This window comes from Ornithodoros turicata, chromosome 5 (assembly GCF_037126465.1).
Source record: "Ornithodoros turicata isolate Travis chromosome 5, ASM3712646v1, whole genome shotgun sequence".
NCBI classification, from domain to species: domain Eukaryota; kingdom Metazoa; phylum Arthropoda; class Arachnida; order Ixodida; family Argasidae; genus Ornithodoros; species Ornithodoros turicata.
The window spans coordinates 66810923-66876322 of record NC_088205.1 but is presented as its reverse complement, the minus strand read 5'-3'; the positions used below and the strand labels follow the sequence as shown (position 1 = coordinate 66876322).

Sequence of the window (65400 nt, the reverse complement as noted above, 5' to 3'; positions counted from 1 at the left end):
GCCAGCGATGGTGACGAGACCGCCGAGAGCGCGAACAGAAGGGTGATGGGCCCAACGGCGCACAAAACCGCCTCATAGGGAGTGTGCGACAAACTGGTGGCGCGGCGATGCGGCCTCCGGAGAAAGTACCTTGCGTGAAAGCCGCCGGGTAGCTAGCTTTGTTTACATGTGAAGTGCGGGTGTCTTTTTTTCTACACTGGAACTGTTGGATCGCGAACTGTGACAGCACCTAAAAGAACTCTTCATTAGGGACCTGACTCTTCATTAGGACGTGATTTCTACGCTTCCAATACCACCGAGGGCGCTAGACTAGCAGCGAATAGCGTTTGTGACGCGCGTTCGGCCATTGCATGAGGTGTGCACAACGTATTATATTTCTTTTGTTCTAGTTTCAATGAAACTGAATGAGGACCTGCAAAATGATCAATGATTTACAGTTGCCACTTTCGTGACAGTGAAACGCCGCTGGATCGTGTTACCGATTGAGGTGTTTCATCGCCAGTGCTCAGAGCCGATATTGCTCCCGGTAATCTGGTTGACGAGTCCCACAGTGAGAACGGAAGTTCTACGTTGTCCAAAAGGTTTAGTTTTAATATTTACGCACCAATCATTTCACAGCTGTCGTGCCGCAAGCCTATGGCGGTAGCCGAGGTAAAAACTCATATAATTTCTTCTTTGAGTATCTCTTTAGCGTTATTGTATCCGAAGATACTGGAAAAACTCCAGTACAAGTTTAGACAATTAGTTGTGACCTCACGTGTTTATTTGTATGGATAAAACGGACGCACGATGTAGATTTCTGTGACGAAGCTATGTGTGTGCAAAGAGGAAGAAAGGAATACAAGACTCAGTCAAAAACACGTTACAAGTGGCTGGAATCAGAAAAACACACGTATATAGCCTTCGCTAGCAAGCCAGGATTTTGTGAGGCGTCAAATAATCATCCTCTCGACGTATCACTTACAGGTGTTTTGACCGGACAGACGCGCGTGACTGTTCTCCTTCCGTACTGTTAGATGCATTATAATTACGGTGGTTGCTTCTGTGCAGTTTGTCTCCATTCACTTCGTTCGCGCCCCAGAAAGGTTCCACATTATTTGCACTTCGAAAATTAGCCCTTCTAATTACGGCGGTCGCCACGCAAGCTACGGTTCTACTTGAGAATGCATGAACGGGCGGCGTGGTATCACGTCGGATACTTCCAAGACCGCCACTGGCGGCGCTGTCGCGACGGAGCAGCGCGCCCCCTTTAAGTGTCGCACGGTTCCTATAGGTTCCGATAGGTTTATAGGGACTGTGCGACAAACTGGTGGCGCCACGATGCGGCCTCCGGAGAAAGTACCTTGCGTGATAGCCGCCGGGTAGCCGGCTTTGTTTACATGTGAAGTGCGGGCCTCTTTTTTTGCCACACTGGAACTGTTGCGTCGCTAACTGTGCCAGCATCTAAAAGAACTCTTCATTAGGGACCAGGTGTTTCATTTCTCGTGATTTCTATGCTTCCAATACCACCGAGGGCACTAGACTCGCAGCGAATAGCGTTCGTGACTCGCGTTCGGCCATTGCATGAGGTGTGCACAACATGAGCGAATATATTATATTTCTTTTGTTCTAGTTTGAGTGAAACTGAATGAGGACCTGCAAAATGATCAATGATTTACAGTTGCTTTACTTATTTACTTTCGTGACGGTGAAACACCGCATCACCTTCAAATGCACCGACCAAACGGCCAACCTATTTCAAGATAATGATTGAGATCGCATATTGATTGATCGCAATGATTGAGATCGATAATTGATCGCAACATCAAAAGCGAATTTTTGACATTTTGATGTTGGCACATTTTTCAGCAGCAGCTGAAAATCACCGTAGGGTTGATCGCACGACAAGACGTCAACAAGTAGTTTATTGCCTTATCCCTTTCCAATGTCAGGTGACCTAAACAACCTCAGGTAACCTAAACAAGCTCGGACGATGCATCTTCAATGCATTCATATGGTATTTCGGATACCAACACGAAACAACAAATATCAGGAAGATTATTTGTTGTTCTTGTCATGAGAGGTCATTAGGGTGTCAACTTACTATTAAGGTGGCAACTTTAGTGGCGCGCGACGAGGTTGCGCTGTGTGTACGGGTTGAGCCAGCCGGTTGCTAGAGTTGCAGGACGGACCGCCCCCCCCCCCCCCCCCGAACGAAAACCTTCAGGCGCAGTCTGTCCATAACTTGGCTACTCCTCCGGAGACATCCAATCGCAATGGCTGGCTCTCGCGGCGTCACTTCCGAGACGTAAGTTCCCTAGCCCTGCCGGCGCGGGCTACGAAGATGATGCTAGCAGCATGGAAGCCCCCCCCCCCCTTCCCCACAGCTGTCCATGTAAAATATTTCACCAGAATGTGTTTTTGAATACGTCGTTGCAAAATGTCAACCGTATAGTTCCAGTTTTCGCTCTCGTGCGATTGGACGAAGAAGGCGATGACAATCTATCGCGCCATCTCAAGAGCCCTTCTAATCTGCTAAATCTCTTCTAATCCTTCCAATCCTTCTAAACCTCCCTAATGAACCGGCTCCCCAATAAGTAAACAAACGCGGTTGAGCACAGGGACACCGTCTCCCCAAAAGCGCGTTTTTCGCATTATCTTGATTTTGACAAAAAGTTGAACGTCAAGAGCTGCAGAAGTGCGAAAATGGGGGAAATTACATGCGGGAACCACAGAACACACTAAAAGGACAGCGGACAGCGGACCGAGGAAATATTTCATTTCATTTTCATTTATGCATTCCTGAAATTAGTTTTCCTGAAATATCCCGAAGAGTCTCATCAACTGCGAGATATAGCGGCAAGCGCTCTCCGTAGTGAGAATACGGAAAACTTGCTCTCTGCCCCTCGACGTCACCATCCGCGCCGCGACATCGCGTCTACGCTAGGGCAGTACGCCTCTGCGCATCAGAGAAAAAAAAAGGTTGGAGAAAGCACGTGACAAAGCGTCTGTCTACTCAAAAAGCAGTAATATGGGGGCATCTACAGACGGGCCACAACGCTATGGTGGAACAGATGAAACAACGTGGTGGTGGTGCTAATGAAAGACACCGCCGTTGTCGGCCTCACAGAGATGGGCAACGTCACGACAGACGCTTTGGGGGAATGTGCGTCCTGGGCCGACTTCTAAGGCAACTGCGCCGACATATATGTCCGACAGCGTCTAAGTAAAACCAATGAAGAACCCTAGACAGGACCGCCGGCGCCGTGGTTCGAACCTGGGTACCTCCCAGTCTTGACGTGGCATGGCCAGCATGCTAACCACTCGACCACGTGAGTTGGCGAAGCAACGTAGACGTCACGTGCAGTTGTTGTGGTACCTTATTTAAGAGCGATCCAATGAGACCGTTCTACGTGCATGATGGAAGTGAAAAAGCTGCGGGCCTGCGCGAAAGGCTGACCTACATGCATATAGAGAGCTCCTACGTCGACCTGACCAGGACCCGTGGTGACAGGAGGGCATTCTTGTCGGCGATGATCCTACCAATGGCGTCCCAACAATATCGCCGGGACATTACAGACAAGTCCTTGTTGCACGCCGTCGATCCAACTTTGTCGTTTTCCCTCCCAGACAGTTTGCCCCGCTGTCTCACCTCCCTTCTGCATCGACTTCGCCTCAATGTGGCCTTCACCCCGCAGTTCAGACACAGACTAGGTTATGCTTCAACCAACTTGTGTTCCAACTGCGGCATAGTGGCAAGCATTCAACACGTCCTCATCGAGTGCCCTCTATACAGTTCGGAGAGAGCAATGCTCCAGTCTCAACTGACCCGTATCAACAACAAGCCCAGCCTTGCAGCAATCTTGTGTCCTTGTTCTAACCCTGTGCAGCACCGTCAATGCCTGCACTCATTCTATGTGTTCCTGACGTCTTCTAACCTGCTTGAACTCCTCTGACCTCAGAGCTGTTGCCATGAATGCGGAGGTGTGATCTTCACAGCATTTCATCTCCGGTTGCGGACCTGATGAACTACTATCCCCATGAGTTAGACGCACCTGCGTGTGTGATATCTCATTTACGTGTGTCATGTGTGTGTGCGAGTGTGTATGCCTCACCTTTTCATCGTCAGCTCAGTTATATATTAACCCACATGCACTGAGGTATGGTACCGCAATTGTTGCGGTGAATCACCTCATCCCATCGTCATTCATGCATGTAGTTGTTGTTGTTGTTGACCTGACCAGGGGGCTTAATCGCTTCATCGTCGTTTCGGTCATTACAAGCTAACGAGTGGCGGGAAATTCAAAAAGGCAGGCGGGAAATTTAAAAAGGTGGGCACGTGATAAAACACGTGCACCGCGCTCTTCGCGCGATACGTGAAGGCCGTGATATACGTCACGCGCAATGTGTCACGTGCCCACCTTTTTGAATTTCCCGCCACTCGTTAGCTTGTAGCGACCGTAACGACGATGAAGCGATTAAGCCCCCAGGTTTCGCATTTGCTCGACGTGTCTACGTTCTATGCGCCCACCAAGGTTCCGGCTTCCGGCGCTCGCAACGTTCCAAGGCTATGTCTATCCACCCATGCCGCCGACCGATTTGCCAGAGCTCGACTTTGTAAGGGAGCGACTCATGCCGCGAATACCGTTGATGCAGATCCGGCGCCTCGATCATGCCCTCATGTGAACAGCGCAGGTATATACGGCATTAAGGGGTCAGACTTTAACAACCTCGAAGGAGAGAGATAAGATGTAGGCTACACAGGCAGCACAATGTACTGAAAGTCGAGTGCAGTGGGGGTGGACGGTAAGTGTATTATCAATGTTTTTTAGTTTCACAGGCCTTCCACCTACCTTTCCACTCCTATTGCACTCGACTTTAAGTACACTATGCTGCTTGGGCTAGTTGGTTGTACATGATGGAAGGGAAACAAGGAAAAGACGTACGAGGGGTAGTTGTCCTCTGTAGGTGTCTTCTTTGTCTCGGACTTCCCTTTCAGCAATTAGTAACCTTTCCGCAGACATATCACAAGCATTTTGCAAACAATTTTGCTGACCGTAACGGAAAGTGTTGAGAGATTTAGTGGCAATGCTAAACGTTTTGTCAGCGTCAGCAAAAGTCGCCAACAGGTGCCGCTGAAAATCGCAACACATGCCGTGATCGTCTACAAATTTTTAACCTTTCCACGTCACCGGCAGAGCGTTGACGACACTATGTTTGAGCCGTTCGACATAAACGTTTGCAATATATTTAATTGCGCTGCTGAATAGCGCAGCGGCGTGCGAGTACAAAATTGATCAGTGAAATGTACCACAATACATGTATTGCCCAAACTGTCCATCTCTAGGGGAAGTAAAGGCAGGTTACCTTGTAGCTTCGTCTTCTTATGAACATTGCTTTTCCGAGCAAATTACCCTTTCCTGTCCTCTTCGAAGAAAACGCACGGTTTAGTGTGCGCTGTCTCGAATGTCACGTGTCTCCAGACGCAACTACGAGTAGCATAGAAGAGGAATAGATGACCGGTCCCTGAGTGTCCCAGGGGTTCTTTTATGCTGTATGGGACCCTTTGGAAGTACCTACGAAGAAGGGACAATCTCCATGGACATAGATCGCACACCGTATGGACACTCACGAGTGCAGGCTGCTGTTGATGTAGGGGCGACACAAACGAATGTCGATTTCTTTTCCTTTACCACAAAGGTTTGCCGCGCGTGTATGAATTGTGCACACAGCGCTCGGCATCTAACAAAACGTAGCTGGTAGACAAGCGGACGCTTATCAAATTAGCTTTCACAAATGTAACAGCTTGACATGAATTATTCAATCAGCGTAGCCTAACGTGAAAGCGGCGCAGACAAAAGAAAAAAGAAAGAAATTTGAATTAATTAGCCATAAAAACATAACCGCCCAATTTGCAGTATTGCTCTAATAATATACGAACTCCATTACATTACTTTCCAGCTATCATATATTCCTGCTGCTTTCTGGTATTATGGCTAACTGAAAAGCGGTATCTTTAGGCCATGGCGGTACCGGCATCCACGAATATGGAGGCAATTTCTCCACATTATATAATTTTTCACTCACACACTCCGTTACAGATTTGCATAAGAAACTTTGATGAATACATTTTTGAATCCGAGTTAGCGCTGCGAAGCGACCGTGGCTATGGTAGGCGCACAGATGTGGACATCATGAAGGAGGTGATTAGTCCTGGTCCGACTCCAGGGGCAACTGTGCCTCTAGAAAGTCCAACAGAAAACGCACGAAAAACCACAGACAGCACAGCCGATGGGGTAGAATTCGAGCCCCCCCCCCAGACTTCAGGACGACCTTGCAATAACCAGTTTTTACCCACTCGACCATGCCGCTGACCCATTATATTAATATTAATTACATATTAATATGTTGCCTCTACATCGAATAACTAATCAGTTATTCCTCGATTTTCATTCTTCGGCTCAGATTAACATGTGAGCTAGCGTTTTATTCGTGCTTTACATAAAGGCACAAAACCAAGCCGAAGCTCAATGACTGCACGACATGTTTCTTTACCAGGCAAAGCGCTGTCGCAGATGCACAGGGTTGTATAGCACTATTAGCAGCTCTCCAACATAGAGCGAGGAGTGGGATGCTTCATAGTGTCGCCGTCTACGGTTTGCCAACGAGAGTATACCCACCAACGCGTTCCATCCCATACACTGCGCTGCAGAGTCCAAACTACAGCGAGACGACCCTCTGCAGCTGTAGGCAGTGACGGTGATTCGTGTCAGTAGCGTGGTATTAGTTTCCCTCTCTTTTCTCAATAACGCGTCCTGGAGTAACTAGTCCCGAGTAGCTCCAGACTAACATCTCAATTTTTTTCTTTTAAAAATCAATCAATCAAGCACAACATTTGGGCTAGTCGCATACTTACTGTTAACGAAGGGCAGGAAACTGATGAAAAGGCCACTTTGCATGCTTGTGCCTTTTTGTGAACTGCCATTCATTAATTGAATTTATCTAAGTACACATGAATAGGGCGTATGTATATCTTTTACGCGATATGTAAAATATATGAGGACATGTAAAAGCACGCGGGTAGCAGTTGGGAAAGTAAAGAAAATTATTCATTAGCGAAATGGGCTGACGAATGACATGAGCGAATAAAAGGGGGAAAAGCGAAATGTGAAAAAAAAAAAAAAAAGGTACATCAAAGTGGGCATTACGATGGAGGCTTCGCTTCCTTCGGGTTCTCAGCATGCATATGACTGAAGCGTGAAAAATGATTTCAGACAGCCGCGTATAAAATAAAAGATGACAGAAATGTCATCACAGAATGAATCATGTCATGCAATAAAAAAAAGAAAAAAGACACTTGCCCAGAAGATTGCATGAAGTCAGAACGTTCGTAGTTAAAAGTTATGAAAATGGGAATAGCATGAGAGTTCGAAGAGCGATGTAATTGAGACGCATCTCTTCAAATGCATAGACGGAGGCTCCGCCTGTTGGGAGGCTCTGTCACAAAGGTTTACGGTAATTCGCATGCTTTAATTATACCAATATCCGAATGCGATATCCATACGTGCATCCGAGATTGCACGCAACTGGACAGCACCAGCTTTGAAGATTATCGTTTACCGCCCTATACCAAATATGCTAACTTTATCTACTCCCGATTACTTAACTTCATCTTCCAATTTCGTCACAGTGTCTAATGATCGCGAAATTGCCTTTTAGTACTGCTAGACGGATATAAGGAATTCGAGACAAAATGCGTCCTGGGGACGGAATTGCTGAAAGCTTTTAAGAAAAACTCTTCCTGGGAACAGCACCGCAAAGGCACAGCATTCCTATAGGACCTACTGGCCATACATGTAACTCCTATGTCCATCCATTCTGCACATGCTAAGTAACATGTGTAGATTTTGATTTCGACGGTGATCTAATGATGCAAAACTATCGATAAATGCACTACCGATAGTATTACGGTAATTGCCTATCGATCGGTTCATTCTTTAGCTTTCTCTTTCCTTTTTTTTTTTAACTATCGCTGGGTAGGTTTGGTTCTGACTATCGATGCTTTCGTTGGCATCTTTGTTTTCGCACTGGCACAGTGACAACGACAACAGAATCACATGCGGTACAAGTGCTTTCCGTTTCGCTGTAATGTATGATTCACTGCAAGCAGCGAAAGTAGATGCGCATTATGAAATCATACGCACTCACGAGACATCAATGCCAGTCAATCCAGTTCATAGAGTAACAGGTGACATTGCAGTTGGTTTGAGCGGCACGAGAAGCTCAAGGTCAGCATCAGAGGGAAAGCTGCTCTGAGTGCTATTGTAAAACTTGTATAGGAGTGAAGCATTTTATTTTTCTATTTTTTAGGTGCTCCCGGATAGCTTTTCGATAGTAGACTATAGGGCTGTTGCAGCGAGGTTTGCACAGCGCCATTTCGGGCTCAAGCGGCCACGGATCCGACAGTAGGTAGTTTCATCAGCAGGTTTTGCATGGTGTTTCAAACGGTATCGTGCCAAGGAAAGCTACAAAACCTGTGGGAAATCCACAGAAAAAGCGGTGCTGCTTGAAAAGTGCGAACAACTCGAGGCTGAGTATCTGAAATGCCGCCGTCATCTGCTAAGCTACCGCGTGTTGCACAATTTGGGGCGCTGACGTTGCTGCTCGCTCACGCCACCTGGCCCAGAGAAACATCAGTCAATCAATCAAGGTTTATTGTTGAGCAAACAATATGCATACGGTGAATATACAGATGCAGGTCCTATAGTTAAAAACTAGTTTCATACATAATATGTAGATGATGATCATGATGATGATTCGTGTGTTATTGGCGTAGCGGTAGCTATTTTCGATAGTTTTCGATAGTACTTTCGGCAGTCAACTATCGATAATACTATGGGTATAGCTTTGCACCAGTACAGCGAACGCTACGTGCAAGTCAATGGCACAACAACACTGGCTGAATGATCCATAATAATAACGCTATCTTCATGCGCCAATAAGTGAAGAAAAGATCGTCAGCTGATCGAACACGAATACTAGTAACCTATGAACACCTTGCATGTAATATTTGCACTCACTGTCTCGCTCATACTGTGCAAGATATTCGAAACAAGGCCTTTGTCCTGAAGATGGCGGAGCGTCCAGCGTAAAGTAGGCATTTTCTAAACTTCTCCCAGAGCTAGCAATGCTGGAGTAGACTATTCACTAAATGTACAGGTTAGTCATTAGGTTTGTTTGTTAGATTTACTGATGCTGACGTTTATTTTACGCTGTACCTGTAAACCTTCGTTCCCGTCCGAACTTTCAGAACATTCCAGTTGCAAAGCAGCGGGCATTCGCAAGTGTTCGAACGCGAGGCTTACGGGACTAATTATGCAGTGGAATTGTATCGCTCTCTGGTATCGTCGTCATGGTTGTCTAGGGGTTAGCTAATTATGTGCGCGCGGTTGATTCGAGAGTGCGGAATACCAGGTGGATTTAAACCTGCGTCTTGCACTGCTTCGATTGAATACCCTCATGTAATCCTCCGGATTACAGCGCATGGGATTAGCGTGGGCACACAGGGACTGATTCTTCGAAGGATTTAAATTAATGACGATACGAGGTCCTTAGTTATTTATACGAACAGTTTGCTGACGACAAGACTTCGCAGGCGGCCGTGAACGAAGCATTATTTGCGGGAGTCTTCGGTCCACTGTTCCTAGCTCAACGTTAGGATATGATCTCAGTTTTGGTTAGTTTCTTGTGATTCGGACCAGAAGTGGGCTCCGCAGCTAGTTCACAAGCCATGGACGGCACGCTCTGGCACTTGTTCAGTTTGTTCCTTAAAGGGGCCTTAAAGTGCAAAAAATTATCCTACCTCGACAACAACGCGTTCGTTCGTGGTGTATGAGCGAAAGAGCCTCTAATTTTTTTCCTCTCCCTCTCTTTCCCAAGATGGCTGACATCTTCTTGGAATTTTCGAACGAACCCACAGAGCTTGATAGTTTCGATTTCTCCGAGAGTATGTGACGTCATCGAGGGTTGGCGTCTCTCTCCCCTAGCAACAGCGCGAGCGTCCTCACTCTCCGTTCAACCTTGGAAGTCTGCCAGCGGCAGGGATGGGGAGACGGAAATGAATCTTGGGAAGACCAATGTTGAAAGACGCATTGCAGCAGGTTGCGCAAGCCAACAACGTCACACTACTCCTCAAAACTAGAAATTAATCTTGTGCTACTATACAGGGTGTTTCACCTAAAGTGATCAAAAATTCTAACTGGTAACGTACTCGCCGGAGGATTGTGGGACTTTCGGCAACTACCTTCTGGAAACTTTTGCCGCTATTTAGGAAGGTGCTGGACAATTTTTAATTGAGGGAATTTTTTAAACCGAAAGTTAAAAATTGACAACTAACCACACTTTTTTTACAGAAATATGAAATCCTCCACGGATAACCACAGACCCAACAATAACTATGCACAGTATACCAACAGAAATAGTCGGAAAAAAATTAGTAGAAGTGCTGCTTTAGCCCAGCAGCTCGATTGATGCAAAAAAGCGCGCGCGGAAGGTGCGGCGAGAGGAGGAAGTGTTCCTGCCTCTTGTTTTACCTTTCTTTTCCCTGCGTTGTCCTTGATGTTGGTGACGACCGTCTTACCACAAAGAAAGCAAAACAAATGAAGGCGGGGACACTTCCTCCTCTTATCGCGCATTTCACGCGCGCGCTTTAATTTTTGCGACAACAAAGCAGGCGGGGCTAAAAGAGTACTTGTACAATTTTCTTTTTCAACTATTTCTTTTGATATACTGTGCATAGCTCTCGTTAGGTCCGCGGTTATCCGTGGAGGACTTCATATTTATGTAAATAACAAGTGAGGTTGGCTTGGCAATTTTCAAAGTTCGATTGCAAAATATCAATTTCCCTCAATTGAAAATTGCAAAAAGCCTTTCTAAATGGCGGCAAAAGTTTCCAGAAGGTAATTGCCGAATGCCCCACTATCCTCCGGCGAGTACGTCGCCTGTTAGAATTTTTTATCACTTTATGGTGACACACCACGACTTCACATAGAGAAACACTGCGAAACATGTGATTGCGATGGCATAAATTCGCTACTATTCTGAGGACGCAAGATTTAGTCCGTTGTTTTTTCTTCTTCTTCTTCTTTGTGCGTGGTGACACTGAGTTTTGTGAGTGTACTTGTCGCAAGCGGTCACGCTGAGCAGTAAAGGACGAAGTTGAGTCGCACGCGATGCGATGTCACCGACGTGAAAACATTTATCTTCGTGGAATGAAATGCGCCGTTACCTTAACACGAACAGAAAAGGAACAGGAACCTTTCGTTGCACCGTTCGTAATTTATGATTGAAGGTAACAGCAATGTGCACTTTCCCTCCTCTCTCTCTCTCCTTCCGAAGAAGGCCGACGATGCGGAGCGAGCTCTCATTGGCCACCAGAAACGAATTGTCCAATCATCGTGAGAGATTGTTCGGGCGGACATATCGCAGGCCTTTCCGCATTGTCGGCCTTCCTCAGATGGAGAGGGAAAGGGAGAGCGCACATTGCAGGTTCTTTCGCTCATCAATCACGAACGACGTCACGGCTGAATCCCGTTCGTTTTGTGTTGGCGTCAAGGTAACAGCGTCTTTCATTCTGCTAGGAAAAAATTTAGCACTTCAGTGCCCCTTTAAAGCAACATCTTGAAGAAATAAGAGATATTTCTTGGCATATCCTGGGAGCGAGCTTTGTATCAACCTTTGCAAGCGTAGATTGTGGTTCAGGAAAAATCCTTGCCCTTTCTGTGCCTCCCACAAACTCACGACGTATCACACTGCACCATGTGGATCAAGATGGAAAAGTCGTTACTTTATGCAATGATTTTACTCAATGTAAATGGAAAAATAAATGCAAAATAAATGGAAGCTGCAAATGAGCGGCCAGTTCCATGATACAGCTTTCAATCTAGCGTCAACGTGATCAGCTAGATCGCAGATAAATATGCATTGAAAATTCCCGAAATATGCGTGCAACTGTGCACCAAAAATCTTCGAATTACGCAGTGAACACTCTGAGTATATGCAATGTTTTTCATCGCTCTTGGTATAACGGCAATACATCTAATGAATATTTCACAAAATTTGAGCTTTGTTTTTGGGGATCACACGGTAAAATAAAGCCGCCTTCGTTCAGGAGCACACATGCAGCTGGAAGCCCTTGCTTTCGGCACTGCACCACAGTGAAGATTGAAATGCGAACGCCGTCCCTCTTCGTAACGGTTAAGAATGTGGTGAACGCGAAGACGGCCCATCGGCCATACACGGCGCAATGAAAGCTACGACGTCATGCGAATGGGCAAGCCTTGAGCGCCGCTGTAAGAAAAGATCTAGAACATTTGTGGGTAATATTTCGCGCAATAGAGCAGCCAGGGTTGGGCCTGAACTCCACGACCTAGTGAAACGTAGAAAATATCTTATTCTGAAAGAAATTATCGAGAAGGACGACCCCAGGCCTTCCCGCAGCCAGAAAAACCTTTCAAGGAAAAAAAAGAAAGAAGAAAAAGAAAGGTCTCGCTCGGCAAAATATGCACTCTGCGTGCATCGTCAGGTGTAATATGCTATAATGTGCAAAATGTGCATTTATATGCAACATAGAATCCTTCTAATCGATCCCGAACCACGACTAAAAGTGTTTTTTTTTCATCGCGTCCGGATACAAAACCATGTAGAGAGTGAGAGAGAAAAAAAATCTGCATTTCCATGATAACCCTCGCTCTTAAATTACTATTTAAGCAGCACAAAATATGTTCGGTCTTGAACAGCTTTCGTTTATACGGATTATAATGTGGTGACATTAAAATGCTCCCCGACGAAAAATAATCTTCCTCCACCTGGAGGCATATGGTTAATGGTGAAAAAAAAAAAAAAAAAAAGAAAAGAAAACAAGGAGGAGAAGGTAAGCCATACACGAGGGTTCAATGCGATCACAACGGCTTCATATTTGTTTTGGCTGAACTGTTTGTTCAGCTGTTGTTGAACTGTTTGTTCATATTTGTTTTGGCGCACGTGGCACGAGTATGCCTGGCGCCATGAATCGATACGCGCCTTTCCCCACCAGCAGGTATCACTCACTTTTCTCACGGCTTGTTTTTCATATCTTCCTGGAATGAGTGCACGTGCCATACAGAGACCAACGATCTGTTCTGTGCGACGCGTGGGTGAAACACCTGCAGGAAATGTTTCCTCTCCACGTAATTCGAACCATCTGTTTGTCTGGTTTTGATCAGTATTTGTGGAAGCAGCATATATTTCAGCAATGAAAAAGCATAAGCGGTCGATTTGAATGGCAAGGCAACATTGGTAGAGCATTTTGAGCGTGGTTCGTTCTTGTAATGATCAGCATCACAAGGATATTGTTATGACAAGAAAATTTACGCAAGCCCAGTAGCGCCGATCAAATTCGCGTATGCAGAGTGTATTCCATCGTATAATATCCGAGATTGAGTCGCGAATGACAAAGCCAATATGCGTCGAAATAAATTTGTTTATCTCTTCCACGCTCTTTGTACCTTTTTTTTTTTTTTTTTGAGTGCCGGATGACGAGGTACTCTTGCATTTGGTAGAGGTTTCCGCCACTGGAACATCTTGGCTTACACGTGACGCTATGTGACATCGGCTGCCTTTAAACACGGTTTTGAGCGGGTGAATGAAGTCTCCTTTGTTTTAAATTCATTCATTTATGTCCCACCAAGGCGTGTATCTATCCAAACCCGAAGAAGCCGGGGAGAGACATGCATGCTTGCTTCACCTGCATACACCATGCCAGTGCAGTGAAAACACTCTTTACAGGAAATCCTCAAGGACAGTCGGACTCGCGGGCACACGTCTTGTCTGGCTTGACTGTCTAATTGTAGAATACATTCTGCATTAAAATAACGCCGTGCCAACATACCACTTTGGAAAGTGGAAGCCAGCTAACGTTTGAAATTTTCATTTTAAGAAAGGCGGTGTCTTCCCGGTTGACCAGACGTCGCAACGTCGAGACAGAATGCATAAGCAACCCTTTTCGTAAGCATGCCGACGAGTAGACTAACAGTCTGTCTGATCCAGATTAGTATCCACCTTGTAAAAGATGGCACACGCTTGCTAATGTATTCACTGGCAACTCCGAAGGTAGGCTCCGTATATAGTATGGACCAGCCAGATACAGATGATCATCATGAGAGTACCACAAAGACCGTTACCACAATGAGGAAGTCACTTATGGTATGTAGCTTCTGCCTCCACTGAAGAACGGCTGGATCGCGCACTTAATAAAACTTTTAATAATTTGTATTCCATTTTCCCGTGTGTGCAACGTTAGGACCGTATGGTCTATGCCTTAACTTACTGAGGTCCAGCCGTTTTAGCGTCGCTTGTACCGTCACCTAGGGTGCTTACATTGACGGAACACAATTAACGATCTTGATTTGCACGTACAGGGCGAAGAAACGTAGGTTCAATAGAGAGCTTTAGTACATCAGACACAGGCTAGGGTATGCTTCAACCACCTCGTGTTCCAACTGCGGCATGTGGCAAGCACTCAACACGTCCTAATCGACTGTCCACTATACAGTTCCAAGAGAGCAATGCTCCAGTCCCAACTGACCCGCATAAACAACAAGCCGCACAGCCTTGCAGCAATCTTGGGTCCTTGTTCTAAGCCTGTTCAGCACCGTCAATGCCTGCACTCATTCTATCTGTTCTTGACGTCTACTAGCCTGCTTGAACTCCTCTGACCTCAGAGCTGTTGCCATGAGTGCGGAGATGTGATCTTCACAGCATTACATCTCCGGTGGCCGACCGGTTGAACTCTTATCCCCATCAGTTACGATGCACCCGCGTGCGTGATATCTCAATTGCGTATGTCATGTGTGTGTGCGAGTGTGTATGCCTCATTAGTTTTCATCGTCATCCCGCCCATATGTTAACCCACATGCACTGAGGTATAGTACCGGAAATGCTGCGGTGAATCACCTCATCCCATCCTCATTCATGCAGTTGTTATTAGATAGTTTTAGCAGACCGTTGATAACGTGACTTGCGTCGAACCGTATCAACCGGAACCAATCAGTGGATAAGATTCTGAGTCACGCACAACTGCGATTGGTTCCGATAGGCACGATAACCTTATCAACGGTATACTAAAACTCACTATTGTTGCTTAGTACATCGGACGTTATCGCCTTTGCGTACGTAAGGGATAGCGTTGGTGGTTCTGCGCAGTGCGCGAAGCTCGCTTTCTGTTATGGGCGTGCGAAGGACCATCAACGTTATCCCTTACGTACGCAAAGGCGATAGCGTACGATGCACTAAAACTCACTATTATGTGAGCTACAATTCCAGTGAGTTTAGGTGCAATAAGTTAGCTGCATTTTCACGCGGGATCGGACCTCACTCCAATGCAAGATGACGGATAACGCAAGCAGACGACAGCTACGACTGATTCTGCTTCTGCTACGTCTGCTTCTCACGGAGTGCGACGAGCTCGTCTGTAGAAGGCAAGTTCCGGGAATACGCATAAATTATTAAATTATTTTGACTTAATGTATTTTCTGCCCCACGTAATTTTAGACAGAGAATTAAGACCGAACAAATTAAAGAGCTGTTTGGGGTCGAAGAACAACAACTACATGAATGACGACGGGATGAGGAGGTTTCAGTGTCACCGCCGGGTCGAACTAAGCATGCGTGGTGGCGCTCCTTTCTATGACTCAATGCGCCATTGTCACAAAGTCGTGACGGTGCAATGTACAGTATTTCAACTCCCGTTGTAGTACGTTGATGTAGAACGCGTGACCAGTTAAAGCAGTGTGGAAGGATTCGAAAAAAAGTATGTTACGAGGAGTAGAAATTAGGGTTAGAAATCCTGAGATACATATCCACAGGAAAACCACGGACGCAACATGAGAGCATCACAGCTCCTGAAGGTAATTAATATGTTAGTATCACGCGACAAAAAATACATGTTCGAGAGAGAGAGAGAGATACATGATGACGATGATATGGGGATGACTTCCGCTCATGTTCGAAGTACCTTCAATGCTCCTCGGAAGTGCACGTTCGTGTGTAAAAAAAGATACTCTTACGCTCATGTGCCGTTATCGTTACTGTTAGGCACCAGATAGGCGGCTGCTAGTTGACTACCATACCGAAGCTGAAAGAATCATACTTTCCCTTACTTCAGATATTTCTTGTACACTTACGAGAAGTGATGTTCTCGAACGGCCATGCCAGAACGGGAAGGGAGGATATATTTATTAGAAGGATATAAAAGGATGGAAAGGTCTGCCAAACGGTACGGCTTGCTATTCCGCAAAAAAAAAAGGAAAGAAAGGAAAGGGAAAATGAAAATAAAATTAGAAAGGAAAGAATTAGTAAATAAAGGATAAACTAACAAAAGGTGAAAGAAGGATGAGATAGATTAAAGACAGATTTTAAAAAAATACATACTGAGATGTTTGTTTCGATGACGCATAGATATTCTGATTCTCTCCATACTGGCGGCAGCATTATACTTGCGACTAGACTACAGCTTTTTCCGTCGTTATTAATCCTCTTGTCGTACATTTTAATCTTTATACCATGATATTTAATCCTTTTGTCATCGGAAATAATCCTCCTTTCATTATTTCTAATCCTCTTTTCACATAATTTAATCCGTTTCTCATGCAATTTAATCCAAGTGACTATGTGTGGGCTACGTGACTTTTTTTTTTCTGTATTGTGGGACAATTCCCATGTGTACGCGTATTGCACATGCTTTTCACTAATATTGTGGGTTTCTGCACCAAAATAGGATACTGTGGGACTCTCAATCTGGATTACGGTATAGTGGGACTATTCCCATGTCTACGAGTATTACTCATGGTTTTCATTAAAAACGTGGGTTTCTGAACTGTAATTGGATACTGTGGGACTGCCAATCTGGGTTGTGATATTGTGGGACTATTTCCATGTCTACAGATATTACATATGATTTTATTAAAAACATGGGTTTCTGCACTGTAATGGGATACTGTGTAAGTGTGGATCTTCATTACGATATTGTGGGACTACTTCCATGTCTACGGGTACTACCCATGCTTTTCATTAAAAATGCAGGTTTCTGGACTATAACGGGATACTGTGGGATTGTCTATCTAGTTTACGATATTGTGGAACTATTCCCATGTGTGCGGGTATTACTCATGCTGTTCATCAAATATGTGCGTTTCTGCACTGTAATGGGATACTGTAGGACTGGCAATCTTGATTACGATATTCTGGGACAATAAGCATGTCTATGGGTATTCCCCGTGCTTCTCATTAAAAACACGGGTTTTTGCACGAATGGGATCTGCGGGCCTGTCAATCTTGATTAGGGTATTTTGAGACAAGTCCAGTGTCTACGGGTATTGCACATGCTACTCATTAATAATGCGGGTTTCTGCACCATAATGGGATACTGTGGGACGGTCAATCTGGATTGTGGTATTGTGGCACTATTCCCATGTGTACGGATTTTACCCATGGTTTTCACTAAAAATCCGAGTTTCTGTACCGTTATGGGATACAGTGAGACTGTCAACCTTGCTTACGATATTGTGGGACTATTCTCACATGTGCGGGTATTACCTATGCTTTTCATTAAATATGCGGGTTTCTGCACCTTAATGGGATACTGTAGGACTGTCGATCTTGATTACGATATCCAGGGACTATATGCATGTCTACGGGTATTCCACTTCCTTTCCATTAAAAAAGTAGTTATTTGCACTGTAATGACATACTGCAGGTCCGTCAATCTGGATTACGATATTGTGGGACTATTTACGTGTCTATGGGTATTACCCATACTTTTCACAGGTTTGTGCAGCATAACGGGATACTTTGTTGTTTTCTATCTGGTTTAGGATATCGTGGGTCTACTCCCATGAGCGGGTATTACCCATTCTTTTCATTAAATATGTGCGTTTCTGCACTGTAATGGGGTACTGTGGGACTGGCAATCATGATTACGATATCCTGGGACTATAAGCCTGTCTATGGATATTCCCCCTGCTTTTCATTAAAAACGCGGGTTTTTGCACTAATGGAATGCTGTATGACTGTCAATCAGGATAGCGGCATTGTGGGACTATTCCCATGTCTACGGATTTTACACATGGTTTTCATTAAAAACGCTTGTTTCTGCACTATAATGGAATACTCTGGGACTGTCAGTCCTGATTACGATATTGTGGGGCTATTCCCACGTCTACAAGTATTTCCCGTGCTTTTAATTAAAAATTCGGGTTTTTGCGCTGTAATAGGATTCTGTGGGTCTGTCAATTTGGATCGCGATAGTGTAGGACTACTTCCATGTCTACGGGTATTACCCATGCTTTTAATTCAAAATGAGTGTTTCTGTACTATAATGGGACACCATGGGACTGTCTATCTGGATCACAGTATCCCATTACAGTGCAGAAATTCGCATAATTAATGAAAAGCATGGGTAATACCCGCACACATAGGAGTAGTCCCACAATATCCTAAACCAGATAGACAGTCCCACAGTATCCCATCATACTGCAGAAACCCGCATTTTGAATTAAAAGCATGGGTAATACCCAGAGACACTGAAATAGTCCAACAATATCGTAATCCAAATTGACAGACCCGTAGTATACCATTACAGTGCAAATAACCGCATTTTAATTGTAAGGAAGGGGAATACCAATAGACATGCATATAGTCCCAGGAAATCGTAATCAAGATCGACAGTCTCACAGTATCCCATTAAGGTGCAGAAACCCGTATATTTAATGAAAAGCATGGGTAATACCCACACACCTGTGAATAGTCCCACAATATCGCAAGCAAGGTTGACGGTTCCACTGTATCCCATTACGGTACAGAAACCCGTATTTTGAATCAAAACCATGGGTAAACTATATACGTAGACATAGGAATAGTCCCACGATACCGCAATCCAGATTGACCGTACCACAGTATCCCATTACGGTGCAGAAACCCGCATTAGTAATGAAAAGCATGTGCAATACCCATAGACATGTGAATTGTCTCAAAATACCGTAATCAAGATTGACAGTCCCGCAGCATCTCATTAGTGCAAAAACCCGCGTTTTTAATGAAAAGCAGGGGGAATACCCATAGACACGCTTATAGTCCCAGGATATCGTAATCAAGATTGCTAGTCCCACAGTATCCCATTACAGTGCACAATCCCACCCATTCTTTCCCCCAGTGCAAAAAGCGCATTTTTAATGGAAAGCACAGGGAATAACCGTAGACTTGCTTATAGTCCCAGGATATCGTAATGAAGATCGACACTACCAGATTATCCCATTACAGTGCAGAAACCCGCATATCTAATGAAAAGCATGGGTAATATCTGTACACTTGGGAATAGTCCCACATTATCGTAATCCATATACATAGTCCCACAGTATCCCAACAACAACAACAAATAAGTTAATGATAATGAATGGGGAAATTCGCCACTTAAGGTGCGGCCCACTACCCCAAGGCACAATGGGGCAGGATGTGATGTGTCCTGATGATGAGGTGATGAACGACGCTAAATAGGGATAGTCAGTGGAGTCAGTATGACATCAGAACGGTAGGCAAAACCACAGCACACAAAAATACACACACAGCACACAGGCACGCAGGCAGATTATAGGGTAGAGAGGAGACCAGTGTCCCGGAGAAAAATCTTGAAATACTCAAGAACTTGACGGTGGTCAGTCTGGTTAGACCCAGGGCCGAGAATGGTTGCCAATGTGAGTGGTGCGGCCGTGATCGACTGCAGGCGACACTGTAGAGCTGCTCTTTGGGAGGTGTATAGATGGCAGTCGAGGAGCACATGCTTGGTGTCCGCCAAAACAGCACAGCGAGAGCAGAGCATCGAGTCAGAGCGGCCGATCAGATGCTTGAAATGGGGGGTGAATGCAACCCCAAGACGAAGCCTGTGTATCAGCGACGCAAAATGGCGAGGCACACGAGAAGGCATGGTGAAGCCAAAGTCAGGGTCCACTTCACGCATCAGAACTCTTGATGGAACGTCTCGAGACCATTGCGCATGTGCGAGAGGCCTCACCACATCATTTAGGAAGGTTCGCCTGTCGCCTTTGGGGAGGGTAATCCGCACGCTTGATCGGGAATGATACGCAGCTGCTGCAGCCTCGTCAGCCTCTTCATTGCCGCGGATGCCGCAGTGGGCAGGAACCCACTGGAAGTAGATAGAGTGCCCGCTGATCTCAAGACGGCTTAGTTCCTCCAGTATGTCCACCACCACAGGCGCAAGTGATCCACGAATACCCATGTTCGCTATACACTGGAGAGCTGCCTTGGAGTCGCAGTATATCACCCAGCTGCTGATAGCGGCTGATGCAATGTGCTTGAGGAAGAACAAAATGGCATGCAACTCTGCAGACGTAGATGAGGTGCGGTGCGAGAGACGGTATGCGTGGCACGACGACATAGTCGGGATTGTAAAGGCAGCAGTGGAGCCGTGTAAGTTGGTCGACCCATCTGTGAATACTGCAGTGTGCGAAGGGTAACGGCACTGCATCATGTCTAACGCAAGTTGTTTCAACACGGGTGCTGCAACGTGATCCCTCTTGCTCTTGAGCCCAGGAATGGTAATGGAGATCGAAGGCATCGAAAAGACCCACGGAGGGGACCTGGGGACGACTGCGCTTCCAACAAAAGCCGGTAGCAAGGGCTTTACAGCAGCGATGCAGTGAGAAATGTTGCTCTGCCTCCGCCTGTTGAGCTTCGAAACCAAGGGGTGACGACGGTGTTCCGCGACGAGACGTAGATAATGGCGCACAGTTTCTCTGAGACGTAAGACCTCTACTGGCAGCTCGCGGGCTTCTGCCACCACCATGCGCGTTTCAGCGGCGCGGGGTACACCGAGGCAGATCCTCAAGCTTCTGGCCAACATACACCGAAGTCTCTGTTCAGATGTTCTTGAGATGCCATGTAAGACCGGGAGGCTGTAGAGAATGGTTCCCCGAACCAATGCCCCATGAATCGATAGGAGCGCTTCCTGATCAATCCCCCATGGAGCGCCAGCGAAGTGAGAAATGACATTGGTCCAGCGTTGAACTTTCGCTTCCAGGTACCTGATATGGGCGCTCCACGAGAGATTGGCATCCAAGATAACACCCAGGAATTTGTGGCACTTCACTTGGCTGAGTGTATTATTGCCTAGCGAAAGAGGGAAGGCGCGCATGCGTTTCCGCGTGAACGGGAGCACAACTGTCTTCTCAGCCGAGATGTCCATGCCAGCCTTGGTGAAGTAATGCTGAACAGCATCCAACGAGTGTTGAAGGCGGCGTTGAATCGCTGGCCTTGATTTACCTGTGGTCCAAACGCACACATCGTCTGCGTATACAGAGAGCTGAACTTTGCGATGAACGCAACGCTTGATATCCGCCATAACCAAATTGAATAGGACGGGGCTTAATACACTTCCTTGAGGAACGCCTTGGGTCAAAACTGTTTTTTGCGTGTCCCCATCCCGAGTGCGGACGAAAATGGTTCTGTTGGACAAGAAGTCAGCCACCCAGACAAAAAGCCTGTGAGACACTCTAGCCCGGAGGAGGGTGTGCAATACATAGGTGTGACTGACCGTATCATAGGCACGTTTGACATCAAGGAAAACAGCCTCGACAATCCTCTTGCAGCTCTTGGCGACTTCAACAGCAGTCACAAGGCCCATAAGGGAGTCAACTGAGCTACGGTGCCGACGGAAGCCCGCCATCTCATCAGGGAAAACGTGATTCCTTTCCAACCACCATTCCAGCCTGTGTAGAACCATCCGCTCCATCACCTTACCGACACAACTGGTAAGGCTAACTGGACGGAAAGAGGACAGGTGCGACGGATGCTTGCCAGGCTTCAGCAATGGGACCACCATGGCTTCCTTCCAGCTTGCGGGTACCTGGCCAGATCTCCATGAGCTGTTGCATATAAACAGCAAAGTTCGAAGGCCCCCAGCGCCAAGATTTCGAAGAGCTGAATAGGTGATCCCGTTGTTGCGTCTCGGGGTCCGAGCGGTCATGTGACGGGGAGGTGGCCAGGCAGGGGTCCGACTCAAACAACAAAACAGTGGTTTATTGCATCTTCGACGGGTTTCAGAGAACAGACAGAGCGAACGGGAGAGTCCGCTCCTTATAAAGCATTCAAGCGGCCGTGGCCGTTACATACAAAAGAGCACTCACTTCATTAACAATAAAAGCACTTTGGCTTAAACGTATCAGTTGTGTACATATCACTGTCGTCTGGGTCGTCTCCAGTCTGGAGGTGGCCGCTTTGTTCGAGGGAAGAAAGGCAGTTGATCCGACCGTGACCTGCTTTTGCGCCCACGTTGGAGACACGTTAATGGGTTTGACGGATTAACTGTCCGTTGTGACTTTTGAGAATCTTTTCAAGAACCAGGTCGTATGCGGGAAGAAAGGGTTGCTCGGCGTCCGCTGACCATTCTTGGAGGACGCAAATAGGCTCTTGCATTAGTGAATAGGCCCGGGGAAACTCGTGTCGCAACAACTCCTCCCCCGCCGGTGGTCATCACGATGGGGAGCAGTTACTTTCGCTGCTCCACTATGATGATGGACGTCATGATGCCTTGGATTCAACCAGTGCGTCCAGCTCCACGTGCCACTTTGTTTCCCGCTGAAGGGCGGACAGATGTCTTCAGTACATGACGAAACAGGGACACCCCTACGTTGAAGTCTTGGACTTGAAAGGCCTCTGATGAAGAAGTATAGCTCTGGATACAACAATAGACAGCAGTGCGCGAAACAAACACACCGAACCACACGTGCGTGCACAAACAAGTGCCCCGCCGTCCAAAGCCCGATCACACCAGACAGTGTTAACTCTGATAATATGCACATCTAATTTCTTTATGCCCTCAATTCAGCTACTTAACAATGAGCATAACCCTTGCACACAAAAGAGGAATTACGCCCTCACAAATCGCTGGTACCAGACGAGCACTCCATGATAGAAACACAAAGAAGTAGTTATTTACAATTGAAAATTGGTAAGCGTTCTTGAGCTCATCCAGTGAACTAAAAGCCTCTGCTCAGGCCGTCGGCATTTCCATTTTGGCTCCCCTTTTTGTAGCGTATTTCGTAGCTGTACTGTTGGAGTATGAGAGACCAACGTAACAAACGTCCGTTCTTTGGCGACATGTTCTGCAACCAGGTCAGTGGACAATGGTCTGTCTCGACTATGAATTTTGTCCATGCCAGGTAGCACTCAAGCTTTTGTACAGCCCATACGAGACACGCGCACTCTTTCTCCGAGGCGCTGTACGCCTCTTCGCGCGCAGTCAACTTACGGCTAACGAAGAGAACTGGCCGCTCTCGCCCGCGATGGTCAAGTTGGCACAAGACGGCTCCTATGCCACGGTCGCTTGCATCACATTGCACTATAAAAGTGCGGTTGTAGTCCGGTGTTGCGAGCACCGGTTTGCGAGTTAGGGCCTCCTTTAGGGCCTGGAAAGCCTGTGCCTTACTTTCGTCCCATTCCACCTTTGAAGGGGCTGTTTTTCGAAGGGCATCCGTTAGTGGACTAGCAATTTGAGAGTAGTTAGAAATGTAATGCTGGTAATAGCCAGCGAGGCCTAAAAATGCCCGTATGTCTGTCTTAGTTTTGGGCTGCGGGAAATCGATTACAGCGCTGATCTTCAAGTCAGAAGGACGGCGGTAGCCCTGACCAACAACGTGACCCAGATAGGTCACCTCCGCGCTTCCCAGTTGACATTTCTTTGGTCGCACGGTTAGTCCAGCCTGCTGCAGACGACTCAAAACCTCCCTGAGGTGCTCTACATGTTCCTCCCAGGTATTTGAAAATATAGCCACGTCGTCGAGGTACGGCAGAGCGAAGCTGCTTAGACCGTCCAAGATGTTATCCATCAGCTTCGAAAAGCAAAAGGGAGCATTTTTGAGGCCGAATGCTAATGCTGTGGGACGAAAGGTACCAAAGGGAGAGACAAAGGCGGCATACCGGCGGGCCCTCTCCGTTAGTGGCACCTGCCAGTAGCCCCTAACCAAGTCTAAGGTCGAAATAAATTTAGCTTTGCTCACGGTCTCAACCCTGTCCTCGATGTTGGGGATTGGGTATATCTCGTCCCGGGTTATCGCATTAAGTCGCCGATAATCAATGCACGGCCGGGGATCCTTTCCTGGGACTTCAACCAATATCACTGGCGAGGTGTAGTCACTTTCACCTCGTTCAATCACCCCGAGTTGTAGCATGCGTTTGATTTCGACCTCCATAATGTCCTTTTGTCTGGGCGACATTCGATACGGCTTAGATCGAATCGATTCATTGCTAGTGAGCTGAATGTCGTGGGTTAATTGTAACCGATGTTTTGCCTGGCTTTTCCGAAAAGACTCCTTTGAAGTCATGTACGATCCTTTTAAGGTCAGTTACCTGCATCGGTTCGAGCGATTCTCCTAAACGCGCGCAGCATACAATTTCCTCGACTGTGAGCTCTCTGGTGTCATCGACAGTGGGAATCTCAGGAGCCACTTCCTCGGGAACATTTAAACTGAGATTAACAATGACCTCACGCTCTCGGTACGGCTTCATGAGGTTAGAGTGGTACACCTTTACTGATTTCCGACGATTTCCTAGCTCAACCACGTAGTTGGTGTCTGAAATCTTTTGCACTACATTGGCGGGTCCCTCCCATTGCACGTCTAGTCGGTTTTGCTTTGCGGGTTTCAACAGCATTACTTTGTCTCCTGTCGCGAACACTCGCTTCCTGGCCGTCCTGTCATAATATCTCTTTGCTCTTTCCTGAGCCGCTTTCATGTTTTGCTCAACAACTTCTTTAGCGTGACTCAATCGCTCTAAGAGATTCAGAACGTACACGACGACCGTCGGGTCCTCTCCTTGGCCTTCCCAAGATTCCCTCAATAAGCGCAATGGCGATCTTAGGTTCCTGCCATAAACTAGCTCTGCTGGATTGAAGCCGGTTGTTTCATGCGGAGCTGTGCGTAGTGCGAACATAGTCGCCGGGAGGCACGATTCCCAGTCTTTTTTGTTTTCAAAGCACAACGACCGCAATACGCGCTTTAACACTCCGTGAACGCGTTCCACGCTATTCGATTGGGGATGATATATCGAGCTGTGAATTAGCTTAATTCCACATTTTTCCAAGAAGGTAGTGGTTAGACAGCTGGTGAAAACGCTCCCGTTGTCACATTGGATCTCTGATGGGAAGCCGACGCGCGCAAATATGCTGAGAAGTGCGTCAACAACAGTCGTGGATTTTACTTCTACAAGAGGCACTGCCTCCGGGAACTTAGTTGCAGGGCAGAGCGCAGTAAGGATGTAGCGGAAACCTGACTTTGTGGCGGGAAGTGGTCCTACAATATCTATCACTAGACGCTTGAATGGTTCTGTGATAATGGGGACAAGTTGCATCGGGGCTCTCTTCTTGTCGCCCGATTTACCTACGCGTTGGCATGTGTCGCACGACCTTACAAACATTTCCACATCCTTCCAGCACATGGGCCAATAGTACTCCTGCACCAAGCGGAGCTTAGTCTTACGAATCCCTAAGTGCCCAGCCCATGACCCTGAGTGGGCTATGTGAAGGAGGTCGTCACGGTATTTCTGCGGAACCACCAATTGATCAAAAGTCCTACCATTTCGGTCCTGATATTGTCTGTATAGAAGGCCCGATCGTACGAAAAATTTAATATTTTTCCTTGCTACACCTTCCTTGATGCTGTTACGCAGCTCGATAAGCGTTGGGTCAGCCTCCTGTTCCTTGGCGAAAGCTTCCGCATTTACGTTTGCAAGAATTTCAAAATTCTTCGATACTGGCGATAGGAAGTTGCCTTCGAAGGGCTGTACATCCGCGTCCGTCGCCTCCTGCGCAATTTCTTCACGGGCGCGATTTTCGTCCCTTCCCGAAGTTCCCCTATCGGCGCCACCCGCACTCAGACTATCGGAATTTATCGGGTCTCCCTGTGCCGTCTGATTTGGAACAGCATCGTATTCCATTTTCGACGCCAGCTCTCTTGCCTTAGAGCGAGTTAAAGAAGCTCATCTGAAAAACACTGACCACGGTCCTTTAGCAACTGTTCAGATTTGTTCGAAAACAAGTAGGGATACGCCTGAGGGAGGTTTCTCGATACTGCCGCCTCTGTCACCAGTGTTCCGAATGGACCCTTAATGGTAACTCTTGCTAACGGAAGACACACGCTGTGTTCTTCCACGACCTGCTTAATCCAGGCAGATTCCCCAGTGTAGTTTTCCTTTTCTACGTACGATGGGTGGACAACGTCCATCGTAGCGGCAGAATCACGTAGTACTCGGCACGGTTTGTCATTTACAGTCATGTCCCGCAGGTACGGTTCGAGCAATTTTGCGTTCTCGGCGCTGCTACTGACGTAGGAAAACACTACTTTATTCGGGCAGCTTCCCGCATAGTGGCCTGGTTTGTTACAAACGTAGCAAACGTCACGTCTCCTAGACTCGAATACCCTCGTATTCTCTCTGTTAGACTGGCCTCTGTTTTCTGACGTAGCAGGCGTCAGTCGTGCCTCGCTGCCGTTTCGCTTAGCTGTTTCCTGACCTTTTCCGAAACGCCCGGAATGAAACTTTTTCCTATGAACCTTTCCTGATTCTAGGCTTTCCTTCTCGCTTTCCAGCGAACCCTTAGACGACAGCGTGCTCACTGTCTGCGCTTTACGACGGGCTGCGAACTCCTCCGCGAGTTCTGCGGCTTTTTGCACATCTACCTCTTTCATGCGATCCTGAACCCAAAACATGGTCGCTTCGGGGAGGCAGCGATAGAACTGTTCTAAAGCTATACATTCGATAACCTTATCGTGGTCGCCGTGCACCTCTGCACTCTTAAGCCACTCTAGCAGGTTTGCCTTCAGCCTGTACGCGTGCTCTGGAAATGATTCGTCTGGCTTCTTGTTAGACGTGCGAAATCGCTGCCGAAAGGCTTCGGTAGACAAGCGGTATTTCTTTAACAGAGCGTCTTTCGCTTTGGCATAGACAGCGGCGTCTTCTTTACTTAGCCGAGCTATGACATCCGCGGCTTCACAGGGCAATAGAGTGAGGAGTTTCTGAGGCCAGACATCGCGCTCGAAACCTACTTTCTCACACGTGCGCTCGAAATTGACGAGATACAGACCAATGTCCTCCCCGACTTTGAAAGGTTGTAGCAGATCTTTGATTTTGATTCGCTCACTGTTCGCGCTTCTGCCTACAACACGTCCGGAACTTTCAGCCTCCAACCTGAGTCTCTCTAACTCCAATCTTTTCACAGTGAGCTCATGATCGCGTTTTTCCTTTTCAACGCGCTCCTGTTTTGCAGCTTCTTCCTTCTCTTTTCTTTCAAGAATCAACTGCCAACATTCCGTTAGTTCCTCATCATCGGCTCCAATTCCCCGGATAAGCTCAATGATTTGGGGTTTCCGTTTTGCCTGCCCAGCGCTACCTCCAAGTTCTTCCAGCAGAAGTAACAAGTCTGGTACCCGCAATTTGCTTAAGTCCATGGTTCCTCTCTAGAGTGCCAAATTCCCCGCTATACTTTTGGGCTGAAGCTGAACTTCGTGCTTCCTAACCAAAATAGCTAACAGAATTTGCCTAGTGCTTCCTCACCGTCTGGTAAAGATCTGACAAGGAAAGCGGTGCACTCACCCATGCGACGACTTGCGGTCCAGCGAGGTCTATCCCGACGCTGCCATCCAGTTGTTGCGTCTCGGGGTCCGAGCGGTCATGTGACGGGGAGGTGGCCAGGCAGGGGTCCGACTCAAACAACAAAACAGTGGTTTATTGCATCTTCGACGGGTTTCAGAGAACAGACAGAGCGAACGGGAGAGTCCGCTCCTTATAAAGCATTCGAGCGGCCGTGGCCGTTACATACAAAAGAGCACTCACTTCATTAACAATAAAAGCACTTTGGCTTAAACGTATCAGTTGTGTACATATCACTGTCGTCTGGGTCGTCTCCAGTCTGGAGGTGGCCGCTTTGTTCGAGGGAAGAAAGGCAGTTGATCCGACCGTGACCTGCTTTTGCGCCCACGTTGGAGACACGTTAATGGGTTTGACGGATTAACTGTCCGTTGTGACTTTTGAGAATCTTTTCAAGAACCAGGTCGTATGCGGGAAGAAAGGGTTGCTCGGCGTCCGCTGACCATTCTTGGAGGACGCAAATAGGCTCTTGCATTAGTGAATAGGCCCGGGGAAACTCGTGTCGCAACACCGTCTACACCAGGGGACGATTTGGGTCGGGACAAACGAAGGGCAGTTTTAAGCTCTGGCAGAGAAAAATCCGCATCCAGCATCCCACACAGTATCCCATTACAATGCAGAAACCCACGTTTTTCATGAAAACCATGGGTAATACTCGTAGACATGGGAATAGTCCCCCAACACCGTAATCCAGATTGACAGTCCCACAGTATCCCGCTATGGTGCAGAAACCCACAATATTAGTGAAAAGCATGTGGAATATGCGTACACATGGGAACTGTCCCAAAATACACCAAAAAAGTCACGTATCCCACACATAGTCACTTGGATTAAATTGCATGAGAAACGGATTAAATTATGTGAAATGAGGATTAAAAATAATGAAAGGAGGATTATTTCCGATGACAAAAGGATTAAATATCATGGTATAAAGATTAAAATGTACGACAAGAGGATTAATAACGACGGAAAAAGCTGTAGTCTTTATGGACAATTTCACCAGGTTACTTTTCTGTGCGCCAATAGATGGCGGACCCCGGCGATCAGGTACCGCATGTGTATAAGGGGGGGTGTTAGGGGATATAAATGCACGGGCACGGGTTTGGATCTGTTCTTCCCTGTGCAGCTCAGCTGGCTTGTCCATAAGTCGAAGAAAACTTTGTTCTTTGTTGTTCTTGCATTTTGTTGTGCTGCGCTTTCTTCTGTCGTGGGACGGACGGGCTTCGCGCCGAGAGTATAGGAATAGTTTCCCACTATTTCAAATGAACGGTATTCCCACAAGATTTTTTTGTGTGTTAGCGCCGCGAAGCAACTGTGTCCATGAGCGGCGTACAGATATGGACGGATGGACAGGGGACAGCAGGAAGCAGTGGGCGATAGGGGGAGCGGGTGTTAGTATGCGTCCTGGGCAGACTTCAGAGCGAACTGTCCCGGCATTTTTATGGGAAATCTTAGGAAAACCCCAGACAGCTCAGCCGGTGGTAGGATTCGAACCCACAACATTTCAAGTCTTCACCTTGGGTACCACCTACGCCAACCAGATTTGCTCTCTTTGGAGGGACACACCGCCAGGGGCGTCATCTCTGATAGCAGCGCTAGAAATCTTTAACGTGGGCTACCTTCCACTGAACTCTCCAGTCTCTTTCGGCGGGTGCTGTCTTTTGTTCCTACGGGTTGACGTTCCACGTACCAATTTCACTTTCCAGAAAATGATGTAGACTCATCCTTTCCTTTTCCCGGAAATGCAAACTCGACATAAGACATAGACCTTCTCCAATAAAACAAAAATTTCGATGCCGATAATGTATATGTTAGCTAAAGGGAAACCCCTTGTTCGAGAGACATCATCGAGAAATATTCAGGGACACGAGCCATCCGGATGTTAACAAAGGCGAAAATGTCTCGCTCTCAGGAGCATACTGCGTAATACGTTTGCATTTGCGTAATACGAAAGGCTATTTAACGTAATAGGGTATGAATCAGCATGCACGCAGAAGCGGAGCTAGTATATGAAGTAAACTTTCTCTGGGAATGTGCGGAATTTACAAACGTAGCAAATCATACGGAAAGCAAGCAGATTCAGATAGCAAGAAAGGCACGCGACGCATGACAATAGCACGTCGACGGCTCGTCCCCGACAGTATCATTAACATTGATTAGCATATGTACAGGGGTACTTCTCATTATAGGAGGGTACGTGAATCGAAGAGCTTCCGAGCGACAACGTGGAGCTGCGCGCTCTCATGTTGAGACATACATTTTCCTGTTCGATTGCAGGTGGTTTCTCTTTTAGTGCCTGTACTATAATCAATGCACGAGAGAAACTGGAGATCTAGTTTTTTCCACATATGCTCACCAGTTCATCGCACTTTCTAAGTCAGATGGAGATGAGTGGGCACAGTAGGTGTGCAAGTGCACTGCAGGATTCGTTTGTTATTCGAGCCTCATGCATGAAAGACAGTCGTAGAGGTTGTATACAGCTCTATACAAAACATTTTATTTCGTCTACGAAAATTCGAAGCAATAAGCATGGCTTAAAAGCTCGCACAACCATGAGAAATCAGTTGGTGCAGTTGACAGTTATCTGTAAAGAAAAAATGGTGAGTCAGTGGGGAGTCTCAAACAGTAATATATGTGAATCTATCTTGATCTCGATTTATCGGACAAAACATACGACAAGGTCCTGACCTCTATGGTCATACAAGTGGACACAGCTCCAACAAGGACGATAGACGGTTGTACGTATATAGAAAGAAAATATGGGTGGCCCAAGACGAAAGAATTCACATTACGGCTATCAGATTTTAAGCGCGATAAGAATATGAAAGTCCAATGACAGAGTGTTGAGTATGATCTCTAATTCGAAAGGGTTGGCAGTGTTGATGGGGCCTTATCGGGGCGCTGATTTCTTTTTCTGTGGTCCCATTTACGCCATCCTAAAGCCGTGCGTAAGGACATAGTTTTTATACACTGATAATGACGAATATCGTATCGTGACCATCCATAAGTTCGCTTCAAACTCACCGATCAATGCACCGCAGCAGTTGCAGTTTCCAGTTGGATAGACCCATGTATGCGTGGCATTGGACGGGTAGTACGCACAACGGACATGGTGACATCTCGTACTTCTTTGGCATTTATCTGAAATAAACACAAATGTGATACCAATCGTTCGATATGCAATTCATTTTGTCAGGCGATAAGAATATTAATAACGAGTCTAATTACAATTATTTGGCTAATAATCACGCAGCATACTGCTATAGAGTTATTCGACAAAATGCACAGTCTGGACTAGTGCACTTAATGCGTCAGGAACTGAAACAAATTTAATTTACTCTTTTTCCGGTCAACCACACTCAAGAAATTGCCGTTTCTAATCCCCTAGTCTGCCCCCCCCCATTACTCCCTATTTTAGTCCTCTAACACCGAAATCTACTCCCCAACACTGCAAATAGTCACTTCGCAAATTATCTCAAATGCATCTCGAATGCAACAACAAATGATAATGAATGCGGAAATTCGCCACATAAGGTGCGATCCACTACCCCAAGGCACAATGGACAGGATGAGATGTGTCCTGATGAGGTGACGAACGGTTCAAAAATGAAATGTCCTGAATGCAACAGTCTAAGTAAATATGTGCTCTTCGTGAATTTAATGGAATAAGGATATACGAGGGTGGTTCCATCAGTTTCCGGCCCCAGGTAGAAAATGCGCGCGAATTTGAAAATGCGATTAAGGACGCGTGGTGCCATCTGTTGGAGGGTCGGAGCACCACCCTCAACCCTCTCCATGCTTTTGTCGGTTGGAGAGCGGCATTTCAAACAGCCAGGATGCACTCTTCAGTTAAAATGGAAAAAAAAAAAAATAGAGTACCGCGCTGTGATAAAATTCTTGACAAAAGAGGGACTTTCGCCTATGGAAATTAAAGCGCGACTGGACAACGTGTACAGGGAAGCCTCTCCGTCGTACACAACGGTAAAAGTATGGGCTAAGCAGTTTCGACTGAGGCGAGAGTCCATTGAAGATGATCCACGCGATGGTAATCCAGTGGAAGTGGTGTCACAAGAAAATTTGTCTCTCGTCGAGGAGGAAGTGCTGAGCGACAGGCGTCTGAAGGTGAAGGAAATCTCTTAGAAAGGCTGGGGCTTTCCAAAACAACCGTTTTTCGCATCATCGGAGAGGGCCTTCACATGAAAAAGGTCAGTGCGAAACGGATGCCACGACTTCTCTCGTCAGTTCAAAAGCAACAGCGCGTCCTCTGTGCCAAAGAGTTTTTGGAGCTCTGGCAAGAGAAATATTGAAGCCAATTGTCACAGGGGATGAGACTATGGTGTTCTACTATGATCCCCGTTCGAAAAAGGAGTCGATGGAATGGCGCAAACCAGAAGCACCCCCAAGGAAAGCCGAGGTCACACAATCCACAAAGAAGATCATGGCAACAATATTTTGGGATCGTCACGGGATCCTCCTCATCGACTTCAAAGAGAGGAACACCACAGTGAATGCGACTTATTATGCTTCACTCCTGCACCGACTGCGAGACGCCATCAAGGAAAAGAGGTGCGGCAGGTTGAGTCGAGGTGTCCGGTTGCTCCAGGACAATGCCCCTGTCCACACGGCTTCTGTTGCCAAGGCTGCACTAAAGGAGTGCGGCTTCGAAGAAATCCACCACCCATCCTACAGTCCAGACTTTACGCCGAGTAACTACTTCCTGTTCTCAAACTTGAAGAGGGATCTCAGAGGACGGAGATTTCAAAACGATAGTGAGGTGCAAGAGGCAGTTTTCGAGTATTGTGCGGACAAAACTTCGGACTATTTTTTCAAGGGTATAAGAATGCTGCTTGAAAGGTGTCAAAAGTGCATCGAAGTTAAGGGTGACTATGTCGAAAAGTGATACACTTGTTTCGTCTCTGACTATTAAAAGTTGGTCGGGCCGGAAACTTATGGAACCACCCTCGTATAACAGCCTTGCACCCACACAGAGAGGGAAAAAAATAGAGGTTCTTTCTTGCGAAATTTTGCATAATACATGTCGCAAGGTTTTTTTTTTTAGCACGCGACTTTTTTTTTTGTGGCAATGCATTTAATCCTGAAAGTTTTAAGCATTTAATCCTGACTAAAATTAGTCCTTTTTCTTTGAGTGTACACTTGTGGTGTAAATGCGTTCGGAAGCAGCCCACTACTAATAAAGCGCCCCTCGGACTAACCTTACTTAATTTAGTTACAAGGACGGGTGATTGGATTTCCTCGACTACGCAAGAGTAAGTCAAAACAATTTCATCCACACAATTCCTACGCACTTTAAGTACAATACTAATGCTAAGGACGGTGCCCATTAAAAAGAACAGCATCAAAATATCGGTTGCTATTGGCCTGATTCTCCCTCCGAATCTACTTTCACCATTTTGCTGGTGTTTCCACATGGTTGTTTATCATGCAGTTTGGCATGTCGTACAAGTAACAAAATGCCATAGCTTGATAAAAGTGAGTTCCAGATAAGCAAACTGAACCCGTAAAGGTTCCCGGGCATTGCGGTTGTTTATTAGTGCTCGTACAAAAATTTATCGTCCCTCCTGCATACTACAGAAATTTATCATCTCGAATCTTGCAAGAGTTTCCTATAACGAAAAGAGGCGGAGGGCATCCCTGGCATAATTCAGCAGTCAGTTTGACCTCGTACACATGCAGTCGATCCATGCAATACAGTTTCACCCAGTGCGTACATCCCGATAGACTAAAGTTTCACTTACTAATGTTCTTTACGCAGTGAGGGAAGCAGTAGCAAGTCGTTCCGCCTTCCTGATGCTTTACACATTTGCGCACATCATCTTGGTTCGATCGGCACAAGGGAGCAGTTTTACACTGCTCCTGAGAGCAGATGTTGATTTGATCACACGAGTCCACCAAGAGGCTGCACAATGTGGCTGTCGCCAGCACTACGAGGAATATCCTGTAAGAGAGCGAACGAGTACTTCTTGCTGCCTCCGGGAAACTAGCGTGAACATCGATGGCATATAGACACGTGTTTCACAATTTTCGAGTTTGTACCTATATTACTAAAGCATCTCACTCTTCGCAGCAGTATAATATATGTATGATTAACTGATATGATAGAATGAAGAGACAAAAAATGACTACTGCTGCGGAATTCTGCTTCCACACGCACACACACACACGATCTTTTCCGCCTGAATCGTAGGTACCTAACTGGATATATATTGCATACTTCCGCTCATCAGAATAGAGTACGCTATTTATAATATAGCACAAGTTGGCTCAGAAACAGTTTTTGGCGGCAAGACCTTCTGCAGGACCAAACAAAAATTAAATACTGCCCAGAGAGCAATTTTTACGGAGATCGGCTTATGCATCATTAACGAAGCAGTACAGGCGGCCTTGTGAACACGAATAATGGGGACTTATTTAGTGCTTTTTTCTTTTTTTCTTAATGAACCGAAGCCAACGTTAGAACAAAGAGCAAAATTTCGAAGGAAAAATTGGAACAACCAAAGTATTACAGAGAAGTTACAAGATAGGAGAGCACTGACTTCACAGCTCAGCAGTAGACTTCATCTTGCTGCAACTGCAGCGAGAAAAAACACTGACGCAATCCCCTACAAATCGCATAGGATAGGATAGGCCTGCGTGGCAATACACAACAAATAGAATGATCTTTATAAAAAAAAAAAAAAGAAGCATGTAAGGCTCTGTATACCAATTCACATACATTCAATGAAGTACCCGAAATATCCTCGACATCATAAGTCCAAAAATGACACTGTAAGGTAAGGTATAACGGAAAGCCGCATACCCATTTACCGGAGAAAATTTTCGCGACACTCACCTGCACGACATTATGAACGCAACTGTCTTCCGCACACTGTTGTTCCCCGTTTATAAAACATTCGACTTCCACCCCTCGAAACACTTTTTATCTCTCTCTTTCTCTCTGTTCCTTCTTTATTGGCTCTTTTTGACACGCGCTAAAACGTGCCTCGCGCCAAAAAGCAACCTTGAGCCCGGTTGAGGAAATGTGCACAAACTCACGATCACATTCCAGGAAATGGAATCCCGCTACCCGGCTGTCGGTGCCACGTGCACCTACGGGAGCGTTGCAATGAGCTTACACGGTTTTGGGCAAGCCTTGAACAGGTCTTCGGTAAGATATACGGTCTGTTTGCGGCTACGGGGCATCACCTGATAATGTAAGTTTAAATAATTTGTGAGAAAACGTGTTCGCTTAACGGAGATAATCTACAGTGATATATGTGCGCTTCTGCGCTTTATCCCCATGTTTATGCGTTTCATTCACCCTCATTCGTGACTGAAGTGATACTCATATTCAAACGAGTGGAGCGTTAACCGTAGAAGGATATCGGACAGCACTGGTGCCACTACTGCAGTAGTGGCACCAGTGCTGTCCGATATCCTTCTACAAAAACGTGATATGAAGGTTTTCAGTTGTCTTGAGGAAACCTGCAATTATAAGCCCTTCAGGCATGTGGACGATTTTCTAGCATTTTACAAAACAAGAGAGGGAGGGAAGGGTGATATGTTTATGAAGAAAAAAGAAAGGAAAGGTTAGCCAGGCAAAGAGCCGGCTTGCTATTCAAAAAAAGGAAGGGAAGGGTCTCTGGTGTCTATGCCTATAAGTACTCAAACGTCAGTACTCAAAAGTAGCTAATCTACGAGTTAACGGCAAGTGGGAGTTGGGTGACGAACATCCCTTTACTGTTGGGCGAGGGAAAGTTCTGAATGTGAAATAATGGTTTGCTTACTGTTCAGTAATTTCGATTTGAGACGTCCGTCTCATTAACAGAGATGTAACATTATGACAAGGTTGACACTGTGTCTTCATACTTTTTTTTTCTTTTTTATGTCCGTGTAGAACATTGCAAAGTAGGATATCAGAAATTACGTATCATTCGCTATACAAATGGTTTGCACCAAGTACAGCTCCTCTTTTTCCGTTGATTCCATAACCGCGACACTTACTGTTCAGGTATTTCTTTGCGTCGATGCACATTGCACTATGCGTGGTGTTTATCTTGTCATTTGTTTGTTGCTTATCATGCTCGCTACTCTAGTAGGTGTAATTGCTTCTGTACCTTGATTGTCCTCCACAGTTCGAACTGTAGGATATGCCATTATGACCGGCAACTGCAGTCTGTCTAGTATTATGTTTAAAATAAGGAATATAAAAACGTCACGACATATACAATGTTAGCAGCGATGACACGGTTAGCATTCCATACACAAGGTCGAGCTTTCGCTCCGAGATGTTCCGTATTCGAGCTTTCGGTCGAGCTTTCATGATTTTCGAATTATCAACGCACATGTGTAACTTCAATTTCCATTCTGGGTTACCTGATCAGCCTCTTCGCCATGTAGTCCATTGTGGTAACGCGATTAAAGTATTGGTGACCCAAGAAAAAATCGAAATTCGTAATTAATGCAAAGAACCGCAATAGACGTATTGACTGAAAGCGTTACAACACACTGAAGACCTTCTGTGAGAAATACGTTACAGTGCCACGCGAACTAAATCTCGTCCCTTCAGAATCTTACCACAGTTATGCTACAGAAATCTTCTTGTCTCACTTTACATTCCTGCAAAATATTTTCGCTCTACGTAACGCGAAAGCTAGCGAAATTCAATTTTTATTTTTGAGAACTGTGACGTCATGTTATGCTCCCACGGAACGCTCGACTCTCATCTGGCAACGTTGTTGCCCTTCGCGTCTTCTGGGGGGCTCCCTTTTTGCACACCGCTAGCGGAGCCCCACGTGACATACCATCCGGCCGCTCCGACCTTGGAGAAAACACAAAGGAGGGAGGAGACATCTCTTCCATTTTTCCCTCTTTCGGTTAGCCTCAGACGACTTCTCCACCACGTGACCCTCCCCGGACGCCGACGGCGTTGCTAGGAGACTAGTACCCTCTCCAGAACATGACATCATTGCAATTTGTGAGCTTATGATTACGTCGGTGGCTCGCTGCGCCATGGAAACTTGTGGAGGCTCAGCAGATCTTCAAAAATTGACAGAAATGCCCAGTGTTCGTAAACATTATTGAAATTTCGCGTATAGAATCCTTGAGGCACCTTCTGTTCATGGACTAAATAAAATAAAAGCTGTTTTCTGTGTCTGTTGTGCCACTTTAACATAATTCCGTGTAGCTCAACACATATGGTAAGCATAGTAGGGCGACGCAAGTCAACTGGTGTGATCATGAGACGGTCGACATACCCCGAATATGAAGAAATTGGGGATGGAAGGGAACAACTCCGTCCCAACTTTCCTCGGGCTCAGGGATATGTTGCCAAGACGCAAGAGGAATCAAGGTACGTAATTGTTGCGTTTTAAGAAAACTGGTAGTTCCGTGATGAAACGGCAGGTGGATTTCGGTTGTGTGCAAAAGGCAATAACGACAATAAAGTCTGATTTTGGTCTCGTGGAGCTTGAGCCGACTGGCTGCCTTCTCTGCTCGTGGAGCCTGATCGAACCATCGTGCGTGGCGTCGTTGACTTTCCGAGAGCCTACATCATGGCTAACCTTTCCCTTGTTTTTTCTATCAGCATTAAACATATCCTCCCGGGTGACTGGTACACTTCGCGCCTTGGGTGGATGAGAACAATGTTGATGTATCTATACCATCTGCACTAGAAGTTAGATTGAGATTCTCTTACTGGAAAAGCAACGCTCCCAAGAAAGACGCTCAAAGCAACGCATGGCGGGTGCTCAGAACTAGAGTTCTTTATCGGTGCGCCGTCCCAACACAAAGAAGCTTACACTAGGTGGTGGAGTCGCCGTCTCGAAAGAGAAGCCACCTTTTGTGCTCTAAGGGGCTCAGGCTCCCTCGATGGTGTCCGCCCATTTCATCGAACGCCGTTACATCCAGTGGTCCTCGTCGGCGGGCAGCCCGCTCGGAAATAGCACACACCGCCATCCAGTTATCCTTCCTGATTCGCGGTACATGCTTTATGGAATGAGCATAAATATGCTAATGCTACATGCATAGAAAAGGTTCGTGATTATTAGAAACGAAAGAATCGAGGACACACTACGGTCAGTGTGCAATGAACTTCCGCAAGACTTATTGCGAGCCACGACCAATCATTTGAAGCATCAATTATTTTGAAGGTCTTGTCCAAATTGTCAAGATAAACGTCCCCTTACCCTGCCTGGGAATGCGTGCTTGCCTTCTCGTCCGCTAAAAATTTAAAGGAGGATTGGATTCTGTTCCTTTTGTGTTGATGTCAAGCTAACGGCATCTTTCCGCGAGGAGAAACCTTTGTACTTTGGTACCCCTAAGAGAAAGTTCATGGAGCGACCTTTGGATGAACCCTTGCAAGCATAGATGGTGGTTCAAAAAAAGTTTTGTACATTGGTGCTCCGAGAGAGAGAGAGAGAAATACATGATGACGATGATATGGGGTGCTTCGAAGAGAAAGTACAGGTCCCGACAAATGTTTACGGACCACTGGAGTGGTGTATATAGTCAACTGAGCGACACGGTTGCTGCAAACAGTAGCAGATTGACTTACAAACAGGTGACCGGGTACTCGACGCACCTCTCAGTAAGTGTGACCACTCCAGTTCGCCGCTAGGTGTCGCCGAGATTCAAAAATACCTCGCTCTGGTGTTCCGTAAACTTTTCTCGGGATCTGTACATTTAGCCTCATGGGAGCGAGCTTTGGGTGAATCCTTGCAAGCATAGGTGGTGGTCCAGGAAAAGTTTTGTACATTGGTGCCACTAAGGGAAGTTCATGGCAACATGGCAGCGAGCTTTGGATGAAGCCTTGCAAGGATAGATGGTGGTCCAGGAAAAGTTCTGTACATTGGTGCCCCTAAGGGAAAGTTCATTGCATCATGGAAGCGAGCTTTGGGTGAACCCTTGCAAGAAAAAATGGTGGTTCAGGAAAAGTTTTGTACTTTGGTGCCCCTAAGAGAAAGTTCAAGGCATCATGGGAGCGAGCTTTGGGTGAACCCTTGCAAGAATAGATGGTGGTTCAGGAAAAGTTTTGTACTTTGGTGCCCCTAAGAGAATGTTCATGGCATCATGGGAGCGAGCTTTGGATGAACCCTTGCAAGAATAGATGGTGGTTCAGGAAAAGTTTCATACTTTGGTGCCCCTAAGAGAAAGTTCATGGCATCATGGGAGCGAGCTTTGGATGAACCCTTGCAAGAATAGATGGTGGTTCAGGAAAAGTTTCGTACTTTGGTGCCCCTAAGAGAAAGTTCATGGCATCATGGGAGCGAGCTTTGGATGAACCCTTGCAAGAATAGATGGTGGTTCAGGAAAAGTTTCGTACTTTGGTGCCCCTAAGAGAAAGTTCATGGCATCATGGGAGCGAGCTTTGGATGAACCCTTGCAAGAATAGATGGTGGTTCAGAAAAAGTTTCGTACTTTGGTGCCCCTAAGAGAAAGTTCATGGCATCATGGGAGCGAGCTTTGGATGAACCTTTGCAAGAATAGATGGTGGTTCAGGAGAAGTTTCGTACTTTGGTGCCCCTAAGAGAAAGTTCATTGCATCATGGGAGCGAGCTTTGGGTGAACCCTTGCAAGGAAAGGTGGTTCAGGAAAAGTTTTGTACTTTGGTGCCCCTAAGAGAAAGTTCAAGGCACCATGGGAGCGAGCTTCGGGTGAACCCTTGCAAGAATAGATGGTGGTCAAGGAAAAGTTTTGTACTTTGGTGCCCCTAAGAGAAAGTTCATGGCATCATGGGAGCGAGCTTTGGGTGAACCCTTGCAAGAATAGATGGTGGTCCAGGAAAAGTTTTGTACTTTGGTGCCCCTAAGAGAAAGTTCATGGCATCATGGGAGCGAGCTTTGGGTGAACCCTTGCAAGAATAGATGGTGGTTCAGGAAAAGTTTTGTACTTTGGTGCCCCTAAGAGAATGTTCATGGCATCATGGGAGCGAGCTTTGGATGAACCCTTGCAAGAATAGATGGTGGTCCAGGAAAAGTTTCATACTTTGGTGCCCCTAAGAGAAAGTTCATGGCATCATGGGAGCGAGCTTTGGATGAACCTTTGCAAGAATAGATGGTGGTTCAGGAAAAGTTTTGTACTTTGGTGCCTCTAAGAGAAAGTTCATTGCATCATGGGAATAATAATGGGAATGGTACCGTGATGTTACACGTAAGGTTTGTCTGCGCAGTGTGGCGACAAGTTGCACGTGCCACGGGGTAGGACTACGGATAATTTGGACCACCTGGGGATCAACCGTTGCAAGAATAGATGGTGATCCAAGAAACTTTCTGGACTTTTCTCTGCTGTCACAGTACGATAAATATTTGCCTGTGTTTTCTCTTCTTTATGACTATGGTTTTCCAGAATTTGGTCGTTGCACTGCTTTGTTCGGGGGGGGGGGGGTTGAGAAAAGAAAAAGCGTCCAGGCTCAGAGAGAACACGCCTCTCACTGTTCACAAACAAATTACATCAGATGGTACAGCCCGTACCACCAACTTGGTAGACTGGAACTAACACAGTAAAAAATCAAAGTAACAAGAGGGGCTCAATAAATTACAGCATTTTTAAGAGTTTGGTGTAACCGCTTTCGTGTTATTTGTTGTACGGCCGCGTTCTGCTTCAGTCTACTGGTATAGCCCCATGTTATCGGACGGTTTTTTCTGGACTGGGAACGCGAAGCGCGTTGTCACGACGACGCCAAAGCGACTAAAAACGTGAACTCATTTGTGTGACCGTTAATACAAAGAAACGACCCATGACCTACGTGAACAAATTCGACTTAGTGAGACGACAACGTTCCCCGTCCGCGTTGTTTCAGTTTCACTACGTCTACCTACGTCATGTGGCGTCGCGGAGACGTTTCTTTGGTAGAGGTCTATTGAACACTCTGTAAAAGAAAAAAAGGGGGGGGAGAAACGCTATAAAGAAGGGGAGTATCGAAGACATAGGACAACCGCAACGTGTAAAGCGGGGACAGCATTTCCCAGAACGTGCGGCGTTTTCCCGTGCCACGGGAATCGGTCATGTATACTAATCAACGCAACTGCAGCTGCGAAAAACGACGGTTCTGTAGACGGTGAGACACTTGACCAAGCGGAGTATGTTGCTTTTGTTTTATTATTTAACAGTTTAAGTTGGCTGCTTCTACCGCTGTTGCTCGTATTCGTTTGTTTTTTTTTTGGGGGGGGGGGGGGCAGTTGGTGTCCAGAACTCAGAGAGAGAGAAGTATAGCAGCTCGTGTGTCGGAGGGTTTTAGCGGCGAACCTTCAGGAAAGGGCAGACGTGTTTGGGGAAAGTTACGAGCTTGCACAGTTTAGTCGCACGATGCAAGTTCGTCGAGTGAGGGAATAGGCAAGTATTATTCAGTTTCACGTACTCGTGCGTGTAGAGAGATATGTTTTGTTTTATCGTGGTTGTACAGTTCAAAGTACTGGCTGTACCGCCTGTGCGGACGTTTCAGTATATGTTTCAAAGCATCGCCGCCAACTCAATTATCTTAAGTGTAGAGATTCTATTCTTTCTCTTTTTTTTTCGTGAATGTAACGTGTGGTGCATTTCTTGTTAAATATCGTCTTGGGTTATCGCCTGTACATTCAGTGTAGCACGGTATCCTAAGAGTAAACTGTTTTCTTTAAAGAACGTGTTTCCTATGTCACTGGCTCACCAGCTGCCTTCCTCCAACAAGTTGCCCGACAAGGTTAGACCTCTATGAGTACCGACGATCGGGATCCGAACACTGTGTGTGTGTGTGTGGGGGGGGGTAATGGCAGGAGCGGCTTACCGTTGTTGGCCACACAGAAGTGGACGTCGTCTCGACTATAGCAAAAAAAAAAAAAAAAAAAAGACGGATGAAGGGTGGCGGTGCGTAGAGGGCATGAGTTCGTCGGAGAGAGAAAAGTGTTAGATGGGTCGTTGAGCAAGACCTGCCTTCTGCAGAAAGAGAATAAGGTTTTTTGCTTTCACGGAACGTTCGGCAGAACACCACAGGGGTAGAGGATGTGTGACATCGACTTCATGCAGTAATTTTATTGTATTTTATTTATTATTTTATTTATTTTATTTATTTTATTGAAGTTAAAGTGCAGGGAAGCTGTGAAGGCAAGACCAGTTTTATTATCCATCTTTTAAGCTTGAGTCAACGTGATCAGTATTTAAGCAGCAAAAACTACCGGACAAGGTTACGGTCTGATATTATTATATTTTCGGTCCTGAACAGTTTCCTTTTCTACTTTTGAATGCTGTAACACTAAGATGTTCCCCGACAAAATGAATCTTCCTCGGCGGATTCAACGCGGTCACAACAGCTTGGTAAAATCTGTTATTTTGGCTGAATTGTCATTAAGGTGCACACGGGAGGAATATGCTTTGCGCCATGAGCCGATGTGTATCCCTTTGCAAAAAAGATATAATTCACTTCCTGCGCGGCCTGCGTTTCATTTATCCCTGGGATGAGTGCACGTGCCGTGGAGAGACCAATGATGTGTTCTGTGCCACGATTGAATGAAACACCTGCAGAAGATGTTTCCTCTCCACGAAATTGCGACCACTTGTTTGTCTGGTGTCGACAAGAATCTGTGAAAGCAGCTCGTTTCAGCTATCAAAATATATAAGCTATGCTGACCTGAATGACAAAGCACTATTGGTCCAGCATTTTGCGCCTGGTCGTACCTTTAATGCTCGGCATCAGAAAGATATTGTTATCATAAGAAAATTTGCACGAGTGCGGTAACCGCGATCAAAGCTGCAGAATGCATCCTATCGTACATATCGGCGATTCAGTCTCGAAAGACAAAGTCAATGGGCGTCGAAATAAATTGGTTTATTTCTTCCACACTGTTGATGTTTTTGTCTGCTAATATCGGATGGCAAGGTACTTAGTGGTTACCACCACTGGAACATCTTGGCACACACTTGATGCTTTCCGTCTTCGGCTGCCTTTAAACACGGTAGCAAAGGAAGTGTGTAGAAATGGTCAAGTCCTGGGATGGTTTCACGAACATTCAAAAAACACGGTCTTGAACGAATGATTGATTGATTGATTGATGTGTTTAATGGCACAAAGGCAACAAAGGCCATAGAGCGCCAAAACCATGGTGAGCGTGTCGGAGATGATTATGGGAAAGATGGGATGAACGAATGAGTGAAGTACTTCTAATTTTTAAATTCCCTCATTTATGTCTTACCGAGGCATATCAATCGAAACCCGAAGGAGCCGCAGTATTATCATCGCACTCCATTACAACAGCGCAGCAACATTACGTCTGTTCGCTAATAGAGCGGGGGGAGGGGGGGGGACACATGGTGCTTGCTTCACCTACGTACACCCTGCCAGTGCAGTGAATTCACGCTTTACCGAAGGTAGCCAAGGACGGTCGGACTGGCAAGCATACGCTTTGTCTGGCTTCACTGTCTACAGGTTTTCCCGTCGTATTTAATCCATATACCGCGGAATTTAATCCTTATACCGTGGAATTTAATCCTTATGTCGCCACTTTTAATCCTTGTATCGTGGGATTTAATCCTTATACCGCCACTTTTAATCCTTATTCCGTGGGATTTAATCCTTCTTCTGTGAAATTTAATCCTCATGCCACCAATTTTAATCCTTATGCCGTGGAATTTAATCCAAAATTCACGGGTTCGCTTTTCATAATTCTTTTCACTATAATGTGGTAGTGTGGGTCTACCTGCATGATTTCTGACCTGTTTTGACTATTTCATGGTTTATGCCTATACGTTGACTGTTTCGTGACTATGCCTACTCAATGCACTACTATGGGATGGGATGGACTACCTGCATGATTTATGACCTGATATCACTATTTCATCGTTTACTGCTATATATAAGATGACATTTTATGACTATGCATACTCTATGCACTACTATGGGACTACCAGCATGATTTATGACCTGTTTAACTATTCACTTGTTTATGACTATAAATTGACTTTTTATGACTATGCGAATGATACGCACCACTATACGATTGTATGGGACTACCTGCATGATTTATGACCTATTTCGACTATTTCCTTCTTTATAGCTATCAATTGACTTTTTTTACTATCACTGTTCAATGCACTACTATGTGATAATATGGGACTGCGTGCAAGATTTAAGACCTTTTATGACTATTCACTTGTTTATGACTATAAATTGACTTTTTATGACTGTGCGAACGCTATGCACTACTATGCGAGTGTATTGGACTACCTGCATGATTTATGACCTATTTTGACTATTTCTTTTTTATGGCTATGAATTGACTTTTTTGTGACTATCACTGTTCAATGCACTACTATGTGATACTATGAGACTACCTTCATGATTTATGACCTGTTATGACTATTCACTTGTTTATGACTATAAATTGACTTTTTATGACTATGCGAACGCTATGCACTACTATGCGAGTGTATTGGACCACCTGCATGATTTATGACCTACTTTGACTACTTCCCCGCTTATGGCTATAAATTGACTTTTTTGTGACTATCACTGTTCAATGCACTACTATGTGATAATATGGGACTACGTGCATGATTTATGACCTGTTATGACTATTCACTTGTTTATGACAATAAATTGACTTTTTATGACTATGCGAACGCTATGCACTACTATGCGAGTGTATTGGACTACCTGCATGGTTTATGACCTCTTTTGATTACTTCCTTGTTTATGGCTATAAATTGACTTTTTTTGTGACTATCACTGTTTAATGCACTACTATGTGATAATATGGGACTACGTGCATGATTTATGACCTGTTATGACTATTCACTTGTTTATGACAATAAATTGACTTTTTATGACTATGCGAACGCTATGCACTACTATGCGAGTGTATTGGACTACCTGCATGGTTTATGACCTCTTTTGATTACTTCCTTGTTTATGGCTATAAATTGACTTTTTTGTGACTATCACTGTTCAATGCACTACTATGTGATAATATGGGACTACCTGCATGATTTATGACCTGTGATGACTATTCACTTGTTTATGACTATAAATTGACTTTTTACGACTATGCGAACGCTATCCAGTGCTATGCGAGTGTATTGGACTACCTGCATGATTTATGACCTACTTTGACTACTTCCTCGCTTATGGCTATAAATTGACTTTTTTGTGACTATCACTGTTTAATGCACTACTATGTGATAATATGGGACTATGTGCATGATTTATGACCTGTAATGACTATTCACTTGTTTATGACTATAAGTTGACTTTTTATGACTATGCGAACTCTATGCACTACTATGCGAGTGTATTGGACTCCCTGCATGGTTTATGACCTATTTTGACTACTTCCTTTTTATGGCTATAAATTGACTTTTTTGTGACTATCACTGTTCAGTGCACTACTATGTGATAATATGGGACTACCTGCATGATTGGTGATATGTTATGACTATTTCCTTGTTTAGGGTTATAAATTGCCTTCTTTGCGACTATTACTGATCTAGGCTCTACAATGGGACAGTATGAACTACTTGCATGATTTATGACCTGATATGACTATTTCCTTGTTTACGGCTATAAATTGACTTTTTATAACTACGACTGCTCTTTGCACTACAATGTGATAGTATGGAACTACCTGTGTGATTTATTACCTGTTTTGACTATTTCCTTGTTCATAGCCATAAATTGACATTTTTGTGACTATTATTGCTCTATGCACTACAGTGTGATAGTATGGGACTACCTGCATGATTTATGATATGTTATGACTATTTCCTTACAAAATAATTCCTTATGACTATGACTGCTCTGTTGTGGAACTTCCACTCTGTGATTGTAATGACTGCGACTATAATCGAACCTCTTTATTCCGAGGACAAACGAAGACTCACTAGAACGTTCCTAAAAAGGATGAAGAACCCAAAAGACCTCGTGATGGCAACTGTTTTCTTCCTCTTCGTTGTGCTAAACCATAACATGCTCTATGCGCTAGTATCGGTTAGTACAGGACTATGGGATATGGGACATAAACAGAGAAACACGACACAAGGCTTGGTTGCCTGGGAACAAGAACAACTGAAATATGCATTCATCGAAAAAGCCTGATAATGGAGGCTTTTGAACCACATGTATCCCTTGTCGTAAATAACGAGCTCCAAAACGAGGAGGAAAACGGGGCAATTGTTAAGTGCTTAGCGTCTAACAACACCGCATTCACGGCATTCTATAACAAGGGGCGACACTGTGATCTGGAAAAGATTTATTTTCTTTTACTATACAAGCAGGCTGTCCGGTCATCTCACATGTCACGGCCGTTCATAGCATCGTCTAGGTACTTGAAGTGATTGCGGTCGTAGGCCGCACAGTCTGAACGTTGAATTTTCCTCATTGCTTCTTCCGCAACCTGAAGCAATATGTTGCGACGGTATTCTCTTATAGTCATATCTTGCGGCCTTGCAAGAATTTCGTCCTGCCTTTCAGTGAGGAGGGACTTTACTCCAAGTTTAAATTTAGAAAACATTTCCTCAATAGGGTTGAGAAACGGGCTGTAAGGGGGCAGATACTTTGTAGAGTGTCGCGTGCTCAAGCTCGCGTCGTGCACACGTTTGTGTGCAGGCGCGTTATCCATGAGGAAGACAGCTTCTTCATTCGGCTCGGACTCTTCCGCAAGGCGCGACGCCTCTGCTATAAATTCGTTATACGTCTGCCACGAAACTTTGTCCACAATTTGCCAGTGCAAGAGACCGCCCGATGACATACAAGCAATCAAGTTGATATTCGCACCTTTCGATCCTACTCTTCGGCGCACAGCTTTTGTTCCCCGTTGCGAGCGCCCATAGCTTCTGCTACACCATATGTTAAAGTTTGTTTCATCCACATAGTAACGGAGCAGCTGTGGACCCTCCCTTTGAAGCCAAGTTGCGTATTGTTTCCTATGTTCTTTGACGTCAGGACGGTTTCTGTCGACAGGTTGACACGAGAGTAGCTTTATGGTGTACCCATGACCATCTAAAAGCCTGTTCACGGACGATGTGCTGATGGTGACCCCGGGGCATTGCTGCGTTACGATGTCACGGATTTGTACCAAAGTCAAGCTTGCGTTCTCGTCTACTATTACCTTCAACTTACGGACTATCTCATCACCATACCTCGTAATGGCCCCACCTCTTTTCTTTGTTTCCTCTCTGTCTGTTATCACAATTGAACGTGCGGTCTTTATATTCACTTCGAGCATCTCGGCCAGCTGAATTAGATCACCACCGCGCCTTGCGCAGTCAATGATCCTCCATCGATCTTGGGGCGACACGCGTTTGTTTTTTCTTCTGGTGTCTCCATGCTGCTTTCGCGGAGGCCCTCGTGCATTTCTACCAGGTGCATTCATTCCGGTTCCGGGATTCACACCGATTGATCTCAAAGCGAAATGCAGCACGACGGTATGGTTCGCTGCATGCGCGCTTGCAGATCGTCGTCTGCTACGTTATCCTCAATCTGTCGTCTGCTATCGTAGACGGCGTCGATTACATATACTCTCAGTTTGCGGTGAACATTTAATGAGGAAAAGAGAAAATGCATATGTCTCAGGCAAAAGTAACTGGTATTGGCCGATTGTCAGTTTTCGGCCTCCTGCAAAGATGCAGACGACGGTCAGTAGCGAGGCAGCATCCGACAGCAAGGTAGCGGACGGCGCTGCGATGCGATACGTCTGCGCGTACGTGGACATTGTTTCCTGCTTCGGTGCTTCGGAATTCTCGCATTTTTCTTTTACAGTAATAGCTGTGAAGTACTCAAGTTCAGTATGTTGACCAAGAGACCAACGGTTCAGTATGTTGACCAACGGAGGAGACTCTGCTTCTTGGATGCCGGCCAGTAGGACGAGGAGGAAGGCGGGCACTTCGCAAGCCTCTGTTGTCTCCTGAGAGATGGCGCAGCGTTAGCCGTCGGAATGTGTAAACAGCAGTCGTCTGCTTCTTGCGGCTCATGTTGCGGCTCCTCGACCTACAGGTTGACCCGCAGCCCAACGTTGGCGCTTGGTAGTGATACGGGTATGTGATTAGCAGTGGACGGCTTTTTGTGGCAACTGGACCTTGAGACTGACCGGCGTGACCGTAATTTCGATGTGCTGACAATGCTAGGAAACGGCGCAATATGTCTTTTTCCCTTTATTTTGCACTGTATGTCGACAAACGATTAGATCAACTGAAAACATTGATACAAACCTTCAGCGAATACTACACCTTTCAGCGTATAGTTGAGCCCTCAAGCTTCGGTGATATTAATCCCATATGCGTTTTAAAGCGGGGAAACCCCTCAAGCAGGCACTGGCCAATGGCTATAGATTGGCAATCGTATGTCGAAGGTGTGGTCAGCACGCTGCTTGGCCAACAAAGCAACTTTTTAATTATATCAACCATTGGCCAGCCAACGATAGGTGAAAGCTGATTGACCATGTATGGTACACACACTTAGTCGTGACGCTGCCCGCTTCCAGTGTGGCCAACCTCGGCGAGCAGTTTTTCATCTTCACCACCACCACCACACACAGGTTTGCCAAAATATAGCCAAACTCGTACTGATCTACAAAACATATCTCATGGAGGTAAAACACCTGGTCAGCAGTTGTCAAGATTCATTTGAGAGCATTAGGTGTTTCCATCGTTCGCGTGCCGCTGTCTGCGCTAAGCACACGCCTACTTTTCAAGCAACAGAGTAAACAGACTGGTTTTGCATCCCGACCTGGTAATCACATTAGGCACGACAGCATGAATTAATAACACATTATTTAACTGGAAAATATGCCATTAACATTGTTTAGTATACTTGACTGACAGGTGCACGGATTAATGGTAAAGAAGCATCCTCGTCATCGTTACAAGTGTTGTACGTCCCGCTATACACGTGATGAACGTGCTCCAACAGTCTGTTCATAGAGGCCAACGTTGCACGCCGATGTGCCCGATGCCTATGTGAGAAGGGTGGTGTATATGGCACTCACGCTAGCCAAGCTAAAGCGAGGGGGCAGTGGCGCTGAAGTGCTAAGAGTCAGCCATTCATCTGCTTCCCAAGCTGAAGGAAAGGAATCAGTGCGTGATCAAAAAACAACAAAAAGAGGCCCATATTTTACATGCAAATCCAAACATGGCGAATATATTTGAGCAGTTGGCCACCCAAATGAAATCCAATCTTTGGTAATTTTCGCCAAAGGAACCAATTCCAAACCGGAAATGTGATGTGCCCAACTTGTTCCGTGTATGGCAACTTTGGCTAGCCAAATAAATTTTGCGCAACTTTGAACTACATTTGGCATGTCACTTGGGCCTGTGTTCATAAATAATAATGACGTTTATCATTATTATTATCCTCATTGGTCACTTAGCATTTTTCTTCAAAACACGTCGAGCTAAAGCATGCCCAAGTGGTCCGAAACACACCGTACGCACAGAACGGGCGAATGATAGAAAAAATCGCATTTCCACAAGCACAAATTTAGCGACTTGTCCTACTGATGACACTAAACTAAACCGTTTAAAATAATTGTCCGGTATGTCAGGTGATAAATATTGTCCGATGTGTCTTTTTGTTTTCTTTTTTCTTTTTGTGTGGTTACACTGAGTCTGTGCACAGACTCAGTGCACACACTCAGACTTCTGTCGTTATTGATTTGCACTAAATACTGAAACTGCGTCTGCACTATCTTTCAAACTAACGTTGGACGTTTCGCCCGTTCTTATTCATGACACTGCCTCAGCATACTGCTACCATTACTGTTGATTAGAAAAGTACGGAGAGACATTTGATTTAGCGAAATGCTCCACAACTATTACGTTCCATTCTTCAGTGAACAAAATATCCACCACGCTATTGCTTGCGTATGCAGGCGAGGTCGTACGATATTCTAAAGCTCAGTAATTAAGAAAATCCAACGCTCGGACTGTGAACGGCCGTTACATGTGAGATATCAGGACAGTCTTCTTGTATACTGTATACTGAAAGATAACAGTCTCCTCGTCAGTGTTACCCCTTGTTATTGAATGCCTTGTCATCTTGCAAGGTTATTAGTCGGCGATCAATTACCTAGTGGTCCGCTTTTCAACCCTATTAAATTTATTGCTTCATTTCATTACAGTGTACTATGCTGCACATAGTTCATAATTTTTCCCTTCCTAATATAGTCTCGGGCATCCGTAGTCGGATCAGACCCGCGTTTTCGAATGTAGCAATGCCATTCGGGAAATACTGTGACGGAAGTCATTTGATCGCCTCCTTTGTCAAGAAGCACTTGGAGAAAGCACCAGAGGTGTATGCGTCTGTACCTGTCTCTTCTGTTTGAGGTAGATGTATTTGTGTCATTTTTGTCTAGAAGGTTGAAGGGTTGAAAGGATGCAAACGGTCGCTCTGGGGAAGATGACCTCCGCACTGTTGGAGTTTCCTTGAGGGCTGTACGCCGAAATAAATCTTTTAAAATAAAACATTAAAAAATTCACGCTTAAAATTCCACCCTTCGAAATCCATTTTCTGAAATAAACCGTTTAAAAATACACGTCCTCAAAATAAACGCTGTTAAAATAAATCATGGTTAGGCTTAGGAGGGTAACGCTCCGTATCAAAGTAGTGATGTTATTTTCGGCGAAACATGCTATTATGATGTTTCTTGCTCATGTTTGTATTGTTATCAATTACATAACAACCTAGTATTTCGAAATATCCAGCTTAAAGGTGATGACGACGATGTGCGTATGAATACAGGACACGCACACTTGATCATACCTGGGTAGTAATAGCATTATTGTAATGAAATTACAGTATTGAATTACTTTTTCTGGTATTTGTAATGTAATGCATTACTTTTGATATTAGGTAATTTGTGATGTAATTTAATTACAATTGGGCTGTAATTTTAATGACATTACTTATTACTTTTTACAAAAGAATCGAGTGTGTGTTCTGTGTTGGCACTTGGCAGAAAGAGAGTTAGGGGACTGGCGAGTGAAAAGAATTCCAACGGCACTATGAACGGTGACGCACTCAATCGGCACGTGGAACGTCAATTCCCTTCTACGAGCCAGTTGCCTTAGGCAGGGCACCCGCAAACAAACGTTGCTAGGTCAACGGTTTGTAGCCCTGGAGAACCATTGTTTGCGGGCCCCATCCTCCTGACAATCTTCCTGTTGTCGTGATACAATGCGTAACCTTCGTCTCATTATTGTGTCTCTGACATTGTAATGCCATTACTTTTTCGTAGTAATTGTAATGTTATTTTATTACGTTTCAATTGCAGTAATGAGTAATGTAATTTAATTAAATTCTAACTGGAGCAATGTAATTTAATTACATTTTAGAAGTAATTTACCCAGGTATGCTCTTGATCCTTGAGTCAGCTGAGCGCTGTGGACGGATTGCGCGGCGACGGTCATTCCCACTGGTAAAAGAAAGGCCAAGAAAGCGCGCACGCACACGAAAAAGAGAAACGCAAAATCAGAAAACATACCAAAGAATGGCCAAACCCTCCTGATAGTCGGCTCTATATTAGACTATATTACACCGATGTCGCGCGTTACTTGCACTGCTAAAACAGAACTTCACCGAATAATACGCTCCCGGGCATCCGTCATTCCGAATTATATCAGCCCCCCCCCCTCCCCCTTCTAAGTTGGCAAAACTGGTCACGGAACACATACAGACAGACAACCTACTTCCGGTGTATCGAAATCCTCGTTCACAGTTATAGCCCTGGCTAGCCCCAAGCGCGAGGAGGGTACTATTTTCCGCGGCGGACGTAGAGCCGTCGGCTGTCCACAAATCAGGGACGATGGATGTTAAAAGATTTATTTCGAAGCGTTTATTCTTCAAAGTTTATTTTTCGGAGTTTATTTCGACAGCGTGGATTTTCTCATGATTTATATTGAAGAGTTTATTTTGCAAATTTGATATTTAAGAGATTTATTTTTGAACGTTTTATTTTTACATGATTTATTTCGGCGTCATCCCCCTTGAGAATACATTTTGCTAAGCCGTTGCTTCTTTGTAGTTTGTGAAGCGTCCGCTAATGGAGCTGTATTATCGTTTGTGAAGTTAGTTTTATTGCCAAGAGATTAGTGATGTTAAGCAGGGGAAGTGAAATATTATGGATGGAATTGTCTGGGCCGTACTAATGTTCGAATGATCAAATCAGGGTTTTTGGGAATCGGGTCTTCGGTTTGGTATTCCGATCTTGAGAGATTTGGAGATACAAGAAAGTTCGGGAAGAGATGGTCAGTCTCGACCTTCGGTAATATACTTATTATCATGTACATAGCGTAATTAAATCTATATAGTTGTTGTTACTGCTGAGCTATCCTTCCTTCATTTCAAGTACGGACTTGCGTCATCCCGCCACAATTCCACCACGACAACTTCCCTTGAGACTTCTATCTTCAACGGTGGGACGATGAGGGCAGGAGTTGAGTAACCCGTATGGTGCTCATTAGTTAACTCAAGGTTTATTCTTGAAGACACAACATTGTAGCTTAATGTAATGTAGCTTAAAATTGTAATAGTAATGGGGCCGTGATGTCACATGTAAGATGTGTCTGCCCAGTGTGACAACATTCTAAGTCAAACAACAACATATATATTGTGATGATGAAGTGGGGAGGTTTTCCACTCTAGGAGTGGAACGCTACCCATAGCTAGGGGTCTAATATGAGTGGTGACAATGATGAGTGATGACGATGAGAGATGACGGGAATGATCGAAGTGGCGATGACGATGCTGGACGTGATCGTGATGGTGGGAATGTCTGAAGGCACTGCTGGGGTCATAATGAGTCCTTTAGGCCTGTCGCCTCAAAGAAGTCAACCACGTGACGTAAGGCCGCCCTGGAGTCGGCCGCGGTGTCCCAAGGGCCGAGGATGATCGACAAGTTGAAGGGGCGGCAGCCAAGGGTGGCAAGCTGTGACTGCAGTGTACGCCTCTCGTTGACATAGGTCCGCCAGCGGAGGAGTATGTGCTCATGGAGTATGGAGTGTGGAATATGTAAGTCATAAATCATGCAGATAGCTATCCCATTGTAGTGCTAGAGTAGTCGTAGACATAAAAAGTCAGTTTACAGCCGTAAACAAGGAAATAGCCATATCAGGTAATAAATCATGTAGGTAGTTCCATACTATCCGACTGTAGCGCATAGATCAGTAATAGGCGCAAAGAAGTCAATTTATGGCTGTAAACAAATAAATAGTCAAAACAGGTATTACATCATGTGGGTAGTCCCATACTGTCCCATAGGAGTGTATAGTGTCGGCATAGTCATAAAAAGTCAGTTTATAGTCATACACGAGTAGTCATAACAAGTCATAAATCATGCAGGTATTCCCATACTATCTCATTGGCATAGATAAGTAATACTCGCAAAGAAGGCAACTTATGAGTAAACAAAGAAACAGTCAAAACAGGTACAAATCATGCAGGTAGTTCGATACAATCGCATAGTAGTGCATAGGGTAGGCATAGTCATAAAAAGTCAATTTATAACCCTAAACAAGGAAATAGTCATAACATATCATAAATCATGCAGGTAGTCCCATACTATCCCATCGTAGTGCATACATCAGTAATAGTCGCAAAGAAGTCAATTTGTAGTCATAAACAGGTGAATAGTCATAACAAGTCATAAATCATGAAGGTAGTCTCATAGTATCACATAGTAGTGCATTGAACAGTGATAGTCACAAAAAAGTCAATTTATAGCCATAAACAAGGAAGTAGTCAAAATAGGTCATAAATCATGCAGGTAGTCCAGTACAATCGCATACTAGTGCATAGCGTTCGCATAGTCATAAAAAGTCAATTTATTGTCATAAACAAGTGAATAGTCATAACAGGTCATAAATCATGCACGTAGCCCCATATTATCACATAGTAGTGCATTAAACAGTGATAGTAAAAAAAAAGTCAATTTATAGCCATAAGCGAGGAAGTAGTCAAAGTAGGTCATAAATCATGCAGGTAGTCCAATACACTCGCATAGCACTGGATAGCGTTCGCATAGTCGTAAAAAGTCAATTTATAGTCATAAACAAGTGAATAGTCATCACAGGTCATAAATCATGCAGGTAGTCCCATATTATCACATAGTAGTGCATTGAACAGTGATAGTCACAAAAAAGTCAATTTATAGCCATAAACAAGGAAGTAATCAAAATAGGTAATAAATCATGCAGGTAGTCCAATACACTCGCATAGTAGTGCATAGCGTTCGCATAGTCATAAAAAGTCAATTTATTGTCATAAACAAGTGAATAGTCATAACAGGTCATAAATCATGCACGTAGTCCCATATTATCACATAGTAGTGCATTAAACAGTGATAGTCACAAAAAAAGTCAATTTATAGCCATAAACAAGGAAGTAATCAAAAGAGGTCATAAACCATGCAGGTAGTCCAATACACTCGCATAGTAGTGCATAGCGTTCGCATAGTCATAAAAAGTCAATTTATTGTCATAAACAAGTGAATAGTCATAACAGGTCATAAATCATGCACGTAGTCCCATATTATCACATAGTAGTGCATTGAACAGTGATAGTCACAAAAAAGTCAATTTATAGCCATAAGCGGGGAAGTAGTCAAAGTAGGTCATAAATCATGCAGGTGGTCCAATACACTCGCATAGTAGTGCATAGCGTTCGCATAGTCATAAAAAGTCAATTTATAGTCATAAACAAGTGAATAGTCATAACAGGTCATAAATCATGAAGGTAGTCTCATAGTATCACATAGTAGTGCATTGAACAGTGATAGTCACAAAAAAGTCAATTCATAGCCATAAAAAAGAAATAGTCAAAATAGGTCATAAATCATGCAGGTAGTCCAATACACTCGCATAGTAGTGCATAGCGTTCGCACAGTCATAAAAAGTCAATTTATAGTCATAAACAAGTGAATAGTCATAAAAGGTCTTAAATCTTGCACGCAGTCCCATATTATCACATAGTAGTGCATTGAACAGTGATAGTAAAAAAAGTCAATTTATAGCTATAAAGAAGGAAATAGTCGAAATAGGTCATAAATCATGCAGGTAGTCCCATACAATCGTATAGTGGTGCGTATCATTCGCATAGTCATAAAAAGTCAATTTATAGTCATAAACAAGTGAATAGTTAAACAGGTCATAAATCATGCTGGTAGTCCCATAGTAGTGCATAGGGTATGCATAGTCATAAAATGTCATCTTATATATAGCAGTAAACGATGAAATAGTGATATCAGGTCATAAATCATGCAGGTAGTCCATCCCATCCCATAGTAGTGCATTGAGTAGGCATAGTCACGAAACAGTCAACGTATAGGCATAAACCATGAAATAGTCAAAACAGGTCAGAAATCATGCAGGTAGACCCACACTACCACATTATAGTGAAAAGAATTATGAAAAGCGAACCCGTGAATTTTGGATTAAATTCCACGGCATAAGGATTAAAATTGGTGGCATGAGGATTAAATTTCACAGAAGAAGGATTAAATCCCACGGCATAAGGATTAAAAGTGGCGGTATAAGGATTAAATCCCACGATACAAGGATTAAAAGTGGCGACATAAGGATTAAATTCCACGGTATAAGGATTAAATTCCGCGGTATATGGATTAAATACGACGGGAAAACCTGTAGTTGTAGAATGCATTCTCCATTAAAACAACACCGTGCCAACATACTTCGGAAAGGAAGCCAGCTATCGTTTGAAATTTTCATTTCAAGAAGGCCCTGTAAGGTTCCCGACTGGACGGACGTCGCGACGTCGAAACAGAATACATAAGAAACCTCTTTTCGTAATCATGCTGACGAGTAAACCAACCGTCTCTCTCTGATCCAAATTCGTGACCACCTTGCAAAAGAGGCACGCGCCACGGAGTGACAGGCTGCTTGCTTCACCTGCGTACACCCGGCTAGTGCAGCGAAAACAGGCTTTACAGGAGACCGTGAAGGAGGGATGGACGTACGCTTTGTCTGACTTCAGTGTCTAATTGTAGAATGTATTGTGTATTAGAACAACGCCCTGCCATCATACCATTTCCAAAGTTGAAGGCAGCTAACGCTTCAAATTTTCATTTTAAGAAGGCGGTGTCTTCCCGGTTGAACAGACGTCGCGACGTCGAAACAGAATACATAAGAAACCTCTTTCGTAAGCATGCTGACAAGTAGACTGACCGTCTTTCCGGTCCGGATTAGTGTGCACCTCGTAAAAGTTGCACAGGCTTGCTAATATCTTCACTCGCATCTCTGAAGGTAAGATCCGTATAGTGCATGGACCAGCTATGCAGATTATTATAATAATACCACAATACAATACATATAATACAATACAATATCTGATATTATCTCACCTCACAATACCACAAGGACCGTTGTAACAATGATGACATCACTGATGGCACGTAGTCCCTGCCTTCATTGAGGAAAGCCTTCACTTAATACAAATTCTAATAATTTTTATTTCATTTTCGCGTGTGTACAATAGTAGAACAGAGTGGCCTATGGCCACACGTTTATCGTCGCCTGTACCCTCATGTAGGGGGCCTACATTGACGGAGCACAATGAACGATCTTGATTTCCATGTACGAGCTCTGAAGAGAGGTAACCATCGATAACCTGTAGGTGCAATAAGTTAGCTACATTTTCATGCTCGATCGAACCTCACTTCAATGCAGGATGACAGACAACACAAGCGGTCGACAGCTACAACTGATGCAGCGCTATTATTTTGGCCGCTTCTCACGGAGTGCACTGTAGAAGGCAAGTTCGGAGAATCCCCATGCGCTATTAAACTATTTTGGCTTGATCTATTTTCTGCGCCATGTAAATTTAGACAGAAAATTAAGACTGAAGAAATAGAAATTAGAGAGCCCATTGCGTCGAACCCAACATGCGTGGTGACGCTCCTTACTATGACTCAATGCGCCATTGTCTGTCAAAGTCTCCAGGATACACTTTGAGCGGTGGATACGAAACACACATAATACATACGCATATATATGTGCGTCAAATGCACACGAAGGCAATGCATTTTTAACTGCGGACAAGCGTACCCGATGCTGACTAGCGTATACAGAGGACACCCGTAGGCCATCCGCTGCCGTAGTTCTTGGTAAATTATGCTAGAGTACCGTTGGTATATTATGGCTATGACCCAGCGGCATGGCTGCTGTGATCATGACGCGCCATTCCGTACGTATTCCATGAATAAAACATACTTTAGGGATTAAAAAGAAACGTCATGGCCGACTGGGTAAAATCATACGCTCGCTGGTGCTAGCTAAGGTCGTGCCGAAGACTCGGAGGTGGTAGGTTCGAGTGCTACCACATGCTGTGCTGCCTGACATTTTCTCTGGGTTTTACCGGAAGCCTTTCATGACGAGTGTTAACACAGTTGCGCTGAATGTCAGCACATGTCCGCTGAAGTTGGCACAGGACGCATACTAGCCCATCTAACCCCATTCCTGCTGTACGCCTTCTATCTGCCCACGTCTGTACGACACAGTGTCGGCGCGCTGCGAAGAAACGATGAACTACCGTAGTGTGGGTAGCTTCCTCGCGTCGTCTGCTTTTACACGTTTATTTTCCGCGTTCAGTGCAGTAGGTGGAGCATTGGGGAACCGAACAGTGTCGTACCATCGCGGCACAATTGATCTTCCGGTGAATATACACAAGAATTACGGAAAAGAACCATCAACTCCGAACATCGGCCAGCGTGTTATCCCCACTAGAAAGGTGACGGTGTCACCCCCTACAGGTCCATCTCGCATCGAATACTTCGCGAACGACAGTGCAATGTACAGTATTTTAACTTCGGTTGTAGTGCGTTTATGGAGCTGCAAATCTATTACGCTCATGCCATGTTATCATTATACTGTTATGGTTCAGATAGGCAGCTGGTGGCTAACCATACACAGATGCTGAAAGAACCGGAATTTCCTCTATCTCCCGTACAATATCTTGTGCATTTACAGGAAGTGATGTCTTCCAACGGTCATGGCAGAATGTGATGGGCATGCTGCATGCAGTTCATATTCCGTTCTTGAGTTTAATAAATTTTCCTTTAACGAGCACGCTGATTAGCTGCTTCGAGGGCGCATGGATACTCCGATACTCTCCATAACTAGCGGATACACTGAGCAGAGGCAAACTGTCAATTTTATCTGAACTTCATGTGAAACTGGAACGGGCCGTCTGTTATTTTTGCTTATATGTGTAAGTAAGCATTAAAAACGTGCAAGCAGTGGGAAGTTCAAATTGGGGCTATTCCTATCGTAGTCAATGGCTACCTGTAATATGCGTCTGCAAGATAGTTGTAAAGGAAGATACTTTTTATGAACGAGCAAGACAAAGTATATTAAGCCCACCGTTTACTTGATACGATGAGTATCAAATGTAACGACCCAGACATTACAAAATTGGTATTTATCAGTGCGCTTCAAATGTACAGTATCCCCTTCATAATTGCTCACTCTGGAAGGCACACTGCCTGAGGCATCATTTCTGATGTGCTCAAAATCTTTAACGTGAGCTACATTCCGCGGAACCGTCCCGACTTTTCCGGCTGATGCTGTCCTTTGTTCTTACGCGTTGACGTTCGATGTTCCAATTTGGATTTCCCGAAAAAGGAAGGTAACGAACTCACTCTTCCCTTTTCATCGAAATGCAAACTCGACATGATATGCAACACTTTTTCAACATAACAATTCGGTGTACATAATGTAGATGTATTTAAAGGGAATCGGAAGACAAGATCCCGTTCTTCGAGAAACGTAATCCAGAAAGGTTTAGAGACACGAGCCATCCTCATTTTAACAAATGCTAAGAGAATGCGAGCACGCACAAGCGAATGAGTATATCACGTGACCTTCCTGTGGGGATATTCGGCACTTACGAACGTATACGCTAATCATAGGGTAAGAGAGTACAATCCGATTGTACAAAAGGTATACGCGAAGCCTGACAATAGCACGTCGACGGTTCTTTACGTCTCCCCGGGGTTCTCATTAACATTTATTAGCATGCTTACTGGAAATTCTTCTCATTAGAAGAGAGTACGCGAAGCGCGCTTCAAAACGACAAGGTAAGGCATTCAGTCCACACATTTTCCCGGTCGGTAGTCAGTGGTTTCTCCTATAGGGCCTATATACTATAATAAATGTACGACGAAGCTGGCGTTTTTTACAGCGGTAGCTGTTAACGGGGAGGTCTTTGTTAATCGCTGTGGCTGTATCACAAAACCCTCAATTTCGGTGATGCAAAACAAGTTAAAATAATCCAAAGCTAATAAAAGCAGTTTAGACACACTCAGAGATGGGTACGTTGTCCCGAAAAGTGTCCTGTTTTTATTCAGCGTTTCCTGTCCTGCTTTTGTCCCGATTTTATTCATATGTTTGTCCCGCTAATCCCAGCTCTACACATCACCACTCGTCGCTCTAAACTAGTTGTGCGTATATCAGCAATAAAAGTGCGAACATACACACACAACAGCTACCGCTGAAATTCGCGTTACACAATCGTAACCGTCCTGTGTCTTTTTTTTTTTTTTTAGTTGTACCACATATTCTCGTCACTTCGCCGCACTTTGCTAAGTTAGATTGAGATGAATGGGTATAGTATGTGTTATGGGTATAATATGTGTTTAAGCACATTGTAGGACTCGAGTGTCGTTCATCACAGAATAGAGTCGTAGAAGTTGCATAAAGTTGTATATACAAAACATTTATTACGTGTATTAGAAGTCGAATCACTCAGCATGGCTTAAAAGCGCTTACAACCCTGAGAAATCAGCTGGCGAAGGAGACAGTTATCTGAAAAGAAACAATTTGTCAGTGGAAAGTAATATGAGTCTATCCTGACCTCGGTTTATCTGAAAACAAAATAACGACAGGGTGCTAACCCCTATGGTCGCATGTGTGAGCAGCGCTCTAAGAAGGACGAACTCACTTTGGAATCTTTTAAACGCGACAACAATACGAATGTCTAACGACCTACTGTTGGGTACCAATGTTAATTCGAAAGGCTCGCAGTGTTGATGGGGCATCATCAGGGCGCTGATTCATTTTTATCTGTTACCCCATTTTCGCCAACACAAAGCGAGCAAAGGGCACAGATACTTTTTAGCACAGATAGTCCCAAATAGCACTGATATCGCTGACTGAATATCACTGATGATGACAATATCCGTACTTATAGTTCGCTCTACAAACTCACCGATCAGTTCATCGCAACAGTTGCAATTTCCAGTTGGATAGACCGCAGTATGGGTGGCATTGGAAGGATAGTACCCACAGTCCACCAAGTCACATATCCTATCTTTTCTGCATTCACCTGAAAGAAACGCAAATGTGAATGTCATACTAATACTTATCAGATTTCGTTTATTGTAACTCAATAAGAATATTAACAACGAGTCTAGCTGCGACTGTTTTGCCAATCAACACCACCATGTATAAGTCTGCTACAGTTATTCGACAAAATGCACAGCGTGGCCTAGTGCGGTTAAGGCGTCAGGAACGGAAACTAATCCAATGTACTCCTTTTCTTCTCAACCAATTTGGATATAAATACGCATTCGGAACTAACACATGTCTAATAAAGCGCCCCTAGGACTATGTTTGCTCGCCTTAGTTACAGGGACCGGTGGTTGGATCTCTCCGACTACGCAAGAGTTGACTCACAATGCGCAACACTTTCTATCACGTAGTTCCCACGTACTTTAAATACAATATCAATGTTGAGGAAGGTGCCCAGCAAAAGAACAGTCTCGAAATATCTGCTGCTAACGACTTGAGGCGCCTGCCTCAGAATCTACTTCTAATCGCCGGTTTGCTGTTGTTGCCAGTTTTGGGTATCCACATCCACATGGTAGTTTATCATGCAGTTTCACAGGTAGTACAAGTAAGAAGAAAACGCACGCACTACATTAATAAAAAACAAGCGTAGAATTCGAGGTAGACAAGCTGAACCCGCAACGGTTCCCAGGCATTGCAGTTGTTTATTAGTGCTCGTACACAAATTTATCACTCCTATACTGCATACTATAGAAGTTTATCGTCTCATTTCAAATCAGTTCAAAAATTATAGGGCATCCCCGGCATAATCCAGAATAGAATAGAAGTAGAAAGAAAAAAATGGAAACGTAGGTAGCACTGGTGCAACACTTCCTATATATGGCAGAGTGCCTGCGCCCACGTGACATAGCCTCACACAGGAAGGCCTGCTGTGGATGCTGCTATGACGTCAATGAAAGAGCGAGCAAGAGAAAGCTCGAAGCGGCTTGCAGAGCTCACGCAGGCCTCTGGGTTAGGCAGTGCGCAGGCCTTCTACTATCTAGGAGGTGTTGACGTGAGCGACCAGCTGTTCCAGGACGCTTGACGTGTGAAAGCACTGAATGATTTAAAAAGATTACTGGCAGAATCCGTCATGTGAAGCCGTACCCATCCTGTGGGTATATCCCGATAAACTATAGTTTTACATACCCAAGTTCTGCACGCAGCGAGGGAAGCAGTAGCAAGTTGTCCCGCCTTTGTGATGCTTCACACATTTGTGTACATCATCTTGATTCGATTGACACAGGCGAGCAGTTTTACACTGTTCGCGAGAGCAGATGTTGATCCGATCACATGAGTCCACTAAGATGCTGCACAATATGGCTGTCGCCAACACTACCAGGCATATCCTGTAAGAGAGCGTACGAGTTATTTTTTACTGATGAGCGTTTCATAATTTTCAAGTTCGTACTGATATTACTGAAGCAAATCTACACTTCGCGATACAATATACGCATGATTAACTGATCTGACGGCCCTGACTCCCCTGGCTACCCGCCAATGGACCGATGACATTCTCCCCACAGCCATGCTGAGCAGAGTTGATGTAGCGCTCGCTTTCCCCCATGCCTCGACATACCTCTTGTCAAGATGTCGCATTGGTACTTCGAATGCGCCTCGATGTGGATTTTGCAGCACAGTGGCATTACCGTTTGAGACAAGTTGACTCTCCCCAATGCAGTCACTGCTGTGCTGTAGAAGATCTAGAGCACGTTCTTCTCCATTGCCCATACTACCAGCCTTCCCGAACCGTCCTCTCCGGATCCCTTAACGAGCTAGACTCCCGCCCCCTCTCTCACAAAATTGCTTGGTCCCTGGCCATATCCAGCCCACCAACGCTCTGCCCTCAATGCTCTTCACCTTTCTGGATACCATAGGATCCTTATTGGGGAGGGGGTTATTATTTCATTCCCCGCATCACCACCAGCAATTGGGTAGAGTATTGCCCCTGGCGATGAAACTCATAATCTTGCAATAAAGTTGTTTTGTTTGATATGACGGATTGAAACACATCAAAAGTAAAAAAGTGACCATCGCAAACGGGTTCTACTGCTTCCAAGCACATTTCTTTGCACTAGTCTTCTCCATCCAGTGGGATCTAGACTGACATGCAGTGCAGCGCTGATGGAACACTCGAAATATTCTGAAAGTATCCTCTAGGCTTTGTATGGACGACCGAATAGACAGATACAAGAGCACATTTTCCGCGAGGCGCCAAAACATAGATAAACACACGTCGCTGACATTGCCACAGCACGATATCGCGAATGATATGGATACAGAAGTTAGATACGAGTAACTAATACGTGACCCAAGCAGCACAATGTACCGAAAGTCGAGTGCATTGTGCTGCTTGGGGAATATCGCGCAAACCACGTGAGCTGCATTTTGCAAAGGTGTGTCCTCGTTTACAGTTTGTTCATCTTTCATTTTTCTTGCAAGTTATACGAAAGTTCATCATTAAACTTTTTATATATACCACTCCTACGAATGAAATTACACTTACATACCGTGGTACTGATATTTAAATACTAATTATTACGTTTGATAGCACTTCTGACATGTTTGAGACCTGTCATTCGGCATACAATAAACGATACACAACCTGCATAATATGCAGAAGTATCACAATATTTACGTCTTGGGATAGATATTGCATGCCTCAGCTTCTCAGAGTACAGTGTGCTATCGATAAAGCGAGTTGGCGCACAAACAAAACGTTTTAGCGCCATGACCTCCTGCAGGACCACGGAAAAATACCCAACCAACAGAGCAGTTTTTACGAGGATTGGGCTTATGCATAATTAACGCAGCAGCAGTAGAGCCCAGTGAACGCGAATAATCGGGATTTCCACTTTATTTACTGCTTCATTTATTTCTCTGCTGATGACACGAAGCTAACGTTGGAAGAGACGGCAAAATTTTGAAGCTAAAATTTTGACAACGCGAGTATTACAGAGAAACTGCGATAGAGGCGCGCACAGATAAATGCTCCCGACTTGATCGTGCTAAACCTTTCTCCGTATTACTTTTATTTTTTTTTGTAGGGTTAAACTCTAACGTAGCTAAAACAGTATCGACCAAGCAATTGCAGCGAGAAAAAAACCCACCCATGCAACTCCCTATATATCGGGTAGGATAGGGATGCGTACCAATACAAACAAATAGAATCAGCTTTATGAAAGAATTAATGGAAGGTTTTGTACACTAATTCACGCACATTAAATGAAGTATCCGAAATATCCCAAAACATCAGATACCCCCCAAAACATGACACTGAAAGGTAATGGACGGAAAGCTGTATAGCCATTTATGGGAGGAGAATTTTCACGACGCTCACCTGTAGGACATCATGATGGCAACTGTCTTTGGCACGCTGTTGTTCCCTGTTCTTCAAACCTGCTACTTCTATCCTATTTTTTATCTCTCTATCACTTATTTTATTGGTCCGTTAGTCACGCGCTAAAATGTGGTTTGCGCAAACGAAGCACCTTGAGCGTGGTTGAGGAAATATGAGCGCACTATGCAACTTGCCGTGACGTTCCAAGAATTGGAACGCCACGTGCTCTATTGTCGTGTCACGTGCACCTACGGGAGCATTGCAATCAGTTTACACGGTTCCGGGACATGTCTACGGTGTGTCTGCGGATACATGGGTTTCCTCCGACAAACAAAGCAAATAAATAAATAAAAAACGTGTGTGGATAAATAAAAATAAAAGAAGAGAAAATATAAAAAATAAAGTAGAGAAAATGTAAAAAATAAGTAGAAACGGAAAATGTGTTCGCTTTTCGGAGGTAGCCCACAGAGGCTTTTGCGGGTTGGGCATAACCCCCCCTCCCCCCTGGTTTATACCTTTTCCCCCAACGTGCTTTGTTCGCCTCTCCAACTACCTGTAGAGGCACTCGCGTCCTCTTCAAGATGGCGGAGAAAAGAATGATTGCCGATGAATAACTCAAACTGCTTCATGGCTTCTTCCATGGGACACGCTCCAAAAATCGTACAAATAACATAACTCCAAACCGAAATCCAAGTTTATTCAGGTTATTGTTATGGTGTTAATAGAATAAACATGAAGAGGAGCCAGAGGGAAGAGATCCCGGTTGAAGGCTCCTTGCAACAATGATAACAAAGAATAATAAATGCATTTCACAGAGTCACGTTGATAACAGCTAATATTAATCAAATGAATTAATAACAATAAAAGAGTCACGCGTCGTTTCCTGCTGCCTTCGTTGTTTTCGTTCACGCCGCTCCTGTGATAATATGATATCTATTTGCTTCCTCCCCTTCTCGACATTAAATATTCTTCTCCGCAGTATTTTTGCACTACGGAATTGAACAGTGCTGTAGCTGTTTGACTTCTGTAAGCCGGGAAACTACATCGCACACGAAGGGAAGTAGCGGCAGTTTCGGGTCAGCGCGAAACGCACCTGTCGTCTGCTGTTACTATCATTCAATGAGTGCTTCTGCTGGGGTTCGCTAGGTGGCGAGCAGCCAGTTGGAGAGGCGAATACATTTGATCGACCCTCATTCGTGCCATGAGCAAGGCAAATGTCATATTCGAAAAGAGCGTCGTGCATCGCCTCAACAGTGGCACGAGTGTTGCGCGATATTTTTTTACAAAGACGAGATATCGTGCACCGGGGAAATCTCCAAACTCTTGAGGCATATGGACAATTTTCTAGCATTTTGAAAGAAAACTCAGGAGGACTACACAACCACGAGTTGCCATCGGGAGATAAAATGCACTAGCTCTACCCGAAGCTGTTAAAAGCTAAGGAGCGTCGTACTGGATACAAGCGGGTACCACAGAAGAAACATTGCCAGCCAAATGCGAAAAGATGTTAGGTTTCGTTAAGAAAAAGAAGCCAAAGGAAGACACCGAGAGTCGCCGCAGGGGGGTTGCGTGTCCTTGCATCCACAGTGTGGACCACAACCGGTTTCTTGTCTTCGGTATTTGACGACAAACGAACGCTTGTCGCTTGTGTCTTTTACGTGGTCGACGAAAATAATTATACACTGATAATCACCAGAATGAGCACTTAACCCTTTAGTGCCCGCCCTGCTTTCCATAAATCTACAACAAGGGGTCTTTGAAGAAACGTTTATAATGTGGAGATATACGCAAATAAAAATTTGCAAGGCAAAATATGCAGCCATTGCCCAGATATGGGATGATCCCAAATGGGAACAATGGGCTCCCGCAACATCAAAGCATTCTAACAGCAAGTCTCACTCCTGGAAAAGCTTTGCGCACTGACTGTACAGATGCACTTGACGGACTTTGTATATCGGTCTTCCATTCTTCTAGCACTGTCTGCAACCGCGATATTTTCCTTCGGAGACGTATAATGCCCTTGTCCTGCTCTTGGTATAGAACAG

The 65400-nt window shown here is 44.9% G+C and overlaps 4 protein-coding genes across 7 annotated transcripts; all 4 read right to left on the bottom strand.

Moving 5' to 3' along the window:
• Positions 1 to 26048: 26048 nt before the first annotated feature.
• LOC135395907 (uncharacterized) lies at positions 26049 to 27524 on the bottom strand. The gene has a single exon (XM_064626994.1). The coding sequence runs from the start codon at positions 27522 to 27524 to the stop codon at positions 26049 to 26051; it is 1476 nt and encodes a 491-aa protein (XP_064483064.1).
• Positions 27525 to 30193: 2669 nt separating this feature from the next.
• Positions 30194 to 34670, bottom strand: LOC135396151 (uncharacterized). 4 transcript variants are annotated; one of them, XR_010423331.1, is made up of 4 exons: positions 34549 to 34582; positions 33480 to 33679; positions 30748 to 30864; positions 30194 to 30307 (listed from the first exon to the last, which is right to left on the bottom strand). XR_010423331.1 is itself a non-coding variant. In XM_064627183.1 (4 exons), exons 1-4 carry the CDS (start codon positions 34582 to 34584, stop codon positions 30258 to 30260), a joined length of 378 nt encoding a protein of 125 aa, XP_064483253.1. In that variant the 5' UTR covers positions 34585 to 34670; the 3' UTR covers positions 30194 to 30257. The 4 variants fall into 4 exon arrangements, 1 of the variants encoding a protein (XP_064483253.1); XR_010423330.1 differs by having other exon boundaries at positions 34541 to 34572; XR_010423332.1 differs by lacking the exon at positions 34549 to 34582 and adding an exon at positions 34457 to 34479.
• An 11304-nt stretch (positions 34671 to 45974) lies between these two features.
• LOC135395906 (uncharacterized) lies at positions 45975 to 47057 on the bottom strand. The gene has a single exon (XM_064626993.1). It carries the CDS (start codon positions 47055 to 47057, stop codon positions 45975 to 45977), a length of 1083 nt encoding a protein of 360 aa, XP_064483063.1.
• Positions 47058 to 59383: 12326 nt separating this feature from the next.
• LOC135396150 (uncharacterized) lies at positions 59384 to 63540 on the bottom strand. Its single transcript, XM_064627182.1, has 4 exons — positions 63356 to 63540; positions 61165 to 61364; positions 59897 to 60013; positions 59384 to 59493 (listed from the first exon to the last, which is right to left on the bottom strand). Exons 1-4 carry the CDS (start codon positions 63367 to 63369, stop codon positions 59444 to 59446), a joined length of 381 nt encoding a protein of 126 aa, XP_064483252.1. The 5' UTR covers positions 63370 to 63540; the 3' UTR covers positions 59384 to 59443.
• Between the last annotated feature and the right edge of the window lie 1860 nt (positions 63541 to 65400).

Excerpts from the sequence above, each read along its gene's own strand:
- LOC135395906 (XM_064626993.1), bottom strand. The coding sequence starts at position 47,057 with ATGAATGCACCTGGTAGAAATGCACGAGGGCCTCCGCGAAAGCAGCAT.
- LOC135395907 (XM_064626994.1), bottom strand. The coding sequence starts at position 27,524 with ATGGACTTAAGCAAATTGCGGGTACCAGACTTGTTACTTCTGCTGGAA.
- LOC135396150 (XM_064627182.1), bottom strand. Across the intron at positions 60,014-61,164 it reads TCGCTGCGTGCAGAACTTGG|GTGAATGCAGAAAAGATAGG; the intron begins GTATGTAAAACT and ends CGTTTCTTTCAG. Across the intron at positions 59,494-59,896 it reads CTGTTGCGATGAACTGATCG|ATAACTGTCTCCTTCGCCAG; the intron begins GTGAGTTTGTAG and ends GTTTCTTTTCAG.
- LOC135396151 (XM_064627183.1), bottom strand. Across the intron at positions 30,865-33,479 it reads TCACTGCGTAAAGAACATTA|ATAAATGCCAAAGAAGTACG; the intron begins GTAAGTGAAACT and ends TGTTTATTTCAG. Across the intron at positions 30,308-30,747 it reads CTGCTGCGGTGCATTGATCG|ATAACTGTCAACTGCACCAA; the intron begins GTGAGTTTGAAG and ends TTTTCTTTACAG.